This window comes from Misgurnus anguillicaudatus, chromosome 6 (genome assembly GCF_027580225.2).
Source record: "Misgurnus anguillicaudatus chromosome 6, ASM2758022v2, whole genome shotgun sequence".
Classification (NCBI taxonomy): domain Eukaryota; kingdom Metazoa; phylum Chordata; class Actinopteri; order Cypriniformes; family Cobitidae; genus Misgurnus; species Misgurnus anguillicaudatus.
This window is the reverse complement of record NC_073342.2, coordinates 23,247,050-23,319,138: the sequence shown is the minus strand read 5'-3', so window position 1 is coordinate 23,319,138 and position 72,089 is coordinate 23,247,050. Positions and strand designations below refer to the sequence as shown.

Here is a 72,089-nt window from a genome sequence, read left to right as displayed (position 1 = left end):
AACCTTAATTCGCTGTCCTACAAAGGTAGAAGACCTTAACTCGATATACCACACTCAAGTGTAGGGCAGAACAGTTATAACACTACTTGCGGTCTTTGTGCCTTCAACACTATTCAATCCGATTTGTGTTGCACAGTGTCATCAGACAAGGAAGTCATTAAAAAGGCACCTTTAGGCTACCATTGTATAAAGTATAAGCTGAATTACATCAGACCCTCCATTTCTCAGCAAACCCCACGTCTACCTAAAGAAACCTCTCCTCAAGAAAACCAGCAATTACAAGACCCAAGTGGCCAACCTCACTGACTCTGATTTCAGTCAGAGCCTCACCCAGACGCCAGGCACCATGCAAATTACAAACGCAACCCCAAACACACCCATTTACAATTACCAGTGAGACTCCAACCCCCACGGATGAAGTGTACTTCCTAACAGACCCAGACAGATAGAACTGGACTGACAACTGGATGATCAGACCTTTGAGTCATAAAAAGTGACGGCCCCGCCTACCAGTCCTGATATTTTAGTGTACTGTCAGTAGGATCGTAGAAGTACAGTGCATATCAAACATGAAACTGCAAACGTGTGTTGCATGAAGAAAAACTCAAGAGAGTCCTGAGATCAAAGTGAATCATTTCAAACAAGATGTTTGATGAACTAAATCAATCTGTTCTGACTGTTATCTCTGACAGATGTGCAGTGCTAAATATGTCACTTCTTTTAGATTTATTAATTAGATTTTTTCCAATATGGCTTATGTTTTTGCTAGGCTTTTTGGATGGTTACTAGGGCATTGCAAGGGTGTTCTAGATGGTCGCTAGGGCATTACTAGTATGGTCATTAGGGCATAACTAGGTGTTCCACATGGGTGATTCTCACGAAATTAAACTTATGAGGTGTCATGAAACATTTTGATAAAAGAAGTAAATGCAAAGTAAGAGTATCAAAATAAGAAACATACAGTTACAAACATCTCATCACGTACTGTTTTGCACATGATTTCAAATGACATCATACAAAACAACTTTGTTGTTTTTTCTGCATTTAAGGGGGACATTTTCATTACCGCAACGTGTCCATGGATTTGGGTTCTTGACATGGAAATATTTATAATTAAAAAAGCTAAAAAAAATAAAGCGCTTAAGTGCATGTTATACTATAAACATTAACAGTAAAGAAACATGTGATATTTGGTGATCATTGGTAAATATAGAGACAGTAATAAGGAATATAAATGTGTCCAAGACCAATTTCTCATTCTCCACAACAATTTTCAATCATTGTTTAAGCCCTCAAGGAACTAACATTTTCAAAAAAAAAAATGTTGGAAGAGACATAATTGACTGTGATTATGTTTAACCAAGATGGCTACCAGGTTAGCAGTTTTTATTTTTTCTCTCGAGATAAAAATTGAAATTTTGATTGTCACAGTACCTAGACAACTTTTTAGTTCTCATTACCGAAACATGAGTTTGTAAATGCATATATTTATTGTAATATCATGTTGCGGTAATGATAATTTTTGATCATGATAATCTAAAAAATGTAAATAATTTTATAGGAAATATGTTTTAAATCCTCTACAAATAATGGTTATGTAAGTTCAGACCTTAATCTTATATGTGCAAAAAAAGTGGCTTCAAGGGCTTTTTAAAAATTCTGATGCTGGACACGGAGTTCATGAAAATCACCCTGATGGGCGTTAGGGCATTATAAGGGTATTCTAGGTGGTCAACAAAGCATTGCCAGGGCGTTCAGGATGATCACTAGGGCATAACTAGATGTTCCAGATGGTCACAAGGGCATTATTAGTGTGTTCTGAATGGTCACTAGGGCATTGCTAGGGTGTTCAGGATCGTCGTTAGGGCATTGCTAGAGTGTTTTGGGTGGTCGCTAGGGTATTTCTAAGTGTTTGCTAGGGCATTCTGTGTGGTTGTTTATGGCAGTGGTTTTCAAACTGGGGGCCGGGGCCCCCAGGGGGGCCACGAGATGGTGCCAGGGGGGCCCCAGTTTTATGACATTTTATGAAATACATTAATTTATCATGAATTCTGTGTAATTAAACCTAAAAAAAATAAGGCTACTAACCAAAAGCACTACTTTTTGTATAATTTAATCTTTTTTTTTTAAATTAAAATGTTGAGTTTTAGAACAGTTTTTTGTCATTAATATTCTTTGGGGGGCCGCGAAGGAATGCACCGTACACAAGGGGTAAAAGTTTGGGAACCACTGGTTTATGGTACATTCACACAGGGCGAAAGAGCAGAAGGCTTGTCTGAAGCGTGGCCAACAGCCAATCACAGTGGGCGCAACACATGCACTGGTCTTGCATAAACGTAATTGGCGGACTCGCACTAGGTTATTTGCATAAGGCGATATGATTGGCTGACGCACGCGTTGGCGCTTGAAAAGTTGATAAATGTTCAACTTAACGCAACATTGACGGATCCACAATTCAGTTCGGCAACGCATGACATCACCCATTAAAAGTATATAAGAAGCGTTAATGATTACGCCCCGTATGAATTAAGCGTTACTGGCTAATGCCCACAACAAGACTCTAAATGTTAGTCCAAAGATATGGCAAATTAACTAAAACTAATTTGTCCGTCACAAACCTGATAACTTAGAAAAGTAATAAAAAACCTCTCTCCTAGGCAAACTGCATGGTTTAAGATATCATTCATGTTAAATCACAAATGTTTAATGCTTAGGGTTATGGGGTTGTTGAAATAAGAACAGCAGACATTTGCTGAGTAAATGCTATTTGAAATGTCTTGTTTCTCTTTTAATGTTGCGAAGCAACAAGACGCTGGATAAATGTTGTCGCTTGGAATTCCTCTTTCTAAAATATGCAGTTGTTAGTTCACCACCAGGTTCTTTTAAAAGAGCACAGTGTTCAGTTGTGAAAGTGGGTCAAATATTTGAGAACAGGGAAACACGCTGCTCATCCAGGTGGTTAACAACCACTTACGAAAAGGGGGGGACACGGCCTTGTGTTGTAACAAACAAATTCCCATAGTATTGTTTTACATTTTATAAAGCCTGAAAGTTAGCTTTTGGGTTTGGTTAAGGACTAAACTTTCAGATATATTAAGTCTTTTCTCAACCACATGGCACACACTAATCTCCTTTAACCGTATAGTCATCTTGAGCAGGTATATTCTGTTCACTCTGCTGAAGCATAGCCAATTACTACATTTCTTTCCCGTTTGTTATGACCATCACCCCCTCCCAGCTCACACACACCATCTGTGCTTCAGATCCTAACTAATACATCCACAGATAAGGTCCCATGAATACAAAGAAAGACAGCTATCATCAGCAAGATTAAATGGGGGCTAATAAGGCGGATTCTGAGAGAGGTTTCTCAGGACAATTTTAGCCAATCAGTGGCTTGGATGAGAATATCTTGAAATCATGTTTATGCTGACTGTAGTTTTTAAAAAGAAGGAATAAAGGAATCAAAACTGTACACGTCTTATCAATTTCTATTCCCACTTATGGATAAAATGCATACTGTGAATGATACTGTGGATCAAGCATCTTCCAAATGTGACCTTGGACCACAAAACAAGTCATAAGTCTTAATTTGGCCACAGCGTTCTCTCTGTTTCAGCAAATGGAATGATTTTTGGTGACAAATCTTATATTTACACATATTTTGGGAAAATGCTTTGAAATTTTTCAAAAACTCAAAACACACCATAAAACTCAATGTACAAGCTAAAAAATAAGCTCAGTTTTTGCACAGGCCTACTAAAGGGTTAATAGTGCCACATGTTGATCAACAGTAAAAATGACAAATTTGACCTCTTTGCAAAAGGAAAAAACACCAACAATCAAGAATGCATGATAATAAGGTGTCAGGTCTCTGCAATCAAAAATGTGGTTATAATAGAAGTCAATGGGGCAAAAACAGCCACTAACAATAAATGAGGGAGAAAAAATAAAACTGATGCTGCAGAAAAACTAAAAAATGCATCAAAGCCAATCTTGGCATGCCCAAGACTGTGAAAAAGGTAAAAAAAATCCAGTCCACAATCACTATTATACTGAATCACTTTTATAACTTATTAAGAGTCCATCCCTATGCCTATATGCATCTGCACCCATAGTCATTTGCATTAAGTTGGACTCAATATACACACATTATATTTATATATTACATACTATTGCTATTTGCACTTTCTGGATTCTGGTAATGCTACATGAACTGCATTTCATTGATCCTGTACTGTACTCTGCAAAATGACAATAAAGTTTAATCTAATCTAATATCTAAAAAGTGCATTACATCTCTGAATATTAGAGAATGATATTGTGATAAGGGTAATGGAGTAAAGACTCAATCCTTGTCAGACCACAACAGCGCTCAAAAATCTGTTGGGCATGTGTGTCTATTCGTTTTTTGTGTTTCTCTCATCTCTTATCGTTACATCTCAACTGCCGCAGAGTTCAGCTGGTGCTCCCACGATAAACAGCAATTGTCTTCGCTGTCTCCTCCACCCAAACGTACTGCTGAGAACCAGATAATAACCCTTCAGCATGGCAGGCATATTTGTTTAGCATCTCTGGCTTTTCAACAGGCCTGCAATTACTTGCATCCACATCACAATCTCAATCTGTTGACGTCAACCTTTAAAATTCACGTTGTTGTCAAAACCCAAGACATAAAAAGCTGTGAAATGGAACGTGGCGTGTGTAAACAAGAGCCTCGATGCCACTGCATTTCTAATTTGTTCCCTTAACATGCAGCGTAATCTACCAAATGGCGTTGAGGTTCACCGCAAATCAGCCTGCAGTCGAGCTGAGCTATGTGGTTTATTCAACACACTGACCTACATTCATCTCCTCCATTTAGCAAATAAGATGTTTGGCTCGGCTAGCGAGGCCTTTCATTGATGATTTGCATAATATGGCAAATACAACCTTTCAAAGTATCGTTCCTCGATGGAAATACAGTTGCGTATTTATGGGAATGGCTCCAATTTGCCAAGTCGGAAATGATTACGTTGTGTAACCCAACGACAAAGCTAAAGGCGGATAAAACTGAATAGATGACAACTTCCTTCGGCCTTGTCATGCACAATGATCAATGTCTAGTCTGGCTTTGTCTTGCGAGCCAATCAAGTCAAATCGAATGAAGATCTACGATCTTTATGTTATGACAATCATTTATATTGACTGTCAAATGCTTGTGGTTTAAATTCCCTCCATTCTGATTAGAGATGAGGGTTCATCTCACAATAAATAAATTCATGCTTGTTGGTTTATGATCGTGCAAAGCATGAGACGCAGACTTCTCCGTGTCTATTTTTACTTTTGTTGTCTTGCAGTGTTGGAAATGGCCCATGCTGCAGTTTCGTTGTTCCTCTCAGAAGTCTGCCAGAGACATAAACAGCTTGTACACAGAAACTCCTACCAGAAAGTGTTTTACTAGAGATGTTTTTGTCCCACAAGTCCTATTCAACAAGGCCTTTCGGATAAAGAGCACAAAGGGGAAAAGAAATGAAAATGATGTGTTTAATCTCGGATCAAACATCTGGCTCTTGTGAGTGTAGACGTTAGTTTGATACCAGAAGTTTACACAGCTGACATGGAGATGAATGGCCTCTGAGGCTTCTCCTCCCATTTCTGCAAGGCATGTCACCCGAAATTGAACCTTGGGAGTTAGTTAGCATTGAATCTAACACCAAAGAAACCTAGAAAATAGAGGCTTAACTCAAACCTTCACACCAAGGAGAGAAGCCACTTTATTTTTACTAGATAAATTGTGGACAGGTCCTGAAGGACTTTTGGGTTTATAGCCAAGTAAACTATACCTTCAGGCTGTTTACTTATTATCTATTGGGGTCACATAGGCTGACCCCAGTTTCAAATTTAGGTCACCGTAGAATCCATCACTAACCATCAATTCCAAGCTAGCGAGCAAGAGGAAGCCTTTTCGGAGGGATTTCCCTTTCGCTCACCCGTGTCCTGTTTGGGGCTTTGACCTTTTGTCCAACTTACAAATGCACGGATCAGCAGGGTTCCCTCTTATCCCTTCTACAGTGCTCAAAGTTTGGGATTTTTGGAATGCAATAACCCCCATGGTGGGTTTCTAAGAACTGTTTACCCCGAACACGCTCTTCAGTTGAGAGATAAATAGATATAAAGAGAGAAATGAAGGAGGAGGTGGGTGGGTCCTGAAAAGAAAGCTTGAGGTTGGCCCTTTGCTCAAATGTATGGTTTACATGACACGCCCCCTCTTTCCCGAAACCCGCAGACAGACGGCGGGCCGGGCCTCTACCCCTCCAAAGCCCCTTAGTTGTCGTGCCACCAGCCCCCACCCAATCTGGGGCATGTGGTGTGGGGGATACATGGGAAGCTCTTCGGTTTTGGAGCAGCAAAAGAAACGGACACCACCTATGTATTAGTTTCATGAGGAACACCTGCTAGGTTTGGATGGTTTAGCCCCCTAAGGCAGAAGGTTGGAAACAAACCTGTTGTTTGAAAACCCACTTCCTATTTTATTAGTGGTGTTTGCTAAGGCAAGCATGGCTACGATTGTTCATAATACATGTGCTTAGTGGATTAACACAAACACCAACCTTCAAATCAGGTATTTTTGTAGCGCAAATTGAAGCAAACAATGACCAATCATGAGTTTGATACTCAGAAGTGCATGAATTGCATGATGTTGAATGCAATGTTAGTCGCTTAAAATTATACATGGATTAAGGATAGGTGCTGTCAGACATATGATTTCTGCCTGGTGGACTATAAAACTACTTAAATGGATAGTTCACCCAAAGATGAAAATAATGTCATTAATGACTAACCCGCATGTCGTTCAAAACTCATGAGACCTCCGTTCATCTTCGGAACACAGTTTAAGATGTTTTAGATTTAGTCCGAGAGCTTTTTGACCCTTCATTGAAAATTTACGTACGGTATACTGTCCATGTCCAGAAAGGTAATAAAAACATCATCAAAGTAGTCAATGTGACACCAGTGGGCCAGTTAGAATGTGTTGAAGCATCGAAAATACATTTTGGTCCAAAAATAACAAAAGTTAAGACTTTATTCAGCGTTGTCTCCTCTTCCGGTTCGGTTGGAAAACGTGTGCACGAGACTAAAGTCACGTGACTGCGGTGACGTGGCTGACGTGTTATCCTCAGACATGTTTGTGAAGTTATTTCTTTTTTAAAACTTATAGCATGGCTCTTCCTCAGACGGTAAACAAAGCTCGAGCGCACAAAAAAAACTGGGGTGTACCAGATTATACAACCCCAAATCAGAAAAAGCTGGGACACTGCAGAAACTGTTTGCAAAAAAGGAATGGAACAATTCACAAATCTCACAAACCTACATTTGATTCACAGCAGAACACAAACAACACACCAAATGCAGAAAGTGAGATATTTTGAAATGTCATGCCAAATATTGGCTCATTTTGGATTTCATGAGAGCTACACATTCCAAAAAAAGTTGTGACAGGTAGCAATAAGTCAGCTGCGTTGTACATCATCTGCGTCACTGCAGTCATGTGACTTTAGTCTTGTGCATGCGCTTTACAACAGAACTGGAAGAGAAGGCAATGCTGAATATTATTTTTGGACCAAAATGTATTTTCGATGCTTCAACACATTCTAACTGACCCACTGATGTCACATGGACTACTTTAATGATGTTTTTATTACCTTTCTGGACATGGACAGTATACTGCACATAGATTTTCAATGGAGGGTCAGAAAGCTCTCTGACTAGATCTACAACATCTTAAACTGTGTTCCGAAGATGAACAGAGGTCTTACGAGTTTGGAATGACATGAGGGCCGTTATGAAGGGTGAACTATCTCTTTGAAAACCCATGGCTTTACATTAAGAGAGTGACAAAACCATTTAAGGAGTCAGAATATTATGCATACATGGGTTGGACCAGTAAGCAGCGGCCCACAAGAACCTAGCAACTGTATAGCAACCATACCACATAGCAATACCCTGGCAGTCATCCAGAACACCCTACGGTAGCATTGAGGGGGGAAATTTTGCATGGGCAAGCACCCCTTATGTTTTTCTCAGAAAATGTAAACATGTGCCCACACAAGAAATACTGTAGTATACTTTAGTACCTACTATAGTAAACTGTGATTGAATTCATAGATCCTATAAGAAATAGTAAATATTAAAGTATACTACAGTGTTTACTACAGTTTATCACAGTTAATGCTACTATAGTATACATTAACAAAGTTTACTATAGTAATTACTAATGTATACCAAAGTAATTTTATGTGAGTAGTTTTATAATTGCACTTGAAGTTAAACTGGATGAACAACTTCTCTTGCCAAATAGAATCATTTATATTGCTAATAAGCCCCTTTTGTCATGGCTAATGACATCATCATAATTCATCTAAGGTTATTTTGGACAGGACATGCTATAATAATCACTGAAATGATCGTATTAAAGATTTATGCTCAGGAAAACACTAGTAACAGCATGGAAACTCATTTGTTTAGAGAAAGTATCATGATGGTAATGAAGGTACGCCTCTCATGAGAGTGATATGACACCTCTCTCTCTCTCTCTCTCTCTCTCTCTCTCTCTCTCTCTCTCTCTCTCTCTCTCTCTCTCTCTCTCTCTCTCTCTCTCTCTCTCTCTCTCTCTGTTCCCCTCCCACCCAACCCCCACAATTCCACACAGGAAACAAGCTGTAATCCTCATTACTGTTGTTTTTTACTGCTTTGTTAGGGCTCGCTGAGTTGCAAGCCACTCAACGTAACCACTTTTAAAACCTCACATCTTGGGAAACATTGGTCTTCCTAGTATTTGTACCAAAACATACTAATGTAAGGAACAAAATTTAGGCTGAATTTGGTAAACACTGACATTTACGACTATAAAAACATTGAAGACTAAAATTGGTGTTTTTAAAATTTTAGTCCATGTCTGCAGCTTTGAAGTCATATGTACCTCTAAAAGTTTCCTAAAGAAACTTTTAGTGCATTTACAATTCACAATCTCTTTCTCGCATTTTCTTCTAGTAATGCGTCCCAAAAATAGTGATGACTCGTACTGCACTCAGACATTGTGTCCAATAAAATGCTCTTGAAAACAATGTTCCTTGCTCTAATACCATCTTTTATCCAATTACCAATAACAAGTAGCTTTTGCAGCAACAGTCATTTTCATGGCTGTGATATAAGTGCTGTTGTGCAATTTAAAAATATGAATAAGCACAGCATGTCATGCCCAAGCGTCCTTCAATAGGAAAGATGTCAACAAATTAAAGAAAACTGCCATTTTGAAGCTAGTTGATATGTACTGATGTTTCTTTTGTACTGTGTAAATGTAAAATCATACTGGCTGTGCCTGATCGTAAGAATTTGTAAAATCCCACAGCGCGTGCAAAGCACGTAAGCATTTAATATATCATCTTATTTAAGTAAAAGTCTTAAAGTCTGTGTAAAGTATTGCCACACATTATAAATATCAGAAATGTATTGCTGAAACAGACTGTAAACTATGTTATACTAAATTGTGAAGTTAAACAGTTTTTCCACAATTCAGAGTTCAGGTCTATTTGGGCGGGGCTAAAACAGTGGCTCGATAACGCACTGGAGCGACTGGACATGGCTCCGCCCCTAACACAATTGCGAACATCCATTCAGATTGTAGCGGTCATAGATATGTATAATAAAGTCTCTTACGGCAGAGCCTCTAATGTCATCACCGGCGGCCATCTTGTCTTATCAGCTCGCTCACTCGTAGCCTAATGTACTTTTAAATAACCATAACTTGCTAATCCCGTGGCTAATTCTGGATGCTTTAACATATGTCATGAACATTATTCATAAGTATGCAGTGTCATAGGTACCTCTCTGACGTTTATAACAAACCAAACACTCTGAAAATCGGTAGAAAATTCGAGCAAGTTATGGTTATTTAAAAGTACATGCACCATTAAAACACAATGCTATGAGTGAGCAAGCTGACTGAGACAAGATGGGTGCTCAGTACGGACGTCGACCTCCATTGGTCAGCAGTGCGGGCGAGACATCTAGCCTTTATTATAGATATCTCTGGTAGCGGTATTTAAAAGTTAAAATATACAGCAGCTTTCCCGCGACTGGGCGTGGCTTCAGCGCCGACAGCGCACACGCTCCCAGCGTTTGAGAGCAGATAATCCTACCTGTTTTTCCAAGATTTTGCTAACTTATTTAATTAGCATATTTTTTATTAGTTTAGCTATTTAATATCACATTTTTCTGTGGTGTCACAAACTAAGAACACATTTAATTTCAGACTTTAAATTTCACATCTGTAGTTTAGCCTACTGTATTGTGTATCTGTATTGTTCAAAACAAATATTTGACGCAACATTCCCATCACTTCATTGTTAAATGAATGAAATCCAATTTATTGGCTGTGTCTGTATGTGGCCTGACAATATTAAAAACATGGCACCTGTTGATGCTTTCCACATGTTTAAAGACATGCAAGTGTACATTATAAATAACAACGCATATACACTCACCTAAAGGATTATTAGGAACACCTGTTCAATTTCTCATTAATGCAATTATTTAATTAACCAATCACATGCTTTAATGCATTTAGGGGTGTGGTCCTGGTCAAGAGAATCTCCTGAACTCCAAACTGAACGTCAGAATGGGAAAGAAAGGTGATTTTAGCAATTTTGAGCGTGGCATGGTTGTTGGTGCTGAGTATTTCACAATCTGCTCAGTTACTGGGATTTTCACGCACAAGCATTTCTAGGGTTTACAAAGAATGGTGTAAAAAGGGAAAAACATCCAGTATGCGGCAGTCCTGAGGGCGAAAATGCCTTGTTGATGCTAGAGGTCAGAGGAGAATGGGCCGACTGATTCAAGCTGATAGAAGAGCAACTTTGACTGAAATAACCACTCGTTACAACCGAGGTATGCAGCAAAGCATTTGTGAAGCCACAACACGCACAACCTTGAGGCGGATGAGCTACAACAGCAGAAGACCCCACCGGGTACCACTCATCTCCACTACAAATAGGAAAAAGAGGCTACAATTTGCACGAGCTCACCAAAATTGGACAGTTGAAGACTGGAAAGTCAGAATTTGGCCTAAACAGAACGAGAATATGGATTCATCATGCCTTGTTACCACTGTGCAGGCTGGTGGTGGTGGTGTAATGGTGTGGGGGAGGTTTTCTTGGCACACTTTAGGCCCCTTAGTGCCAATTGGAAATCATTTAAATGCCACAGCCTACCTGAGCATTGTTTCTGACCATGTCCATCCCTTTATGACCACCATGTACCCATCCTCTGATGGCTACTTCCAGCAGGATAACGCACCATTTCAGAAAGGTCTAATCATTTCAAATTGGTTTCTTGAACATGACAATGAGTTCACTGTACTAAAATGGCCTCCACAGTCACCAGATCTCAACCCAATAGAGCATCTTTGGGATGTGGTGAATGGGAGCTTCATGCCCTGAAAGTGCATCCCACAAATCTCCATCAACTGCAAGATGCGATCCAATCAATATGGGCCAACATTTCTAAAGAATGCTTTCAGCACCTTGTTGAATTAATGTCACGTAGAATCAGTAGACGTGTCAAACAAATTAGTATGGTGTTCCTAATAATCCTTTAGGTGAGTGTATAGTGAGCTGGCGGCCTCTTTTACAGATCTGTTTCATATCCAAATGACAAAATATTTCTGATGTTTGCCCTCTCTTAAGTCATTTAAGGTGCTGTAATGTATGTAACAAAAAATAGTGTACAAAATGGTCCAAAATGGTCCCAACTTGCTGCGCCAGTACCCTTTAAAAAGGTCCTAATCTTCTATGTACTATTTAGGTACAGATGCGTATACATTTGGTACCAATATGTAGGTACTATTATGAACTTTTTTAGGTGCAAATGTGTATTTATTCAAAGGGTACCGCCCCATTGACAGCTAGGGAACAGTGTTGTGTCAAGCACTGAGGTATAAATGTCAGTATCTTAGACCTGAGGCATGAGTTATTTTACACATTTAAATATCACAAGTCGCCTTTGATCCAAAAACATTAGAAAATTACCGATGGCCTACATTTACACATTTGGCAAATTAAAGTGACATTGCACTCATTGTTTATCAGTACGTGCCTTCCTTGGGAATCGAACTCATGACCTTTTTTAGTGTCATAAAAAAAGCATATAGATCTATAAAGCATATGCAAACCACTGACTTTCCAAGAATCCAGGTTTGAAGAAAGCCTATGCCACAGGCCTTGTTTTAAGCAGCTGTGAGTGATGCTTACCTGAAGGTGTACGGTAATTTGGAGAGGCACGTGCCTGTGAAGGTCTCATACCGAAAGTATGCATAACAAAGTAATGTGGTGATCGTGGGGTGCATCCCCTCCTGTCACGAGATACTGTGACATTGTTACGGCTGTCACTAAAGGGCAATTGTTCATTGTGTGCTCATTTCAACACATGGAGAAAAAAGGTTTCAATGCTAATGCAAAAAGTGTGAATTTGATTGAAATGTTTAGAGACTGTAAGTCTATAGATTTCCCCCATATCTAATACAGTCTGTGTAATACAAGCCTGACTTGTTGAACAAGAGTCACAAGTTCACCAAAAGCCCTCCTTTTTCTACAAGTCCTGTTGAGAGATCTGTCTCGACATGCCCTGAAATCAGCTCTGTGAATTTTTTTTGTTTCTTTTCGATGTCTGTCCAGCCATGAATTTTGAATGAGCTTCTAAAAAACCTTGAAATGGTCCCACCTGTCCATCTCCACCTTTGTGCTCAGTTTCTTTGAGACTGCTTTTTCAAAACACTTTCAGAAGAGCTTGCGTGATCCAAACTCGATCCAAACACACACGTATGTACACGTGCACGGATTAAAGAGAGGAAACACACACCTTTTGTGCCTGCTGGGGTTGTTGTCTGTTGCTATGGTAACCAGGTGGGGCCCTCAGCTTCCAGGTTGCGCAGACACCTGCTGCATTATTGATCTCTGCGATGCTTAGTTGCTGTAATCTGATTACACGGTAACAGATATATTACTGTGTTCAAGGGTAAAACAAAGATTTTAACCTTAATGCAAGTGTTTTCCACCGACGATCACATATGGAGGTGATTTGAGAGTTTAACGTGCCAGCCAGCTGTTTTCTGTATATTTATTTATTTTTTGGTAATCATGTTGCAGGGGGAAAAGAAACGTGCAATTTAACAAGTAGAAAACAAAACACTACATGTGTTTCAGCTGTAGACCATCTCCAAGCAACACCATTGACCGTGTTTGCATTTGCTTATTTAAGCAGCTTGATAACACAAAGGTGTGGCATCATATAGGCTTAAATTTTTCAAGTTTTTAGGGGTTTTGAGGTACTAATATGCACTTTTTAGGCACAAATGTGAACCTCGGTGACAGCTAGAGACACATTTTTGTCATTTTTTTGACAGTGCATGCATGTAAAACATTTATTTTGCAGACACTATAGCAATGTACATTGCATTTAATGTTTTAATTTGTGGGCTCGGAATCAAACCCGTATCCTCAGGGTTGCCAGCGCAGTGCATTAGCAGTTACCGGTAAGCTACAAATGCACCAAAGGCACGTCCCCTGGCGAGGTGCTTGAGAGGATTTGTGATGTTCGGAATTTATACCTGACATAATTGTTCGAAAACACGACTCATTTAACACTAAACGACGTTTACCCAACCTTAAGCAATTTCTGTTGACAAGTGGCTACGACAGGAAGAGAGGATGCAAATTTGGGTAGTGAGTTGCCAGGACTGTTTGACCTAATGCTTGTCTCAATGCTGTGCAAAACAGAAAGACAAAGAAAGCAGGAAATGCAAGTTTATGCCAACTCTTTCTAGAACCAAACAGATTTGGGGGGGAAAGGTGCTGTGTGGGCGCACTCTAGTGGTGAGAAATATAGCACAATAACACACGTGCTCGGGGAATGTTGTAAACACCTGTTAGACAGTGACTAACTAACTAGCTGTTTCTGTGGCTCATTTGGTTTAACAGCACAAAAGATCATGGGTTTGATTCCTGGGGGGACACACAGACTGTTTGAAAATATATTTTAGGTTTAAATAAAATACCTCATAAGTCTGGAGCGAGGGAAACCTTCTGATCTCTTTGACGAAGCCAATAGAGGGTATGCATTGACGTCACCCTTTCCACATGACCACACCGGAACTCGCCCTGTTGAGTGGCAAAACATTAAACAAAATGGCTTGTTTTCATAGTGGCTGCTGAATTTAGTTGGCCTTAACAGTGACCCTAACAACCAGTAGTCTGTGGACATTGGTGTATGGTTATGTTAACCACCTTTGTATAACACAAGGCTCATCATAATGGATGTTTTTATGAAGGTTCACTGACAAAACGTTGCAATTACACAGAATAAGAGTATTCATTGGTCTATTTGATCCCAAATTTTTACATACCTGATATGGCTACTGTTACTGATTTACTTCTCCTTTGAGTGTTTTTTGCATTCTGGAAAAAGACCGCACCAATTTTTTGTTGAATCTGTCGATCAGATCACACAACTACTTTTCCCATTTTAAACGCGTTTTTCACGCTATGCTAATGCTGTGTCTCAGACTTTTTGCCACTCAGTCAGTGGGCGTAACCGCACCGCGGTCGCTTTCGCCGAAGGTGACGTCATGTTATTGCAATTCATCGACTGGCCGCTAGAGGCTGGCTCCTAAAGGGAGTCAATTCCCATAGACCTTCATGTTAAAATGGTCAACTTTACGGTAGAAATATGTTTACAGCCTGGTACAAAAATCAATTTTGGTCTATATAGCAAATCCTTCATGAAAAGTGGGGTAACATTTTTTTGTTACTCATTTGTTTAAGTTATATTAAAGCAACACCAAAGATTTTTTACCTTAAAATAACGTTTCCAAAAAAGTTTCAGTCGTTCATCCACTTGAAACAGGGTGAACGGCACTTTCACATTCGCTTTGCAGCCCTCTATTGGCCAAAACCGCACTAAAGAAGTTTCCAACCGTCGTGTCGCGGTCCTGTAGTTCGAGTGAAAACTACAAAAACTTGCTTTACGGCAGACCTTCAACCCAATCAGAGCCAGCTATGCTGCAGTATTTACGACAGTGGTAATGGACAATTACGCTTCCAACCTGTAGAGGGAGCAAAGAGCAAAAACTCTTTAGTGTTGCTTTAAGCCGTAAAAGTCTGCATAATTAAGGGCGTGGCCATTTGAATGACTGGTGAACTGCCACTGCTGTCATTACCTTCGGGTAGGGGGGCGTGGTTTCAGCAAACAGCCACCTCAGCTTCATCCATGTCCCGTCTCTGTTCGGTTATCAGCGGGTGACGTGCGGCCAAATGGCTTCAATAAAGCTCTTTACAAACCTATGGATGATGTCACGGACACTACGTCCATATTTTTTACAGTCTATGTCTGGAGTCTTCAAGATGTATCACTGCACCCTCAGAAAAAAGCTACAAAAGCTGTCACTAGGGTGGTACCATTTCATTTCAAAAAGTACACATTGGTACTAAAGGGTGCATATTACCGTGTTGTCCGAAATATAAGATGATTTTTTTTCACGAAAATGCCCTTCAGTAAACGATGTCGTCTTATATTCGAGCCCTACACGATTACATGTCAATCATACGTACAACTGCAAAAATGCGCTAGGTGGCGCCAAATACACATTAACAAGTTCAGGGTTTCCCGCAGCACTTTTCAGTTCAGGTGGCCCACCCAAGCTGGGAAACCCTACCACCTTAACTAAGTCGTCCAAAAAAAATTTCGCAGCACAAAAGGCACATCTCGGAGAATAGCGTGGACACGCTTCACACCGAGAGTGGGCACGTGCGCCACATGGCCAAAATGAAAGACATGGTCCGTCACTGTCTGTAGGATAACTAGCCAGTTGATAAAACATTTAATCAATTAATAATCTAGTATGTGTTCATTTTCCATCATAGGTTCTTCAAAATTGAGTTTTATTTGAGTGTTTTAAATAAAAATATTTTCATCATGACGCGTACCCTTTGATTGCCATGCCCCCGACCCCGCCCACCCGCACAACCCTACCACCTTAACTAACAAATTTTCTGCGGGAAACCCTGAAGTTCACCTGGACTGAAGCAACTTGATAAACTACAGTCTTCTACTGTTCATGAAATATTAATAGGCTGTGTGTTTTTTTTCACAATGAGATTGACAGCCTAGGCTTACTGTTATTAAATCCAGAGAGACTGCAGCTTATATATGATACTGTATGCCATATGGAAAGCATTAAAGAATGTGTGGTACAAAACTGGTCCCATTTAAAGAATTTCTTTATTAAAGACAAGAGTTGGTCTTTAAAAAGCATTTACTTTGAAGGGGTGGGGGGCATCTTATTTTCGGGACAATACGGTAGTACCTTATTTCTGAAAGTGTACCAGTACATGTATCGTGTTCTTGTTCATAATCCTCCCTTGTCAATTATGGTCGACTAAGCTTTTATGGGTTATGTCATGGTTATCCAGTTTAAGACAACGGATTGAGTTTCAGCACATTCCTGAGAGAGGCTTTACTGCTCGTCTTCATTTATCAAATATTCTCACCTATTAACATTCTGTCATTCAAAAATTCCTACATTGTTCACCCACAGTGTATCATACATTCACACGATCTGTGAAAAGAAATGGAAACATTGTAGTATGCAAGGATGTAGGGTTTATTCTGCATGCTAGCGTGCTCTTAATTTGTGTTTACTACAAAATGGCTCCGTTGGTTTCAGCTGAATGCTGGGCCTTTTGGGTTTTGTGGAGAGCTCTGGTGACCACAACAGTTGTTGGGAATTATAATGGACTCCGAACAATACCAAAGCCATCTGGGTCCATAAAGCTTATTCGTGTCTGCTTATGAGGAGATATTATGCATAATCTGGTCTTAAAGCAATAGAAGCCCTTCGAGAATCGATTGAAGCGTGAACACTTCTTCTTGAGGAGGACCTTCATTGATAGATACTTCACAATCACATCTTATGTTAAAGATCACTGAATACAGCACAGGTATGAGCTTGTGTTTTATAGTCTCTCCTACTGTTTTTTTTTTTTTTTGCGAGTATATCAGTGTCACAATTATCAAATGCACTTGTCTGTGGTGTTTAATCTGAAAAAGTGTTTTGGTGAATTAGTAGATGGATTTCATTTTAGTAAGCAAATCCAAATCCATTGGATTGAATTGAGTTTTTTATGAATTCTGACAGTATTAGAGGTTATCATGTGTCCTAAGGTTTCTGATTTTATATAATACCTAAAACTGTTTTAATAAAGTGAAAGGTCTTAATCAACTCAAAGGCCTGTGAGATCATGTTTTGTTTAGTACTAAGTAAAAACATTTACACCGGCAGCAGAAATTGAATGTATGGTTGTGGAGTACAATGATCATGTTACAGTTTATGTACATAAATACAGTACTGATCAAATAAATGCATTTGTGCTGTTATCAAATGTATATGATAAATTACAACACAGGTGTAATTGCAACAATGGCCTTAAGAGGGCAGCATTTTACCTGTGCAACGTTTACATTATATTAAAGCAATAGTTCAGCCAAATGTGAAACTTGTCTCATAATTTTCTCACGCACATGCCATCCTAGATTTATATGTTGTCTTGTCGTCAGCTGAACAAAAACAAATAATTTTTTATTACAATGCTGCCATGTTATCTTTTTATTATCATGTTATCTCACACGTCAAACATACAGCAAGGCCTATTTAGTTACCAAAGGCCAAAGTTGATGGTCTCTACGACCCTTCCTCGTGTACGTCAACTGTGCCATTACATCTCACGTTCAACCTAACAAACATTCAGTACATCATGACACACCTGTGCCCACCAAAAAAACACAACAAAAAACTCTTAAAAGTCCTCCTCCACAAAATCTGCATGTTTTCAAAGCCTTTTTGGGCCACAGTGTCCCAAAGTAGATTTACCTTCAATAACCATTTATTAAATCTCTTCGCCATTAAAGTCGCCAGCTACCAAGAGCCGACAGCATTAATCCTGATTATAGACTGTTCAAGCTGAGGAAGCGGGGTCTATGTGTCAAGCGTGTCATCGAGAGATGTTTTATCCCTCATCTGCATCTTTGTCAGATCAGGGTGGGTGAATATAGAGATAGACCTGCATGCAGCTAAAGCAGAGATCATTTGATAAGAGCGTTAGTTGTTTGGGATGGGAGAAATTGTTTTAGGGAGACAGCGATGAGTCTGTGAGGGGCCGTGGACACCGAACACATGGAGCGAGGAGGCAGGATGGCCAGCGGCTCCATCAAGCGGCCCTCCATTAAACGTACAGCATCTGGGTCGCAGAAGGTAAGAGCAATGTTTTAAGGCTGTCTGAGGTCTTAAGATTGGTTTGTCTGGCATGGTATTGGTGGTCAAGAGGTGCCTGTGCAGGTGTATGAAGTACATAGTCTGCAGCTCTGTGACTGTTCTGAGGTCAGGGGTGTGTAACATTTGTTACTTTAGGTTTATGCCTCAGTTAATGAGTTGATACATTAGCCCATAGGGCCAATCAGCTTGTAGGAATGCGATAAGAAGAAAGAAAAATACTGATTAATATGTACTTTATATCTTAGGGTCTTTATTTTTTATTTAAACACTGCAAAAGTTTTGTGATAGTTGTTTTAAGGTTTCTTGTTTGTCCTGAGCCAATACACTGTTCACTGGTCTTCAGACCAAAATCCTCCAGGTCCTCCACTTTGCTTTTCAGCATGTTCGGCATATATGAACCCTGTTTAACAGTGACTTTATGATGTTGAGATACATCTTTTCACATTGAGGACAATCAAAAGACTAATATGCAATTATTACAATGTGAATACAAACATTCAGTGATTGTCAGGAAGTCAATACCATACATTTAAATGTCACAACACACAAAAACTGTCATTGATTGTCCAGGTAACATTGTGCATTAAGAATCATGTGTATGTAAACTTTTGAACTGGGTTATTTTTAGAAATTCTGTTATTGCAAAGTTTCTCTAAAAATTTCTCATGTGAAATATCTTGTTCTTTGTTTCAAAATGCCCCATCTTTTTCCCAAACTTTTAGGATTTGTCAGTTTTTGCAAGCTGTACTGTAGTAAATGTTTGATCGCAACTGTCACAGCTGGGGTACATATTTTGACTTTTGTTTTCTGAGAGTGTATTTGCCTTCTTTTAATTCTGTGCATATAGACACATTTTTTTTAATTGTTGAAGAAAAAACATGTAACGCAACGTGTAACGCAACGCGTAACCCAACACAACGCGTAACGCAACACAACGCGTAACGCAACACAACGCGTAACGCAACACAACGCGTAACGCAACACAACGCGTAACGCAACACAACGCGTAACGTATAACATGATCTTTTTGAACGGGTAATGTTTTTGAAATGTTTTTGAATTGTTTAGAAAAACACATAACATGTAACATGTAACATGTAACATAACACATAACACATAACATATAACATAACCTTTTTGAATTGTTGAGAAAAACACATAACATGTATCATTTAACGTAACGTAACATAAAGTATAACATAATATTTTTGAAAGAGTAATGTTTTTGAAATGTTTTAACATTTTTTAGAAAAACACATAACATGTAACATGTAACATGTAACATAACACATAATAACATATAACAAATAACATAATCTTTTTAAAAAAATATAGAAAAACACATAACATGTAACGTGTAACATGTAACATAACACATAACATAATCTTTTTTTATTGTTTAGAAAAACACATAACATAACATAACATAACATAACATAACATAACATATAACATATAACATATAACATATAACATATAACATAACATAACATAACATAACATAACATATAAAACATAACATAACATAACATAACATAACATAACATAACATAACATAACATAACATAACATAACATAACATAACATAACATAACATATAACACAATATATAACATAACATATAACACAATATATAACATAACATATAACACAATATATAACATAACATAACACATTATATAACATAACAACACAGGTTTTAATTAACAAAAGTCAATGTATTTTCTAACATGAACTAATTATGAATAATATTTTTTTTAATGGACCATATGTTTTATAAAAATTACTTACATTTATTGACATTAAAATATATTTTAACAAAAAAAATTGTTCATGGTGATTTTGTTTTAACCTATTAAGTTAACTAATATTGACAAATGGAACCAAAAGGAGGAAATGATGCAGTATATGGTATGATACGGTGCAATGTGGGGCAATATGATATGATACAATACAAAACAGTTTTACCTCCATAAAACTGTATAAATAGAGTATAAAAAGTTGCTGCTCTAACAATTCCCTCTTTATTAGTAAATCTAAACTATTTTTAATATAAAAATTGCAAAACATTAAGTTAGAGACACATATAATGTAGGTTTCAATCTTTAAAACTTTATAAATCTATTACTAATCGAAATCTCACTCTTAACCATCACAAGGGAAACCAAAAAGATGTTGCAAACAACAACTTTCTCCAGTCACACCAGACCATAATTGCTTTTAATGCCCCATAATGCCCATTATGAACACCAGCAGCTAGGCAAGATTAAACACTTTACCACCATTCTTTTAACTTTTTGCTTTCATATGATAAGCAACTAAAACACAGAAGTGAGCAAACTCTGGATTGCTGTAGAAAATATCAAATTGCTTTATGATTAATTGCATGTTTCCTCTTTTATGTTATGTTTACGTTGAAAGGTATTTTGCACAAGCAAACAGACACAGACACAGAGTTTCAATGGGTGTGTGTCTGTATATGTCCACATATAAACATGAGTGGAGTGAAAAGTATCTGGTTGTCTTCTGTAGACACTTCCTTCACGTTTTATTATCCAAAGTTTATGATAACAATTTCTCTCTCTGTCTCTGCCCTTTTCTCAATCAGAAACAGCAGAGACAAAAACACCCTCACACACATACGCCGCCTCTGAAAAATGTGTCTTATGACTAAAAATCTCAGGGCTAATCAGTGACCTGTTGGTCTCATGTGATAATAGCTAACTGGATTTTCAAGCCCACCGAGACAATGAGCCTTTTCAGAAACAAACCAAGAGAGGAAAAGAGCTATTTTAAAAAAGGTTAAGCATTATAAAGTCAGCTTGTCTAATACTCTAAAATCTGTTGTTGTTTTTATTAAACCTATGAAACATTTTACATCATTAATCCTGGTTAACGCTACTGTACTCAACCTGTATTTTAAAAATGTAAAACTTGGAAATGACTAATATTTAAAAATGCTGTTTGTTTTAGTTTTAGTTAACCATTGCAATAACACACATATTAATATAGAGACGGTAATATAAGTTGCGTGCATGCTTTTGCAATTGTGAATTGCATTATGAATTGCCAGTAAGAAAAGACTGAAAAACATTTGAAGTGTTACACAAATCGCACACTGGTTTGGATTTGGGTCACCAGATCGCAGACATGTGACACACAATGTCTTATATTAAGAAAGCTGTCAGAGATCAGGCTGTGGTTTCAGCATCTACATCGTAATAATCACAATATGCATGAGTTTCAAACTTTTACAGAAACTGTGGGAAAGTTTTGCAAAGTTGTTTAATCTGATTTCCCCCTTTCCGCTCTTACAAATCTCTGCTGCAATCCTATTTATGAAAAAAATGTCTTTTTAGTTGAGCAACAGTGTTAAATCTTAAGTCTGGCTATGTTAAGACTCAGCATTGTTGATTGCTGCCAAGTTTGCCATATAGGCCTTGTTTATTTGAGCAAAAAATCTGATTTTTTCCTTTGTTGTGGAAACTTTAACAAGGCTCATGAACGCTCAACCGATTTAAGTTTTAATTGCTGTGGATAATGAGTTTAAATAAGATGAAATAAGTGCGTCATACCGGCTGGCTGTGGCAGAAGCCTTTTGTTTTCAAGAGCTTTATTTACCAGTCCATGTGCATCTTGACCACTAGGATAATAGTTACGGAGATATATTATAAAAAAGGACTTAAAATGAATGATCTCACCATTGACATGTGGGGTGTTATTTATAAAATGCTGCGTATAACTGTCTTAAATTTGATCTTATCAACACTGTAAAAAATTATATCATATCAGAGGTAGTGGTGCCTGGAATAATTATTTATTTATTATTAATTCATATTTAGAAGTGTTTATACCAAATGCCAGTGGTTCCCAACCTTTTTCACTTCAAGGCCACCAAGTTGCCCACAACAATATTTGAAGGCCCCCCATTCACTCAAATTTTTCCAAATAAAATTAACTAGAACTTGGAATGACTACACTCTAAAAAAACAAACAGTGCTATATAGAACCAAAACTGTTGCTCTGGATCGCAACCATAGAAGAACCGTTTCTAGCGCCACACAGCACCGGTGAAGCACCAGCGAAGCACCTGTGCAGAACCACACAGGTGCCATATAGAACCACTATAGCACCAAATATGGTTCTACATAGCACTATATGGTTCTACACAGGTGCTTCACTGGTGCTTCACCGGTGCTATATGGCACTAAAAACGGTTCTTCTATGATTACGAGCAAAGAACCACTTTTGGTGCTATATAGCACTGTTTGTTTTTAGAGTGTATATTCGCTACTAAAATGGCCAAAACTTGATTGATCTTGATTTTTGCTTGTTTTGTCAAATTTTTTATAATTTTAAGTTATTTTGAGGCCTCGTTGGAAATCTTGCTAAGGCCCCCCTGTGGGCCCCAACCCCCTGGTTGGGAAACACTGCCCCATGCCATCCAATAAAGAAATGGGTACTCTGCACTGCATAAAATGATTTTCAAGAAAATACATTTTGTATTTTTGTCTTGTTATCATTAAAAATATCTAAAAATTTTTAAATTAAGATGCTTTTTATTGATGAGCAAAACGACTCAAGAAAATAAGTCTAGTTTTTAGACCAAAAATATACAATTTTAGTGATTTTGTGCATAAAACAAGCAAAAAAAATCTGCCAATGGGGCAAGCAAAAAAAATCTTGAACATTTTTCTTAAACACTGAATTCAAGTAAAATTCAAGAAAAATTAGCTTACCCCATTGGCCGATTTTTTTTTGCTTGTTTTATGCACAAACTCACTTAAATTTTATATTTTAGACTTATTTTCTTGGGTCGTTTTGCTCATCAAGTTTAATTTAAGAATTTTTAGATATTTTTAACGAAAACAAGAGAAAAATACTAAGATTTTTTTCTTGAAAATCATTTTTTGCAGTGTGTATTCATGTGTCTACGACACCACTGTATATCAACAAATATTTTTATGTTACTTCAAAAAAAAAAGTTAATCAATTTCAACTTGTTTTGTCAACTTATCATAAGTGAAAACTTAAAAAAAGCACTGCAAAAATGACTTTCTTACTTAGTATTTTTGTCTTGTTTTCAGTAAAAAATATCTAAAAATTCTTAAATTAAGATTTTTCTTGAAATTTTCTTGAAAAAAGTTTACTTTTCTCTTAAACACTTAATTCAAGACAAATTCATTGGCAGATTTTTTTTGCTTGTTTTATCCACAAAATCACTTAAATTTGATACATTTTGTCTAAAAACTAGACTTATTTTCTTAGGTCATTTTGCTCATCAAGAAAAAACATCTTGATTTAAGAATTTTTAGATATTCGTATTGAAAACACGACAAAAATACTATGTACGATTTTTTATTTGTATTATTTGTATAATAAATTTTTTTGAGATCTTAAAAATGATCTTAAAATATTAACATTGATATATTAAGAGCACCTGTCAACGTTCAAATCCTTTACGAGTAGCAAAAATGGTTTATATTTAAAAACTTTTCAATGTCAAAGATCGTTTTAATAAATGTGAATGTTGACGTGGATTTTGCGTACACACACTCAGCGACACACACTTTATGAGACACGCAATCTAAAATGAATCTTCATTTTAGGTAAAACCTGAAAAAATGGTGCTAAATAAAAGCTTGTAATCATATGGGAACCATTTTTAGCGTTATTTAGCACCTCTGTAGAACCATAAGTGGTGCTAAAGCATGACTATAGCACCATTCAACGTAGCACAATAGTTTACAAGCCAATCAACCACTTTTAGTACTATTTAGCACCATTTTAAGGGTGTATATAAAAACTACTGTGCTTTAAACAAATAAAAGTTAGCATCATCATCAATCTATTGTCATTTCATCAGAATCACACACACCCAACTCTACAATATAGTTGGTAGAAATTGACCGAAACAGAGATGAAGAACAATTAGTGCTGGATGACCTTAGACCCCAACTAGAGTCCGGTGATGTTAACTGGGCCTCCTTTCAAAAGAATGCCTGTGCCCAATTCTCTCAATTATGCAAATTGGGCTTGAAATCAAAGTGGCGGATGCCAATGCTTTTGATTCCGGCCTTGCTCTAGATTCCCTATTCATCTTGTTTCCTTGATAAAAACACAACTCTCTACATGAATCTGTAAAAAAATGCAGATGTGTTTAAGGCAGACATTTGGAAAAAGCTCAACACGCGTGTTTCAAGGGGGCTGATGGGTTTGCGAAGCTATCAAAGTAGATTTGTTGTGCCGTGCTCCAGCGAGGGATAAAAAACACCCTGTGGGCAAGGAAAGAAGGGTCATGGGACTCCCAAAAGGATTACCTTCGACTGGAGTCATGGGACTTCTTTTGAACAAAGAGCTTGCTCACATGCTCATCATATGAACAGCCCCTCATAAAGTCATGAAGTTTCATGTCCAGTGGGATTCGTTGACGAACTGGGAGCAAGCACCACTCGCCGGCTGAGCTCCAGGACGACGATGCTGAAAGTTTTGCCATCTTCCACAGGTAGGATCCATAGTTAACCAGGCTTGGTGACCAGGAGAAATCAGTGGATACATGGGTGTTGCTGATGTTAAATGAATAACGAGATTGAAATGAGAACTGTACTGCTGCTTAACTACAACAAACTCTGTTTGACTTTAGGTCAATTTTGTTTTATGTGGTGTATAAGTGTGGTGTCAAAGAAGCTACTGGAATTATTTAGTAGACAACATTTTTCCAAATTTTGGGTTGACAATTAAATTTTTTTTTCTTTCAAATTACTTTGCAACAAACTTGCAGTTTAAGAAAAGTAGACCATGGTCTTCATTAAACAAATTATATATATATACTACCAAATATAATATTATTAAACGATATAATTTTGTGAATATTGTGCATTTGTTTTTACAAAAATGTATTGTTTCTTGGTGCACAAACAGGTGGAAAACAAACAAAAGATTTCTAAAAAAATAATAAAACTTTCAGTGAGATTATTCTTATAGTAACAAAATGGTTGGTTAGGGTTTTTTTGTTGTGTCTTTGAATCAAGGCCGCTGTTCTGTGACTGGTTTTCGGAAGAGATTTGCCTAAAAATTTTTCATCTTAATTAGGACTGAACCCAAAACAAAAGCCCAGACACATTGCATTGAACTGAATGTTATTTTCAGTTTCCGTTCCAGACCACAAAATGTTGGTGCGCCAGAATCTGACGTGGGTCTCTTGGCACTTTCTCAAAATTCAAAGAAAACCCAAACCACTGTGATGTGAAGCAACTTTAATTTGCTATGTACTAATATTTTCAGGTGAAGCAAACCGCATATGGTCAGTGACTGCATGCTTTTACTCTACACTGCATCAAATGACTTTCTTACTTAGTATTTTTGTCTTGTTTTCAGTAAAAATACCTAAAAATTCTTAAATTAAGCTGCTTTTTCTTGATGAGCAAAATCACCTAAGAAAAAAAAGTCTAGTTTATAGACAAAAAATATACAATTTAAGCAAATTTAAACTTGAAACAAGCAAAAATATCTGCCAGTGGGGTGAGAAAAAAATCTAAAAATATGTTTTCTTTTTTATTAAACACTTAATTTAAGCAAAATTTTCTCACCCCATTGGCAGATGATTTTGCTTGTTTGAAGCACAAAATCACTTAAATTTGATATTTTTGGTCTAAAAACTAGACTTATTTTCTAAGGTCATTTTGCTCATCAAGACAATACATCTTAATTTAAGAATTTTTAGATATTTCTACTGAAAACAATACAAAAATACTAAGTAAGAAAGTCATTTTTTTGCAGTGCATACACTGCAAAAAATGATTTTAAAGAAAAAATATTCTTAGCATTTTGTCTTGTTTTCTTAAATTAAGATGCTTTTTCATGATGAGCAAAAAGACCCAAGAAAATAAGTCTAGTTTTAGACCAAAAATATCAAATTTAAGTGATTTTGTGCATAAAACAAGCAAAAAAATCTGTCAATGGGGTAAGCAAAAAAATCTTGAAAATTTTTCTTAAACACTAAATTCAAGAAAAATTCAAGAAAATTTTGCTTACCCCATTGGAAGATTTTTTTGCTTGTTTTTTGCACAAAATCATTTAAATCTGATATTTTTTGTATAAAAACTAGACTTATTTTCTTGGGTCGTTTTGCTCATCAAGAAAAAGCATCTTAATTTAAGAATTTTTTAGATGTTTTTACTAAAACAAGACAAAAATACTAAGAATTTTTTTTCTTGAAAATCATTTTTGTATGACCATGCATTAGCAACAGTTATAGCTGTGCAATGTTGGTAGTAACAGTTTAGAAAATTGTACTACCAGAATGGATTATCTGTGTACTCAAATATTCCTAGAAGTAAACTCTGTGTGACTATATGTAAAATTCCCTCCTAATGGTGATCAAAGGCTTTTCAATAGTGGTAGTCTAATCACTTTGGCATTTTGTATGTACATATTTTCCATGTGTGTATATATGCAGCTTACACATCTCATACATTAGTACGGATTATAATCTCAAAGAGGATTTACTGTATTCACTTGCTGCAGTTCTGGCAGTAACGGATGTTGCTATATATGTTTAGGGTTTTGCATGTGCAAGTTATTTTGGACCACTTAAAAGCCTTTTGCATGTAAGAGGCATTTTTAGTTTTAATTGCTTTCTTTTCCATCTCTCAGTGCCAGAAAGCGTGGATTGAGAAAACCTTTTATAAAAGAGAATGCATCCATATATTTCCAGCCAAGGACCCAACCCGGTAAGCTTTTCTATTTTGAACAATTCCAATGGAAATACAAATAATGATGCTTTTGTACAAGACAAATTGCCTGTGTGACTCATTCTGTTTTGAGGCTTTCTTATGTAATGTGGGGTGACATCTGACATCACAAGCCTTTTTACAGAACACCGTGCAGCGGCTGCCCGGGCTCTGTTCAAGTCCACCACCCTTCCTGTAGGTGGAGGGAAGCACGGATGTGCACTGATGCATGTGGTTTAGACACAGCCCTTATAGATACAGTATAGCTTATAGATATAGGAAATTGAAATTCCAGCTAATTGAGTTATACAAGTGGTATTTTGTTAAGTACGATAACTCTATTCTATTCAGAGCATGATTTATAACGTGCTGTCATTGCCATGTGTTTCCTCAGGTGTGCCTGCGGTTATCTTGTGAGTCAGCACACTGCCATTTCGTCAGGATCCGTAACAAACAGGCCCTCAGATGAGAGCCAGCTTGTGCAGGTGGACCCACCTCAAGAGAAATGGCAGGTGGTCAGACATACTCAGACAGCTTGTACCGACGCATACGGCACCATCGAATTTCAGGGAGGAGGATTTGTCAACAAAGCAATGGTATTTATTTCTGTCTAACAGATTAATTTACTTAACAGTTGTAGCTTTTATGTATGGTGTTATTCAGAAGTGGTAGTCAACGTTTGATTTCACTTTAATTCGATCTTTTACATGACCTTACTCAATCAATATTATAGATATCAAGGTTATATTTTCACAAAATGTACTTAAAGGGACACTCCACTTTTGTTGAAAATATGTTCATTTTCCAGCTCCCCTAGAGTTAAACTTTTGATTTTTACCGTTTTGGAATCCATTAAGCCAAACTCCGGATCTGCACTAGCACTTTTAGCATAGCTTAGCATAATCCATTAAATCTGATTAGACCATTAGCATCGCGTTAAAAATTAACCAAAGAGCTTCGATTTTTTTCCTATTTTAAACTTGACTGTTCTGTAGTTACATCGTGTACTAAGATGAGAGAAAATTAAAAGTTGTGATTTTCTAGGCAGATATGGCTAGGAACTATACTCTCATTCTGGCATAATAATCAAGGACTTTGCTGCTGTAACATGGCTGCAGCAGACGTAGTGATATTACGTAGTGTCCGAAAATAGTCCCCATGGCTACTTTCAAAAGCAAGGGACTATTTTCGGGCACTGCGTAATATCATTGCGCCTCCTGCAGCCATGTTACGGCAGCAAAGTCCTTGATTATTACGTAAGAATGAGAGTATAGTTCAAAGCCATTCCTGCCTAGAAAATCACAACTTTTAATTTTCCGTCCGTCTTAGTACGCGATGTAACTTCTAAACAGTAAAAATATCAAAACTCTTCTAATCAGATTAAATGGATTATGCTAAGCTATGCTAAAAGTGGAAGCGCCAGACCCGGAAATCAGCCGAATGGACTCCAAAACGGCAAAAATCAAACGTCCAACTCCAGAGGAGCCCAAAAACCAGCATATTTTCAAAATAAAGTGGAGTGTCCCTTTAACAGTAGATACTTTCAACAAAGGATACGTTCCTTGAGGATTTAGGATATAAACATGTTTACTTCTGAAACAATAGTTAAAGCTAAAATCTCTCTTCCAGTATATCCGAGTTGCATACGATACCAAACCGGACAGCTTGCTGCATCTAATGGTGAGGGAATGGCAATTGGAGCTGCCCACACTGCTTATATCGGTCCATGGTGGACTCCAAAACTTTGACCTGCAGCCCAAACTCAAGCAGGTCTTTGGGAAAGGCCTGATCAAAGCTGCTGTGACAACTGGAGCATGGATCTTCACTGGTGGAGTGAGCACTGGTGAGTATACGGTTTCATATCATTCATGAGCCATTTAGTAGGAATCTATCCTCAACAAATTTGTAATGCAGGAGTGATCCGTCACGTCGGAGATGCTCTGAAGGACCACTCTTCCAAATCCAGAGGGAAAGTCTGCGCTATAGGCATCGCACCATGGGGAATACTGGAAAGCAAAGAGGATCTAATTGGAAAAGATGTAAGCATGATCCATCGGCACGATCCAAAGCGTTGCGCAACAAATTCAAGTTGACCTAAAATAATGTCTCGATTCTATTCAGGTGACGAAACCATACCAGGCGATCTCGAACCCGTTAAGCAAACTCGCCGTTCTCAACAACAGCCACTCCCACTTCATCCTCGCCGACAACGGCACGTGTGGCAAATACGGGGCAGAGGTCAAACTTCGCAGGCAGTTGGAGAAACACATCTCCCTGCAGAAGATTAACACCCGTAAGTGCCCTCGCATGAGCAAAACCTCATCTTATCTGCTTTGGGTTTAATGCACCCCTGATCTCATAAGAGCACACATGGGAGAGCTCACTAAGGGTCCGAATGGCACAAGATACATCCTGATTATCGGTAATGCAGACGATGGGGGTGCGGTAGAGATACGTTTAGTGGCATCTGTGACCTGTGGGTTTCCCTTTGTCATCCTATGCCTGGAGCTTCTGGTAAGGCAGGGACAGCAAAGGGAGGCTCAGTCGTCACCACTCACAGCAATTAAAATAATTGTATTTATCTTGAATATCTTTCCTTTTGTTAATCATAAAATTGCTTTTTGTTTGTATGTAATTTTGCATGCAATTTTAATAATACAGATCAATTTAAAGGCTCAAACATTTAAACTAATGTTGTGTAATAGTATTACACCGATACGCACAATCCCCATGTTAAGTAATTGAAAACATTTAAGTAAATTAATTTCTTGCTTTGTGTCTGTGTGTTTAAGGGTTAGGTCAGGGCGTACCGGTGGTGTGTCTCATTGTAGAGGGGGGTCCGAATGTCATCTCCATCGTGCTGGAGAGTCTGCGCGAGGAGCCGCCCGTGCCCGTAGTGGTATGCGATGGCAGCGGCCGAGCGTCTGACATCATTTCCTTCGCGCACAAGTACTCGGAGGGCGAAGGGTACGACTCACAGTTTATTGGAAGAAGATATGTTATGTAAAGTTTAAGTGCTCGATTAAATAAATAAATAAATTGGATTTCAGATTGGTAAATGAGGATGTGAAAGAGCAGCTGCTGGTTACCATCCAGAAGACCTTTAACTACAACAAGACCCAGTCTGGCCAAATTCTGCTCATGGTCCTGGAATGCATGAAGAAAAGGGAGCTGGTAAGTATATGTAGTAAAATAAGAACCTATAAGGCATTAAGCAAGGTATGCCAATGTCATGGGTTAATAAAATGGTCAAAAAATGGTCCCAAATTGGGGCAGTATACCCTCAAAAAGGTCCTAATATCTATTACATACAGTAGGTAGGTACAGATATGTATACATTTGATACCAATATATACCTTTGAGGTACTAATATGCACACTTTAGGTACAAAGGAGTACCATTTTTCTGACAATGTACTGATAAAATTTGTATCTTGAGTTAACTATTAGTCCCTTCCCTGCTGAGGGGTCCAGCTGAGACCAGCGTGGGCTGGTGGCTGGTTCTGGCTGGTCTCCCAGCTTGGTTTTAGTGGTGTGGCAGGCTGGTCTAGCTGTGTTTTGGTCACTTTTTAAGCTGATTTTAAGGTTTAAGGTGGCACTAGCTGGTTTGAGCTGGTCCTTCCAGTCTGGCAAAGCAGGCCATACTGGTCCACTGGTCTTCCAGCTAGACCAGCTTAAAAAGTGACCAAAAGCGCGGCTGGACCGGCTTGCTACACCAGCAGGGCCGGGCTTGGAGACCAGCTTGGGCCAGCTCGCCAGCTTGTGCTGGTCTTAGCTGGATTTTTCAGTAGGGTAATCACGATAACAGTGTCTTTCAAATACATGAAGGTATAATGAAGACCAACACCCACTGTTGATTCTCATGAGTAATAAGGCAATAATGCTATATTTAATTTTAGCATATTTAATAAAATATTTTTGATATTTAAAATAAGAACAGAAAACACATGCTGCCATTCATTTTTTTTATTGCTGCAATCGTTTTTGACTGTAAAAATATGACCATCAATAAACTTTCCCTTTGTATCCATTTTGTCATGCATCTTCATTTATTTGTTCTCATGCATTCATCTGTATTTTCTTCCTGAGTTGCATTTCATATTATCATCAGACACATCACTATTCATTCCAGGTGGCTTCTATAACAGTGCTCCTTAACAGCCAGGTCAAATAAAATGGGCCAATAGGGTCGGTAGAAGGGAATAAATGTTTTTTTTTTTTTTTGCATTTTGTGGGTCCTATGGAGTTTGTGATAATCTGGATCCTTAAGCAAGAGGGGAACGACTAATCTAAACCACTTCTTATTTGACAACCTTAACCATCAAAACATTGAAATTATACAGTTATTCATAATTCCCAGACATTTAGCTATATGCTAGATTTATCAGCAAGATGCCCCAGTGAACCCTGGGATAGGTTAATGGCAATATGTGTTGCCGCAGTTTTAAGTGAGCGTGAGTGATGTGTTAAGTATTTCGTAATACTACTTCAAGACAGGAGATAATCGTTGGCTCTACATCTGGACTGGGATCAGCGATGGACCACCTGTTCTTGCTGACCAGCCATGTTCACCCTCCATATTGGGGGAAACATTTTCATCTAATCCACACTAAACATCTTTTCAGTAAATTATAACATGTCTGGTATTAGATGATCGGAAAGAGAGAAGTTAATGTATGCTAGGAAAGCTAAATGCATACACATTCAGTGAAAAAGCATATAGTTTTGATAGAAATGCAGTGAATGGATCTTCCATTTGAATTTATAGGGGTGGTTTCCTGGACAGTGCTTAAAGCAACACCAAAGAGGTTTTTTTACCTTAAAACAACGCTTCCAAAACAGTTTCAGTCGTTCATCCACTCTAAACAGGGTAAACAGCACTTTCACATTCGCTTTGCAGCCCTCTATTGGCCAAAACCACACTAAAGAAGTTTCCAACAGTCGGGTAGCGGTCCTGTAGTCCGAGTGAATACTACAAAAACTTGCTTTACGGCAGACCTACAATCCAATCAGAGCCAGCTATGCCTCAGTATTTATGACAGTGGGTAATGGACAATTACGCTTCTAACCTGTAGGGGGAGCAAAGAGCCAAAACTCTTTGGTGTTGCTTTAAGTGTAGTCCCAGACTAAAATGCATGATTGACTATCTTAACTGAAAACAACTTGTACTGACATATCTTAGAATATATCAGTGCCATTGTTTTGTCTCAAGATGCACACCAGTAATGTTTTTTTCCTCCTAAAATAACTAAGACCTAGTCTTGAATTAATCTAAACCCTGTCCAGGAAACCGCCTCATTGTGTTTAACTTTAAAATGCAACCTACTTATAGCACATTCAGTACAGAAAATAAAACACATACTGTATTATGTTTGTGTATTTATTTCAGAAATATTAAAGGGATAGGTAACCCAAAAATGAAAATTCTGTCATCATTACTCACTCTCATGACGTTACAAACCTGTATACATTTCTTTGTTCTGATGAACCCGAAGGAAGATATGAAGAGTTTGGTTCCAAAATGCGATAAACGGCATTTAAAAAAAAATAGTTACCGCCAAAATCAGTATTGTATCAGGTCAGTATTAAAAAGTAAATTCTAAATTTTAGGCAAAATACAATATCCTCATGTTATTCTGTCATATTTTCTCCCTTTTTTTCCCAAAACGCAATAAACGCCACTCCTCCTTTTCTGCAGAATGCAATAAATCCGCTCAACAAATCACAGCGCACCATTCCACGCATTGTAAACAACAATTGCGGCGCGTTGAATACACACAGAATCCTAGTTTTCCTCATCTACTTTGTACTTTGTGATCTTCAAACAAACAAAAACAAAATAATACTTTGGTGGCATTGAAAAACCTGTGGTGGTTTTCTGTGACGGGGAAGAAACGTAAGCCATCAAAATCGAATAATTTACACAAGAGGCACTCGAGAGAAGGAAAAATGTCGGCTGTTGCTTATTCTCCCGACAGCATCAAGCTTCTGTCATGCTAACACATGGACCCCAGGGTATCTTATGAAAAACTTTACATTATTTAACTCGAAGCCAACAAAAATCGAGCAGGACCAAAACATTTTACAGCTGATCGCTGTAAAAAATGTTCAGCGACGACGTCCCAATGATAACAGCAGCATTGACAGTGTTATTAATATGACAAATTGTTTTGATTAATGCCATTAATGTTTATTTTTAATCAGTGTATACCACTAGTCAACTAAAATGAATATACCATGGCAAAGATGAATGCACATTTATATTAATTCAATAGATTTATAGCATTTTGAAAAAATAGTGGTTTTCATTTCGTCACTTTCTTGGTATAGAAAACACATTTTTCCCAAAATTTGTCATAATGGATTTATTGCGTTTTGGAACCAAACTCTTCATATTTTGTAACCAAACTGTTCGTGAGCCCCAATCACTTTTATAGTAGGAAAAAAGAATACTATGGAAGTAAATATAGGCTACAAGTGTACGATTTATCACAAGAAAGGACTGTATTGCTGTAGATCAATTGCATTAGCCACGCAAAGGTTGGGAGTTCGATTTCCAAGGAACACAAATATTACTAAAGTGACCCTTAAATGTGTTGTAAGCTGTTTTATATGTGCAAGTTCAAGAACAACATGATTTATTATTGTGTGTTGCTGTTTTTTTAATATTACTAAGTTTACATAAAATGCTGCTCTACCCATTCCCAGTGTTCCCCCCAAAGTACCAATCTAACTGACCAGACACCACCATTAGGGTGGCCATTCGTGCCAGTTCCGCCGGACACGTCCCGAACATGTTTTCGGGTTCGTTCTCCGGAAGTCGCATTGCTCGACCGCATATGTCATCGAGGTTCTCACATTTCAGTTAAAATACATTAGAAAATTACGATTTATTTCTTTTAAGACATACAAGCATTGTAGTTTCATTCTTACCTTGAAATGTAACGGTTGCTTTTCTAAAATTAAACCCGAAATAATAAACCTTGATGGCATATGCGGTCCAGCAACGCGACCTCCGGAGAACGAACCCGAAAACATGCCCGGGACGCGTCCGGCGAAACCGGCACGAATGGCCACCCTAACCACCATACGCCCTTCATTAGCAATGCATGCTAAAATTCAGGAATGTCTTGGAATGGCTCCATTCATCCATGCCAACGTGATTGCATTGTCTCGCATGTGACTCCAGCTCAGAAGTAATTGCATTTGAAACCAGACGTCTCATATCAGGCGAGCAGTATTACTTGCTTTGAGAGCAAATTAGCTGCTAATGCACAGTGTAAATCAGAGAAGTGTGAGCGCCATGAGGAATTAAACTCTTGCTGACACTAATAAAATAAAACAAATATGAGTGGAGACTTTGGAAACTAAATACACACTGATCCATGAAAATGGATTTTCACCACATTATTCAGTCGATTTTGGGTGGGTTTACATCGCCACCTTAGGATAAGCGAAAGTGTATATACAGTACCTACAGTATGTTTCTCAAAGTTTTGCTTTCCCCATCTAACTTGTTGTGTAGATAACAGTCTTTCGAATGGGTGCAGAAGGACAGGATGATATTGAGATGGCTATCCTCACCGCATTACTAAAAGGTACCCAAATACAGACCACCTGCAAACACAGAAATATGATTGGAAATGAACTCATTAACCAAACCCATAGTTTTGTTGTGATCAGGAACGAATGCATCGGCTCCAGATCAGCTGAGTTTAGCTCTGGCCTGGAACAGAGTGGACATCGCACGCAATCAGATCTTTGTGTACGGACACAACCTACCAGTGAGTGAAATACGTAATCTAAAGCTCGTGAATTGAGAGACAACATGAAATGTTTCATTTGTGAGATTGACTTTCCAGACGTTTAAAATGAAGTTAATGTTTGCTTTCACAGCCTGCGAGCGCCCTCGCTGGTGCTATCGCTAGCAGCACAGCATCAAGCCAAGACAGACCAAAGAAAGCAACTCAACGAAACAACGTAAAGGCCAGAGGTAAAAAAGGCAAAGGAGGCAAATCTAAACCAGAACAACCAGGGGAAACAGATCCCAGGAAGTTAGAACTACTCAACTGGGTAAGACTTTTTTCCTAGTCCAAGTGTCTTTCCCTAAATATCTATGGGCTTGTCCCAAATGCTGCCCATTTGAAGCGCTGGGTATAGTCTGTTTTTTACACAAACACGAACGTTCGCGCACAGTCGAACGCATAGTTCATTTGACTCATATACATGCGGTGACGTTCAACCCATGCGCATTGCGATACATTGCAATTAGGGGTGCGCCGATAAATGCCGATATATACGCTAATAATACGTGGCCGATAACTATTCTCAATCGCACAGCCGATATTATTCACAGCTATTTCATGTACTACGGCTTTTGATCAGTTAGACCTTATCGATCTGAAATCACTGTTAGTTTGAATCGTTTATAACATGCATTTAAAAAAGCAAATCTCGTCGAACATAATCATTATACATATTCTTTATTATCATAAAAATACCTGAAAAGGTTTGAAGAACAGCAATATAAATATATCCCTAAGCCATTTCCTGGAATTGCGTATGGTTTTTCGTCTGCAGCGCATATTGAGTTTCTGCATGAGAGCGCCCTCTGGCTTTTGGATGTAGCGGCATTTCATCGTAATTCAATTAGAAGCAAAGCAAGCATCATCCACCGATATATCTCATGGCCTACATACTCCTGCACGCGTATGCGCGACTTACACGTACAATGTACACGAGGTTTCAAAAATTCAGCGGTGCGTGTACAATACGTGCGCACTCTGATGACAAAATTGCGTCACATGCACTGTACGCGGACCATCGCATGGTGCGTATAAAATACTTTGGCCTTTAAACCTGGAGTATATTCTCTTTTTTTTACATGTCCGCGACACAACGCACGCGCACGGTCGAACACACAGCTATGCAAAGTATATTTTATTTGATTCATACGTGTACACAGATGTTCTCCTTGGCTACATACCAGTGGCGGCCGGTGACTTCTTTTTACGAGGGCTCACAATGCGAAGTTCGTCACAACATGTTTGTAGCCCGTCATGTGTGTGGTTTGTCATTTCAAAATATGTGTGTGCGCACTTATTTTGACAAAACCTGTGATGCACATGATTCACATGACGCAACAAAAACGAGCAACACACAAGACACTACGAACACATATTTTGAATTTGCACCCCTCAGAAGAGCAGTCACCAGCCGCCACTGCTACAACTATATTCTCCTGTAGACGCATGCGTGACCCATACGTACAATTTTTTTTAAACCTGGCGGTGCCCGTACAGGGTTAGTAAACCTGTATGACCTCCATGAAACACTCTTTTCATACAATCAAAACAAATTCATAGTTTATTTGACTCGTACGTATACACAGACACTCGACATACTATTCTGTACGCATACTATTCTGATGACGAAATTTGCATTATGCGCACTGTACGTGGAACCTCGCATACGTGTAAACCTAAACTATACTTCAGGCTTAACAGGGCAGCAGTAGCTTTAAAATCAGGTTATACATTTTCTTTTACTTTTTTTCTCATTGTGACTTCATGCTCAATGTCGCCCTCTTCAGGTGAACTCTCTTGAGCAGGCCATGATGGATGCTTTGGTTTTAGACAGAGTGGACTTTGTCACGCTCCTATTAGAAAATGGTGTAAACATTCATCATTTTTTAACCATCCCTCGATTAGAGGAGTTATACAACACGGTAAGTACTATGACTATTATCATTTTAGAGATTATCACAAAGGATGCATGAGAGCAATTAATTAATCCTCACCTAAAAAAATCAACAGGACCTGCTGTCAGGCTTTTTAATATTTCTCATATCATTACTCAATATTACACAATCTCATGGCTCATATTGTTTTCTCACCAGAAACTTGGTCCTGCCAACACTCTGCATATTGTACTAAGAGATGTTAAAAAGGTAAACCTGAATGAAATTAGTTTTGAACTTTAAAAGATTTGAATATAGTGTAGTTCAGTAGTAGTTTTTATTTAAATTCACATTACCAACATCCCATAAGAAATAACATTTGTTTTTGTGATTTGAAAGGGGAACCTCCCACCAGATTACCAAATCACACTGATTGACATCGGATTGGTGGTGGAGTCATTAATGGGCGGGGCCTATCGCTGTAACTACACGAGGAAAAGCTTTCGAAATCTTTACAACAATCTCTACGGGTTAAAGAGGGTAAGAAAATGGATCGCTCAAATCCAACGTTTTTTATTGCCCTGCAAATGTTCTGAGTATTCCAATGTGTTTCATTTGTAGCCAAAGGCCCTCAAGCTTCTTGGAATGGAGGTAAATATTTTTTCATCTTTTAACTAGACCACATAACAGATCTTACACATACGTCACTTACTGTACAAAATCAAACTCACCATTAGGATGATGAGCCCAGGACAAAAGGCAAGAGGAAGCAAAAAAAGAAGAAAGAAGAAGAAGAGGACATTGATGTAGATGATCCAGAGGTCTGCCGCTTTCACTTCCCATTTCACGAGCTGATGATATGGGCAGTGCTGATGAAGAGGCAGAAGATGGCACTGTTCTTGTGGCAAAGGGGGGAAGAGGGCATGGCTAAAGCCCTGGTGGCATGCAAACTCTATAAAACCATGGCACACGAGTCTTCTCAGAGTGAAATGGTGGACGACATCTCCCAGGATCTCGATAACAACTCCAAGTGAGTTTATGTAAAGTCCTTTGCAAATGGCAGCCATCTTGGTCGCTATTTCGTTTGTTGGCAAGCACAGCTTCTACCTTCTTAAAAGGCACAATATGTAAGATTTTTGGATTAAAACCATTATCACAGTGTTATATTTTGTTCACTTCCCAAATGTTTCCAACAATGTTTGAATCCAGAAAAATAAAAAGTGTAACCCCCCTCACTGCCTATCAATGGTGTCCATGTTATCCTCAGTTTACAGTTTTACTTCCATAGGAAATCATACACTCTAAAAAGTGCTTGGTAATTTTTAAGCCAGCGTTGGGTCCAAAATGGACAAACCCAACCGGTTGGGTTGTAATTTAACCAATGCTGGGTTGTTTCAACGCCTTGTTGGGTTAATTTAACCCAACAGCTGGGTTTGTCACTTTGTTAATGTTTTGGCAACCTCTAGTGGCAAAAATGAAATATTGTGCCTTGAATGAAGAATGACCAAAATGAAATGGCTATGCTAACCTTTCAATGGCATAAGTATGTCAAATATGATAACATAACCATTCTAGAGTAAAAATATAAGGAAGTGCTTATAGTACACTGAAATTTAGCAAGTGTTACAAGCATTGTAAAACTACTTTTTTCTTAAGGGAGTTTGGTACATTGGCCTATGAGCTGCTGGATCAGTCCTACAAACATGATGAACAGCTGGCCATGAAGCTGCTGACATATGAGCTGAAAAACTGGAGCAATTCTACCTGTCTGAAACTGGCCGTGGCCGCCAAACACAGAGATTTCATAGCCCACACCTGCAGTCAAATGCTTCTCACTGACATGTGGATGGGAAGCCTGAGGATGGGCAAAAACCCAGGACTGAAGGTAAAAGCATGTGCACAGGTCTAACTTGTGAAAACGGATTTATTCAAAAATATATTGCTTTTCTTTTAGCGTGATGCATTCTTTTGTGATCTGAGTTCTGAGCCTCTCTTGATTGTGACATGCCTACCTGATGGTGATATGTCTTCTTGTGTCCAGGTGATACTGAGCCTCATTTGTCCTCCACTTATCCTGCTTTTGGATTTCCGTCTGGGTGATGACATGTCTTTTCAAGCCTCTGCAGATAATGAGGACAGAAAGTCCAAAGATGATGAGAAGTCCAGCCGGGTAACAGCATCACTGCTTTCATCCAAACAAAGCCCAACTAGATCAGTGCACCACACTCTTAAACATGAAGGTGCTTAAAAGGTTCTTCACAGTGATGCCATAGATCAAAACAATCATTTTTGGTTCTTCAAACATTCAGTCAAAGGTTCTTAGAACAACTTTTTTATAATACGAAGAGTCTTTAGTTTCAGTGATGTTAAAGGGTCTTAATTGAACCATTTAGACAGAAATTGTTTTTCTATTGCACCGTGAAGCACCTTTATTTTTAAGAGTGCACACAAAACAGAAAAATACATAACATAAAGGACATATATGAACTTAATCCGACAGTAAAAAGAAGGTCTTGTGTGTTAAATCAATGCTGCATAGAAACGGCATAGATGGGCTTAAAGGAACATTTTTTGCAAATTCTGTATATTCTTTTGAAATAAAAAAAAATACAAGTACTTACATCTAATCTAAAACAAATCCCGGAGGATTTAATCAACCCTTTTTTTATCTGAAGCTGATTTAGATGTTTTCATGTATTAACCCTGTACCCACTTTTCCATCAGGATGCCAACGCAGATGCCGTTTCAAAGAAAGGAGATGAGGAAGAGAGCAATAAGAAAATGAGGCTGATTCCTATTGGCAGGAAAATCTATGAGTTTTATAACGCTCCTTTCACCAAGTTTTGGTTCAATACTGTGAGTAGTATTTGCAAAGTATATCTGCATGATAATGGTTATATAAACACGTTGTATTATCAGCCAGGGGTTCCACAACTGGGAGTACATGAACCCTTAGTGGTCCGCGAGGGAATTGCAGGGGGTTTGTAAGTTGATGAAAATAATTACTTGGAATTAAATCATAAAATGTAAATAAATATTTATTTTTAAAAAAATTAATAAAACACTAACAAAAACATAAAATATGTTTGTTTAATCTGCATGTCATGTGACCATTAGGCTATTTCAGAAAACTAAGAACTCAAAATGCACAGATATGTACTCCCTACTGAAAAATCCAGCTAAAGCTGGTGAGCTGGTTTTAGCTGATCTCCCAGGTGGGTTTTAGCTGGTGTAGCATGCTGGTTTACCTGTGTTTTTGTCACTTTTTAAGATGGTCCAGCTGCGTTTTGGTCACTTTTTAAGATGGTCCAGCTGTGTTTTGCTCACTTTTTTTAGCTGGTCTAACTGTGTTTTGGTCACTGTTTAAGCTGGTCCAGCTGTGTTTTTGTCACTTTTGAAGCAGGTCCAGATGTGTTTTTATCCCTTTTCAAGCAGGTCTAGCTGCGTTTTTGTCACTTTTTAAGCTGGTCTAGCTGCGTTTTGGTCACTGTTTAACTGGTCTAGCTGCGTTTTGGTCACTGTTTAAGCTGGTCTAGCTGTGTTTTGGTCACTTTTTAAGCTGGTCCAGCTGTGTTTTGGTCACTTCTTAAGCTGGTCTAGCTGTGTTTTGTTCACTTTTTAAGCTGGCCTAGCTGTGTTTTGGTCACTTTTTAAGCTGGTCCAGCTGTGTTTTGGTCACTTCTTAAGCTGGTCTAGCTGTGTTTTGTTCACTTTTTAAGCTGGTCCAGCTGTGTTTTGGTCACATTTTAAGCTGGTTTAGCTGTGTTTTGGTCACATTTTAAGCTGGTTTAGCTGTGTTCTGGTCACATTTTAAGATGGTCCAGCTGTGTTTTGGTCACATTTTAAGATGGTCTAACTGTGTTTTGGTCCGTTTTTAAGCTGGTTTAGCTGTGTTTTGGTCAGTTTTTTAGCTGGTCTTACTGTGTTTTGTTCACTGTTTAAGCTGGTCTAGCTGCGTTTTGGTCACTTTTTAAGATGGTCCAGCAGCGTTTTGGTCACTTTTTAAGATGGTCCAGCTGTTTTTTGGTCACATTTTAAGATGGTCCAGCTGTGTTTTGCTCACTTTTTTTAGCTGGTCTAACTGTGTTTTGGTCACTGTTTAAGCTGGTCCAGCTGTGTTTTTGTCACTTTTGAAGCAGGTCCAGATGTGTTTTTATCCCTTTTCAAGCAGGTCTAGCTGCGTTTTTGTCACTTTTTAAGCTGGTCTAGCTGCGTTTTGGTCACTGTTTAACTGGTCTAGCTGCGTTTTGGTCACTGTTTAAGCTGGTCTAGCTGTGTTTTGGTCACTGTTTAAGCTGGTCTAGCTGTGTTTTGGTCACTTTTTAAGCTGGTCCAGCTGTGTTTTGGTCACTTCTTAAGCTGGTCTAGCTGTGTTTTGTTCACTTTTTAAGCTGGCCTAGCTGTGTTTTGGTCACTTTTTAAGCTGGTCCAGCTGTGTTTTGGTCACTTTTTAAGCTGGTCCAGCTGTGTTTTTGTCACTTTTGAAGCAGGTCCAGATGTGTTTTTATCCCTTTTCAAGCAGGTCTAGCTGCGTTTTTGTCACTTTTTAAGCTGGTCTAGCTGCGTTTTGGTCACTGTTTAACTGGTCTAGCTGCGTTTTGGTCACTGTTTAAGCTGGTCTAGCTGCGTTTTGGTCACTGTTTAAGCTGGTCTAGCTGTGTTTTGGTCACTTTTTAAGCTGGTCCAGCTGTGTTTTGGTCACTTCTTAAGCTGGTCTAGCTGTGTTTTGTTCACTTTTTAAGCTGGCCTAGCTGTGTTTTGGTCACTTTTTAAGCTGGTCCAGCTGTGTTTTGGTCACTTCTTAAGCTGGTCCAGCTGTGTTTTGGTCACTTCTTAAGCTGGTCTAGCTGTGTTTTGTTCACTTTTTAAGCTGGTCCAGCTGTGTTTTGGTCACATTTTAAGCTGGTTTAGCTGTGTTTTGGTCACATTTTAAGCTGGTTTAGCTGTGTTCTGGTCACATTTTAAGATGGTCCAGCTGTGTTTTGGTCACTGTTTAAACTGGTCTAACTGTGTTTTGGTCCGTTTTTAAGCTGGTTTAGCTGTGTTTTGGTCAGTTTTTTAGCTGGTCTTACTGTGTTTTGTTCACTGTTTAAGCTGGTCTAGCTGCGTTTTGGTCACTTTTTAAGATGGTCCAGCTGCGTTTTGGTCACTTTTTAAGATGGTCCAGCTGTTTTTTGGTCACATTTTAAGATGGTCCAGCTGTGTTTTGCTCACTTTTTTTAGCTGGTCTAACTGTGTTTTGGTCACTGTTTAGGCTGGTCCAGCTGTGTTTTTGTCACTTTTGAAGCAGGTCCAGATGTGTTTTTATCCCTTTTCAAGCAGGTCTAGCTGCGTTTTTGTCACTTTTTAAGCTGGTCTAGCTGGCATTTGGTCACTGTTTAACTGGTCTAGCTGCGTTTTGGTCACTGTTTAAGCTGGTCTAGCTGTGTTTTGGTCACTTTTTAAGCTGGTCCAGCTGTGTTTTGGTCACTTCTTAAGCTGGTCTAGCTGTGTTTTGTTCACTTTTTAAGCTGGCCTAGCTGTGTTTTGGTCACTTTTTAAGCTGGTCCAGCTGTGTTTTGGTCACTTCTTAAGCTGGTCTAGCTGTGTTTTGTTCACTTTTTAAGCTGGTCCAGCTGTGTTTTGGTCACATTTTAAGCTGGTTTAGCTGTGTTTTGGTCACATTTTAAGCTGGTTTAGCTGTGTTCTGGTCACATTTTAAGATGGTCCAGCTGTGTTTTGGTCACATTTTAAGATGGTCTAGCTGTGTTTTGGTCACTGTTTAAACTGGTCTAACTGTGTTTTGGTCCGTTTTTAAGCTGGTTTAGCTGTGTTTTGGTCAGTTTTTTAGCTGGTCTTACTGTGTTTTGTTCACTGTTTAAGCTGGTCTAGCTGCGTTTTGGTCACTTTTTAAGATGGTCCAGCTGCGTTTTGGTCACTTTTTAAGATGGTCCAGCTGTTTTTTGGTCACATTTTAAGATGGTCCAGCTGTGTTTTGCTCACTTTTTTTAGCTGGTCTAACTGTGTTTTGGTCACTGTTTAAGCTGGTCCAGCTGTGTTTTTGTCACTTTTGAAGCAGGTCCAGATGTGTTTTTATCCCTTTTCAAGCAGGTCTAGCTGCGTTTTTGTCACTTTTTAAGCTGGTCTAGCTGCGTTTTGGTCACTGTTTAACTGGTCTAGCTGCGTTTTGGTCACTGTTTAAGCTGGTCTAGCTGTGTTTTGGTCACTGTTTAAGCTGGTCTTACTGTGTTTTGGTCACTGTTTAAGCTGGTCTAGCAGTGTTTTGGTCACTTTTTAAGCAGGTCCAGCTGTGTTTTTGTCACTTTTGAAGCAGGTCCAGCTGCATTTTGGTCACTTTTTAAGCTGGTCTAGCTGTGTTTTGGTCACTTTTTAAGCTGGTCTAGCTGGATTTAGCTGGTCAGGCTAGAAGACCAGCTGACCCATCAGCTTGACCAGCTTTGCCAGGCTAGGAGTACCAGCTTAAACCAGCTACTAGCTTAAACCAGCTACTTTTTAGTATCTCAGGTGGTACTTCAAGTAAATAATTTAGGCTATTTAAGTGGATTCTGAAGAGGCTGTGCTGTATCATGAAAAGTTACGGCTGAAGGGCATGCACGATGCAAAGTCGTGAATTATTCATGATACGGCACGAGCCTCGAGTATTTTTTGCTTTTATAAATCAGATGACACACAATACAAATATTAAAGCAAAAAATTTAGCAAAACAAATCAACAAAAAAAATCACTAAAATCCATCCTTCCGCCGGATAAAAGCATTAAGGGTTCTGTGCACTGATACGCAGAATCAGTGGGTGCATCAGTCATAGCTGTGCTTTATCATAAATCAAACACAGCTACTGACCAAATTTGAACTGTTTTATGAATCTGTATAAACATATTGATTGCAGTATTGTAAAGATACAAATATAACACTAAACCCATTTCCTTGAATTGGACAGATTTCCTACCTTGGCTATCTCCTGCTGTACAATTATGTAGTGCTGGTGAAGATGGAGCGCTGGCCCACCTTACAAGAGTGGATCGTCATATCATACATCATCACTTTGGGCCTTGAGAAAGTCAGACAGGTAAAGTTGCACAGGATAAACTCAAGCTGCTGAACTAACGACTGCAATGAAACAGTATGTTATTGATGACCTTCACAGATTTTGATGTCAGAACCGGGGAAGCTCAAACAAAAGATCAATGTGTGGTTAGAGGACTACTGGAACATCACAGACTTGGCAGCCATTGCCAGCTTCTTGCTCGGGCTACTGCTGAGAGTCCAGAGTGAACCCTACATGGGATACGGCCGGGTGATTTACTGCGTGAACATCATCTTCTGGTACATCCGTGTTTTGGACATATTTGGGGTCAACAAGTACCTGGGACCCTACGTCATGATGATAGGAAAAATGGTAAAGATGATTGGCTGTTCAAATTTATATTACAGTTTCTGAACATTTGGTTTTGTTGTTGATTGACCTGATGTATGTCTTGCAGATGATTGACATGCTGTACTTTGTGGTGATAATGCTGGTGGTACTGATGAGTTTTGGAGTGGCACGGCAGGCTATCCTCCATCCGGATGAGGAACCCACATGGCGCTTGGCCCGCAACATCTTCTACATGCCTTACTGGATGATCTATGGAGAGGTCTTTGCGGATTCCATAGACCGTAAGACTAGAATTTATAGTAAGACTTTGTTTCCTTTAGATAACGTGTATTTAGTCATTTATAACTTGGTGATAGACAAATAATGTATAAAATTGTGGATATTATGCTTAACATATGCTTATAAGTCAGGGTTGGAATGATGTAGTAAAAGTTTGGTAGTATTATTCTGCACTCAAGTCCTCTTCTTTTTCTTGATTGTTCTTCGTTTCTGCTGCCAATCTGCTCAAGTTTACGCAATGGAAATAAATCGTAAGCAAAATGCTAAACATTTTAAACTGTAATAAACACTGTGTTGGGGTAAACAATTTCATTACTATAAGGTAAATATAAGGCCCAGTAACAAGATATATCTAAACAGCACCCTGTGGTGAAAACTTGTATGATGAAGATGGGAAAAAACTTCCACCCTGCATTCCTGGAGCCTGGCTCACCCCTGCCATCATGGCCTGCTATTTGTTAGTGGCCAACATCCTTCTTGTCAACTTGCTTATTGCTGTTTTCAAGTAAGAATGATATTGATTTTTTGATAAATGATTTATAACTACATTTCAAGTAAATTAAGAATATTGAGCAAACAAATTTAGTACAGAGTCATTATTTGCAGTGCTTTGATAGATATATTATATACATAGGCAGAGCTTGCGGATGCCAAGCCCCCATTGGCTAAAAGGTTTAAAAAAAACATTTCAAAACAAATATACATACATACATACATACATACATACATACATACATATATATATATAAAATATATAATATATATATATATATATATATATATATATATATATATATATATATATATATATTTATTTGTTTGTTTATTTATTTATTTATTTGTGTGTGTGTGTGTGTGTGTGTGTGTGTGTGTGTGTGTGTGTGTGTGTGTGTATTTATATATACATAATTATTATACACAGTACACACATATGTGATGTAAACAAAAACTTTTTAAATTTTAAATTTTAAATATATATCATAAAATATACAAACATTTATTTTGAAATATTTTCACTTCGCATTGGAAGAAAAACTTTGTGTTATGTAAACATAGCAGGTTTGAAAAATGTTTTAACTGCAAAAATATACTTAGAATGTTATTCTTATAATTTTATACATGCTTATACATTTTATACAAACTTAAATATTTTGGAAAATGTAATGGAAAATATATTTTTCTTATATGGGTTGTAAAATGAAACATTTATTTGTTGCCCCTGAACATACTTTTTTAAATATATTCTCATAAATGAAGGTTAAAACTTACTGAGCCCCTAAGGTAAAAAATAATCTAAAGTTTAGTTTCATGTGCTCACGTTAAACCTTCATGTGAAACCTATAGGTTCTTACGGTGCATTCACACGGGGCGTCAGCATTAACGCTTCCCATTCACTTTTAATGGGTGACGGCATGCGTTGCTGAACTGAATTGTGGATCCGTCGGCGCCGCGTCAGTGCCGTTGCTTGCGGCATAAGTTGAACATTTCTCAACTTTTCAACGCGTGCGTCATCCAATCAGATCTCCTTATGCAAATAACCTAGACAGAGCCAGCCAATAATGTTTATGGAAGACCGGAGCATGTGTTGCGGCCACTGTGATTGGCTTCAGACAAGCCTTCCGTTAAGCGTTAACGCTTATGCCCTGTGTGAATGCCCCGTTATAGTTTCACGTGTGTACGCAATAGTTTCACGTGCGCACGTGAAAGTTTCACATGAGCATGCGATAGTTTCACGTGCGCACTCGATAGTTTCACGTGAGCATGCGATAGTTTCACGTGAGCATGCGATAGTTTCACGTGCGCACGCAAAACTAAACATTATTTAATTTCAAATTCAAAAATATATTTAATTAGAAAATTTACTTTCTACTTTGTATTTAGCATATTTAACATTTAAGAAATATTTTGGACCAGATTTTTTTTTATTTTTTGCTCTATGGAACTTTTAAAACATTTTTTCAAAACGTGGCACTACTCTTCATTATGGCCAAAATGTCTGTACTTGTGCATCCCTACAATCCTAACACAATCTCAAAACCATTCAAAACTATTTTAAGAGGTGGCTAATTTCTTTTAGTTCAATCTGCTTTTGCACCAGTGATGTTTATTTTTTAGCAGTGGGCCTTCCTTATTGTTTTATATAATAATCATCTATTTTGTATGATTAACATTGTACGTAGTGTGTATTCACATTTGAATGTCTTTTTTACACGTTTCTTTCCATTAAAGCAACACCTTCTTTGAGGTCAAATCGATCTCCAACCAGGTGTGGAAGTTTCAGCGATATCAGCTGATCATGACTTTCCATGACAGACCTGTGCTGCCTCCACCTCTCATCATCTTCAGCCACCTGTACATCCTGTTTCGCAGACTCTGCTGCCGCTGTAACAAGAAGAAAGAGGGAGAAATAGATGAGAAGGATAAAGGGCTAAGTAGGTTTTACCGAGATTTTAAATTTTACATCAAATAAAACAAAAGTAACAAGATGAAAATGTTGATAAACTAGACCTGCACTAACCAACGTAGATGAACATGAAAATTCATACGGATCTAAGCTGGTCTTTTTTACATGGTAAACATTCTGCAATAAATGTTGTTGTATTCTTGTATTCTCTGTGTTTTTCAAGAGCTTATTCTTACCACTGAGGAGCTGAAGATGCTGTATGAGTTTGAGGAGCAATGTGTGGAGGAATATTTTAAAGAAAAAGAAGATCAGCAGCTGTCCTCCAATGATGAGCGAATCAGGGTTACAAATGAACGGTAATCTGAGCACAATTTTCACTTTTTCCATATGTATTGTCAAATCCCATAATTAACTTTTCCTACCCAGAGTGGAGAACATGTCCATGCGTCTCGAGGAGGTGAACGAAAGGGAGAACACAATGAAGGCCTCGCTACAGACAGTGGACCTTCGTCTGTCCCAACTGGAAGACATTAATGGTCGAATGGTGAATGCTCTAGAAAGACTGGTTGGAATCGACCACTCAGAACTGACTCGGACACGGTCAACGGCCTCTTCGGTTTGTGACCCCTCCTCTCTCCAACGTCACAGTAGCATCAACAGTTCAGATGGGTACAGCCTCTACCGATACTACCTGGGTGTTGATGACCGTCCACCCGAGGAGAAAGAAGGAGATCCAAGTAAAGCGATAAGCAATGCAAACCTGAACACCAAGGAATACGGTCAGAACCTGGAAGTAGATCTTCCAGGTGTCAGAAGGCATCTTGGCTCATGTGTGGACATCCGGATCTTCCCTTGTGAGAAGGGGGCTGAGAATGTCGATCAGGTTGAAGGGACACAGTCGAATCCTTCTGTACCTGACGTTCAGACTCCAAACAGTGCCACGCCGAAAAGAGCTTTGATGACGGAGAAAGCAAAACTTGAGTCCACTATCTCGTATCCTCTAGAAAAGGTAAAAGCATACAGATACTATCCAGCAGAAATACAGGACACATCACCGTCCTGTGTACGGAGGTGTACAAGCACCATCTTTTTTGATCAAGCAAGCAGAAGTGAGGGCGAAGGACTGGATGGGTCTCCATCTAACAGACGTTGGAGTGCTGGCTGTGAGTATAAGGTACACTCCAGTCTTTTTGGTCAGTCACCAAAGGTATCAATGGTTAGGCCCTTGGTAGACCAAATTGACAAATTTAACCACAGCTTCAAGGTACAGCAACATGTGGACCATCCTAGGCAGCAGAGCCTGAGACTGACCTCCAGATACAGTAAAGAGCAGATGGGAATGCATGATGGGGAGAAGATAGAGAAGAGTTCGGTTGGACTAACGAGTAAGTTGATAATGAGAGATGGAGAGCGAGACTCTGGAAAAGATGGCAATGAGGACATAAGTGAAAGGGTTGATGGGGATCAAAGCTTTAGACACACAGACCAGGTTTTAGCAAATGAATCCAAAGATGGTTTTGAAGGATGTTTCGGAAGTCAAGTGAAGAAAGAGCAAGTCGAGTGCACTGAAAGGGATGAGATGGCCAGAGATACAGGTCCCAATGGTTCTGAAATTGATGTTAACTGTAGCCACATGTTTCAGGCTGAATTTACAACGTTCCTTCCTGGAAGATCCAAGAGCTGGTGCACAAAACCTTGCAAGTCTTTGGAAAACAGCTTGAAAAAGACACATGGATCCAGTGAAAGAGACCTCGGTGGAGCTTATGAAGACTCTACTGGTGATCCAGGTCAACTGGTGCAGAAGACAAGAGAAGATTTAACATCAAATGAGCCCTAGCAGACGAAGAGCTAAAATAAGAAGATATATTAAGCTAAATGAAGACAATTATATTAGACTTCACATATGCACCAGTAATACTAGAGACACACATTACTTTAGTAGAAGCATTTGCATAGGCAGTCTTCAAAATTGTATAGGATTACTACACTTTTATAAAAAAAAATCTGGATAATTTACTCAGCCCCATGTCATCCAAGATGTTTATGTCTTTCTTTGTTCAGTCGAGAAGAAATTGTATTTTGGAGGGAAATATAACAGGATTTTTCTGAATTTAAGGGAGGGTACCACAGTTTTTTAGTGTTTCACTATGTTCTTACCTCAGCATAGATGAATTAATACATACCTATCTTTTTTCAATGTGTACACTTTTGGTCTTTTTACAGCGCTTTGTAAATGTGCTAGCATTTAGCCTAGCCCCATTCATTCCTGTGGCTCCAAACAAACATTTTATTTTGTGCTACCATACTTACTCGCGTAACTACTCATGTAACAGTCTTTAAATAGGGAAAACAAAGTGTTTGGTTGCTTCTAAATTCATCCCTGTTTGGAGCCATGGGAATGAATGGGGCTGGGCTGAGTGCTGGCACATTCACGAGGCGCTGTAAAAAGATTAGAGGTGCACGCATTGAAAAAAGAGAGTGATGTATTAATTTGTCTAAGTTGAGGTAAGAACATAGTAAAATATTGAAAAACAGTGGCGTTATCCTTTAATAGACTTCATTGGACCTCAACAGTTCACAGTTTCATTGCCAAATCCCAAACGAGGCATAGGGGTCTTGTCTGGTGAAGCGATTGTCATTTTCACCCAAGAAAAATAAACAATATGTACTTTTGGGCCACAGCTTTTCGTCTTGCACTGGCCGTGTGGCGCGCCGGCGCGACCTTGCATATTGCGTAATTACGTCGAAAGGTAATGCGTTACATATGTGAAATGCACTATTTTAAACAATAAACTAACACAAAGACATTAATTAGTATCATGCCACATACAACAACCTCAGAACGTCATCTTTCTCCAGACTTGTAAACACCGGATTGGTAGTTTTGCATAAAAAGCATGCATGAGCTTTCGACGTGATGGCGTGGTGTGCGGGGTCGCGCTGGCGTGTCACACGGCTGGTGCGGGATGGGGAGTTTTGGTTTAAAAGTACTTTTTTGGTGAAAATTACGATCTTTTCTATACATGGGACCCTAATGCCTCGGTTGGGATCGTTTGGAGCCCTTTATAGCTGCATTGAAACTGCAATTTTAAACTGAATTGAAACTGTTGAGGTCCAATGAAGTCAATTTAATTGAGAAAGGTCCTGGAATGTTTTGCTAAAAAAAACTCTCGACTGAGCAGAGACATTGACATCTCTGAGGACATGTGGGTGTGTAAATTACCAGGATTTTTTATGAAAGTGGAGTAATCTTTTAACTTTTTAATAACTGCGTGCTTGCACTAATAGTATTTATCAGTATTTAAATATGTATAATGCAAAATAATATGTAACATATGAAGAACGTAGTAGCAATGGTCAACTATGTAACAATTGTTAATCACAATATACAAGCAAAAAGTAAGTCTATGCAAAATGAAAGGATGAAATGTGACTACCTCAACAGGTTTTTGTAGCAGCATGTATAGCAGATTATTAGCAATATCTGGTTGAGAGGTGCGATTTGTATTTTTGGGGCTAAAGCTGTATAACAGCACCATCTGCTGTTGTGGATGATGAATTACAAAAAAGTTAAGTTTGAAGAATACTACAGGGAAAGAGACGGTCAATATGACATTAGACAGCTTTTACTTTGGTTACATGTAGTATAAAATGTTACAGTTAATAAAACCACACTACAGTATAAAGTCTTGTTCACGTTTTCTTTTTTTTATGCTGTTAACACAATCTTTAAACAAATGTATAGTGGCGTTTCTTTACATGTATAGAGTCCAGTAACACAATGTTATGTCTTACAAATAAGGTCATAAATATAAAAGAAACATACATGCGTAACAATGGTCCCATCTGAATGTCAGTGGTATGCATGATATATGCTACATTAGTCAAGGTACGTGATCATCAGTACATTCTTTAACATGGATTCAAACAGTCCAACTCAGATTAATGGATCCAAGGCATTACTATTCCCAATATCAGCACAAATAGTTGGAAGAAAGAATTCCCAAATGGGGGCTTTTATTGCTGTAACTCTTTTAGGAGGTTGTCACCTTTACCGTACGCCCTCTTCTGAGGTAATCATTAGATAACCAAAATGTACATTTGAAAACAATAGTGCAGTTATGACAAGTGTCAAAGGCAACAGCGCCATCCAGTGTCTTTTGAAACAGATAAGTTGACTGTATGAGAAAATAAATTTTTTGGCAACTGCACATTTCTTTTAAGAGCCTCGGGTGATGTAATTTATATAAACAGTAAAAAAAAATCACTTATACATTGAACTCATTTTGCAAAAGTGAAAAAAATCAAATAAAAACATCATCTTATAGGTGATTACAGTATATAATTGCAGGTACATTTGGTGTCCAAAGTCATTATATTTTTAATTCTTTTAATAATTTTGTAGTCATTTTCATAAATCACGGATGTTACAGCCCATAACAATTGAACATTATCTGTAAAAAATGTCTCGCATAGCTGAAAATAATGACTTTGGACACCAAATGTACCTGGAATTATACACTTAGGAGGCAGTTATTCTGCAAATTACTGTTTATAAGCATGCTTTCGTGACTTTAATACAATATTCATTGAAGTGCAAAAAATTATAATAGGTAACAGACACAACAACCATCCCCATATTCAATGTTTCTTCTTTCCATACTTGTAGGGCTGTATAACGATCAATCGCGACCAATCGTTTGCAAAACAAAAGTTCTTGTCTACATCATCATTTATATAAATATTTAAGTTATATTATTTAATTTTTTTTCTGAAAATGATACATGCATGTGTGTATTTGTATATACATAATTATTATACACAGTACACACATATATATGATGTAAACAAAAACTTTTATTCTAAAAAACGATTAGTCGTGATTAATCGTTATGCAGCCCTAAATACTTGCTTGCACAAAACCAACAGCCTGTCTTTAAATTATCCTCAGATTACTTATCAAATGAATATATTAATTCTAACACTGCTAAATAAGGATCTTTTTATCTCAGTTTCATCATCACACCTCTGAAAAAATGTTAACAGGTTTCGATTGATAAGATATTTACATAATTTGCACAAATCCGTGTCATGTTGGATTCAAAATGCTGTCTGTTTGTAAAACCCAAGTGGTTTTTTATACTTTACAATGGCTTTACACACAGATCCCAAGTTCAAATATGATTTTGTGTGTTACATAAGGTACAAAAGATGTCACTGGGACAGTACACTTTCAAAAAGGTACACCTTTGTACCCAAAAAGTGCATATTAGTACTTCAAAGGTACATATTGGCAGTTCAAAGATACATATTTGTACCTAAATGGTACATATTAGGACCTTTTTTAAAGGGTACTGCCCCAGTGACAGCTTTGTACCTTTATTTTTGACAGTGGGACCTGGAGATGTTTTACTGCGACCATCATGTGCTATCTTTAAACCTTCCAGTGGATGTACTGACGTCTGTATGTGCTATACATGGACATGTGCCTGTGACGAGAGCTCATTGAAAACACATGTAAAGTGCTTTAAACCTACAGGCGTTCCAAAAATTGCATTTTTTAAACTTATGTAAGTATATGCTGTATAAAAACAGAAAGATCTATCATACAAACACATGAAATACTCAAACTTTTACTAATACATATAAATGTTATGATCTAAGCTTTCAGCAGCAATTTTCTTTAAGACAGCATATGCAGTATGTTTCCAAAAACATATCAAGACAAAACCATTCGTTATCTTTTGAAATGAACCAACACATTTTCACGATTATCACCACACGACAAAGGAAACGTTTCGTATTACCACTCTACCACAGTGAAGCAACCAAATATCTCAAAACTCCACCGTTCCTCTTTGTTTCATCTTGACTTTAGGGGCTTGGAAACTGGAAGCTCAGTCTGCCCTCGAGCCTGAAATTGTGGCTCTTTGCAGTGGCTCATGTGATACATTATACCAGCAGAGCGTTTGTGGTTGTCACCAAGTCACATCGAGTGAACGCTGCACTCGAGAGTTACAGCAGAGAACATTTGAAGATGCTGTGCTTTTTGGAGCGTTTTTCTGAGATCTTTACCGGTCCCCCACCATCTGTATGACCACCATCATTCTGGTAAATACAGACACAGATATAAGAGATAAACAAATTATACAAACCTGAAGAACAAGCTTTAATGACTTTATTTAAACAATAAGGTAAACATGCAATGCTATACTGTAAATATATAAGTATAGCTAAAGTGCACTGTTAACGTATTATAAGAGCACAAATGATTACTAAACATTTTTAGGTTAAAGAAATATTCAATTTTCTTAAAAGAAAAATCCAGATAATTTACTCACAACCATGCCATCCAAAATGTTGATGTCTTTCTTTGTTCAGTCGAGAAGAAATTATGTTTTTTGAGGAAAACATTGCAGGATTTTTCTCATTTTAATGGACTTTAATAGACACCAACAATTAACACTTAACAGTTTTTTTCAACAGAGTTTGAAAGGACTATAAACAATCCCAAACGAGGCATAAGGGTCTTATCTAGCGAAACATTGTCATTTTTGACAAGAAAATTAAAAAATATGCTCTTTTAAACCACAACTTTTCGTCTAGGTCCGGTCCAGCGTGATCTAACGTAAATGCGTAGTGACGTAGGGAGGTCACGTGTTACATATATAAAACGCACATTTGCGGACCATTTTAAACAATAAACTGACACAATGACATTAATTAGTATCAGTTGACATACAACAACGTAGGAACGGTCCCCTTTCAACACACTTGTAAACACTGGGGCGGAGTTTTGCGTTCGTCTTCTGTGACCTCTTGACGTCATGACGGATTGCGTGGGGTCACCTGGCGCATCACGACCAGATCTAGATGAGAAGTTGTGCTTTAAAAATGTATATTTGTTATTTTTCTTGTCAAAAATGACAATCGCTTTGCTAGATAAGACACTTATGCCTCGTTTGGGATTGTTTATAGTCCTTTGAAACTCGGTTGAAAAAAACTGTTACGTGTTGAGTTAAGTGTTAATTGTTAGTGTCTATTAAAGTGCATTAAAATGAGAAAAATCCTGCAATGTTTTCCTCAAAAAACATAATTTCTTCTCGACTGAACAAAGAAAGACATCAACATTTTGGATGACATGGTGGTGAATACATTATCTGGATTTTTCTTTTAAGAAAATGGAATATTCCTTTAAACATTAAATATCCTTCTTCTATTAAAATAAATATACCCTGACATGTAAACATTAACATAACAATGCTATTCAACAAAAATAACAATCAGATGATTGGTACTGCACAGTGATGCTAAGAGCAGCTATGTGAAGAACTTTTATATGTGCTTTAATGTGTATAAAGCATGGCTATTGACCAATCAGCATCCATGCCCTGAAAACTAAGGGTGTGTTTACATGACAACTAGGGCTGCCACAATAATTAAATAATTGTCTCATCGTGATTGTTTGACCTCATCGCGATGATTTTAGATCACCGCAATAATTGCACATCTCTCTAAAAAACACAAGGGGGAGCTGAAGCGCATGTATAAACGAGACGGTATCTGACAATGATTAAATAATAATCTCATCGTGATTGTTTGACCTCATCACAATCATTTCAGATCACCGCAATGACTGCACATCTCTTTAAAAAACACAAGGGGGAGCTGCAGTGCCTGTATAAACGAGACAGTATCTGATGGCGCCCCTTAACTGAAAGTGTAACGTGATACATTGCAAAGAATGATACATTCAGTGGAAAAAACAGCATTTAAAGAAATGCTGCAAAACTTTGATAAGCAGTATGAACTGCCAGGTAAAACATACATTTCCAAAACAGCAATTCCAAATTTAGGGAAGTGAAAAATGCTGTTCTCAAGGATGTGTAAGGAATAGATTTTTTTGCAGGCACTACAGACATGTGGTCCAGTACTAATATGACCTTAGTAGGATTCGCTACTATTTAAGGTCTGTTTTGGTATAGTCAAGTTTATTTTGATTGCATTTTTTTTTTCAGTTATTTTTCAGACACTTTATTGTGTTTATTTCTAATAAAGAATTTTCAGTTTTTGAAAGATATATTCATTAAATAAACACTTTTAAATATGTGTTATGTGTAGTAATATTTACTGCCAAGTAAACCTTGCAAAATATTTAATTTAAATAATTGCAACAATGTGTAAAAAATTATTTCATGAACAAACAAAAAATGTATGAGAATTAAATGTCAAAGTTCTATAACAGGCAATTAATCATTATAATTGGCAAAGTCCCAAAACAGGCAATTAATCGCCATCGTCACAATATATTAGACAATTAACCGTCACCCAAATGTCATAATTGTGACAGCCCTAATGACAACAATTGTTTTGCGTCATTTGCGCTTATGAAGATTTGTATGTACAGACGACAACGCTTTCAAAAAGATCTGCGTTTACACTGATACGAAAATACGAATAAATCCGCTGCATTACGTATGCCAGGCCAGTAGCGCCAAAATTTTGTCAACTTTGTTGGAGAAGTGTTAACAAACAAAGTCCTGTAGATCACCATTGTTGTTTTGGTTATACTAGCGCATGCCTATAGACTGAACTAACACATGCGCGTGACGGCACAGATATCACAGATTCACATTTAGGTAGTTATCAAAAACATGCACTTTCAAACCCGTTATCAAAAGTTTGCATTTTCAGGACATCCAAAGCGCTGTTGTCATGTATACTAACAGCCAACGCGCATAAAAACATTCGCGTTTATGGCTGAAATTGTCATGTAAACGGGGCCCAAGTTTTATAAGATACAGTTGGCAAAATCTCACTTACCATTTTTTTGTTAAGTCGGGCCATAATGTCTCTGGCGAGGGTGATAAAAGATTCCTCTACATTTACGCTTGTTTTTGCACTTGTTTCCAAGAACTTGATCCCGTAATCAATCGCCAACTAAAAACAAAAATAACAGTTTCACCACTAAAATCTCACACTATAATAAATTTCATCTTAAAGCGAACAAAGAAACGATTTTTAAAATGATATGCAATATCGCATCACATTTAAAATCCAGTTAAAATTATAAATCAGGTAAAAATGTTCATGCAACAAAATTAGGATGTTGAAATAATAATTTAACAGAAGTCTCACTTTCTCTCCTCTCTCTTTAGACACTTGTCTTTTGTCGTTCATGTCACACTTGTTTCCGAGAATCATCCTCTCAACGTCAGATGATGCGTGCTGAAAAGAACACAATAAAATTACACAGTAAAAATCATTTTCCCCTGATTCATTTGAAACATTTCAAAGGGTTATTAGCATACTGCCATTGTTGCAATTTACCTCCTCAATATTACGAATCCAGTTTTTTATGTTCTCAAATGATTTTTCACTGGTGATATCATACACCAACATAATACCCTGAAAAGTCGGCAGAGGAACATGAAATGTGCTTAAAAACAATACATTAATAAATATTTTAAGTGTAAAATTTATATAGACTTACCATAGCGCCCCTGTAGTATGCAGTGGTGATAGTCCTAAATCTTTCCTGTCCTGCTGTGTCCCTGTTAAACCAATCCTTCATTAATATTGGCCCACGGCTCCGGTGACACAGAAAAATGCATCCTCACCTCATTCTTTCCTTCCTATATTACCCTGCACAACCTCAACACTTCATTTACAGTGAATCCCACCCAAAGCCCTTTCCTAAGTTTTTAAATAAACATCCTGTAGTGCATGCAGATAAAGAGCAGTGCCACGTATGTACAACACAGCACGTCTCATCATTCATTAGTCAACTAAGTGCTGGACAGGGTGGGTCACCATTATGACCGCTAACAGGAAGTTCAGGCATAGTGTTTGAGGTCATTTCCTTCTTAACATTCTTGACAAAAGAAGAACCAAGGACATTTACAAACATCATCAGAGGCAAACATACACTTTTCAGTTCACATGAAACTCCCTACAAAAATTCACCATTCAAAATGTTAATGTGATTTAGATATTAATGATATTTGTGACCCTGTCTGTGAAACCGAGTCTGAGATTAGGCGCTTAGTTTAGTTTGCATTGATTTCAATCTTTGACAGGAACTTACTCAGTCAATATTAAAGATTTCAAGGTTATATTTTCACAGAATGTACTTTACATGTAGAAAACAATAAATCACAAAAATGACTGGGTTGGGTTTTGAATATCTTTAAATTTTAACTCATTAGCTTTTTGCAATTAAAAATGTTAAAAAATCTATCAAAAGTAACATATTACAAACAAATACTTACCATATCTGGAGTTTGATTCTCTTTCCGTTTAGCTCAATCGTTCTGATTTTGAAATCAATTCCTGGTGAGAGAGAAAATGAGTAATGAGTTTAAACTTTTTGTCTAATTATATTAAATAATAGAGCTGCAACAATTAATCGTGAATAATTGTTTGCAAAATAAAAGTTTTTGTTTACATCATATATGTAGGTGCACTGTGTATAATAATTATGTATGAATAAATACACACACATGTAGATATTTAAAAAGTATTTACATGTGTATATAAATTTTATATTATATATAATATTGAATCTATAATACTTAATATATTTTTTTCTTAAGATTATACATGCATGTGTGTGTATTTATATATACACATAATTATTATACATGGTACACACACACATATATGATGTTAACAAAAACTTTTATTCTGAAAACGATTAGTCTCGATTAATCGTTACGCAACCCTATTAAAAAATAACTTTTTATGTAGCCAGCAGGGAAAATTAAAAAAAAAACAGTTGAACGCCATAAACTGATAATTGCTTATTAAAATGCTTCCTCATTTGTAAGTAACTTTGGATAAAAAACATCTGCAATGTCATGTCATGGCTATTTATGCTATGGAGAGATAGGTGCTTTCCTGCTATAACAAGCCATCTTGTCTGTCTTGGATGCACCTCAAATTTCTTACATTATAAGGTTATGGTTCAAAAGAAAACAATCAAACAAATGATGGATGAAATTTTAGACTGATTTACAACATAAACAGAATGTGTGCCATTGAGATTTTGTTACAACTGTTAAAAAAGACACTCAATACTCTTAATATATAATCAGGGTGTGGCTCTCCAAATGCTATATAGGCACATACAATATGTATATGTGATATGTGAAATCCAGGTTAAAGTCTAATAATCTAATTTTGAGGAGCATTAAATTTTGAACTAATGTTAAAGATATCTTTTTTTACAGAATATTCTTTGTATTATGTATGATGGTTTTACATGTATGTAGAAAACACTACATCATAAAAAAGAATATTAGTTGGGTTTTTACAGGCAGGGTCACATATTTATAGAAAAAACACAAACACACGCTGCGTCTGAAACCGCCTACTTCCATACTATATAGTATGAAGTAGACGGTAGGGCTGTCACAATGATTAAATAATCGTCTCGTCGCAATTGTTTGACCTCATTGCGATGATTTCACATCACCGCGATGATTGCACATCTCTCTAAAACCACAAGGGGGAGCTGAAGCGCATGTATAAACGAGATGGCACTCCTTAAAAGCGGGTGCATGATTTTTGAAAAACACTTTGGAAAAGGGAGTCGGGCCGAGTACCAAAACACACTTGTAGCCAATCAGCGGTAAGGGGCGTGTCTACTAACGGACATCGTTGCCTGGATTGCGTATGTGTGGGGCGGGTCTATCAAAAGAAGGTCCAGATTTTATTGGAGTAGGGGCATGTTTGTTTAGGTGATTCAAATGTCAACATTAGCTTTCAGAAATCACGCACCCCGCCTTTAACTCACAATGTAACGCAATACATTGCAAAGCCATTCAATACAATGAAAAAAAACAGCATTTAAAGAAATGCTGCAAAACTTTGATAAGCAGTTTGAACTGTCAGGTAAGACATACATTGCCAAATCACCAATTTCAAATTTAGGAAAGTGAAGGATGATATTCTTAAGGATCTGTAAGGATTTGATTTTTTTGCAGCCACTACTTTAAATAAATCACAACAATGTGTGAAAATTATTTCATGAACAAACCAAAAAAATTATAAGAATTAAATGTCAAAGCAATAAAACATAATCGTCAAAGCCCTAAACAGGCAATTAATCGTCACAATTTATTAGACCTTTGATCGCCAGCCAAATTTCATAATCGTGACAGCCCTAGTACACGCTTTCGGACGCAGCGACGGTCTGTAATGGGCTACGAAGTATGTCACTTCTCAGCTGGTTTCACAATTGTCAAACGAAACAGATGAGCTCCCCATTATCACATACAACATGTAAAAATGCTATTTGTCTAAATTTAATGGTGAAGATTTTTTTTTTAAATTGGAGAGCAGAAGGAAACTATGCCACAATGTCAACTGCGTAAACTCACCTATGCATAGAAACATCTATCATCAAAAGTAAAGACTTCGATTTTTGTCATCCCATGGCGACAGGAGACTTGAAATATAGTTCACAACTCATACACTGTGAAAACTTTCTGTAGAAATTACAATATTGCTGGCAACTGTTTTCCAGTAACTTACTGTAGATTTTAATGTATGTTATTTACAGTTTGTTCAAAGTTAAATGAACATTAAACATTAACAGTTTTTTTTTCACAAAAAAAACTAAAATACCCTCATGCAAAGCATTCTGGGAACCAAAATATGAAGGAATACAACAGAAAAAGGTTATGAGGTAATAAGGATTTCTGAGGCTGTTATTTTATAGTTTTATTCTGTAAAGACAAAGACTTGTAAACTTTAATGTTCATTTAACTTTGAGAGAACTGTTGTCACTTAAATAACATTTATTTTAAATCTACAGTAAGTTACTGGCAATTGGCAAACAGCTGCATAATTACAGCAATTTTACAGTGTATGTACTACTTTCAATGGGCTTTTGAAGCTTGTTAGCCAACTCACTTTAAAGAGTATTAATAATTAATTTTTGCATTCACCAGAACAGGTTTGGAATGGATTGGAAATAACCAAGGGTGAATAAATAATAAGCATAATAATTTTCAGGTAAAGTATTCCTGTAAGCAATATTACAATGCTGAAACACACACACACACACACACACACACACACACACACACACACACACACACACAGAGTGACAGGAAGTAAGACAGTGTAGAGCGAAGTGCATGCAGAGTGGTCACAACTGGGGTCATGGACGTCCTGGCACAAGCAACAAATGCCAGTCAAATGCATTGGCGGAAGAATGCTGAGATAAACTGAGTAAATGTCACGAGACCATGATGCATTTTCAAACAGAACAGCCCTCTGTGTTCACGGTCAAGTGTACTGTACTATGAGACGACAGTTTTGACCCTAACCAAAGGAACTGTACTTCTCTTCACCACTCTGATGTTCTGATGTTGCCAAAAAACTTGCAATGATTTGAAATATATGACAGTATCGCTGTGTGGTTACTTTTTTTTACACAAATGCACGTGGGTGATGAGTTGCAAACTCTGAGACCCACAGACCAACGTTGCAAGACAACATCGCAAACAAAGACGACTGTGGGGGTGGTGATGTTTAAATCAGATGGAAAAAGTGACAAAGGAAATGACTAAAGTCTCTGTGCTCTGTGCAAGAGGACTCGAAATACATTCACACACACACATACACAAATCAAGACCTATTTGTTGTAGTGTATTAAAGCAAGCCCCAACAAAACTTCTTTGCCCTGCATGCATATATAGTTAAAATTTAATGATCTGCTATTGTAATAAATGTGCATTCACCTTGCCTTTCATTCTCAAACAAAAAAACTGTCATCAATTGGCAAACAACATCTGGTTATAACCAACAACTTGCTGTCAACGCTTTCAATATGAAAACTCCCCTCTCTTCTAACAGTACCATGTCAAAGCATATAACCCAATACAGAACTTATGTATTATGTGAAGTCCAGTATGAACTTGTTAAGCCATTAGGCTACTAAACAAGGTTTGACAAGTTAAAAGTAGACTCAGCTGAGGTCAGCAAAATATGACTCACCTTCAGAAACATCTATCTATCTATCTATCTATCTATCTATCTATCTATCTATCTATCTATCTATCTATCTATCTATCATCTATCTATCTATCTATCTATCTATCTATCTATCTATCTATCTATCATCTATCGTTTTAGGCACATTCTGTTGTATGTGTACAATGCATAAATTGCATAGTTTATAATTTATATAAAATAAGCAAGCCAAACAAATTATTTTGCTCAAAGGCCTATGCATTTCTAAATATATATATATATACAGATGTTTGAAATAAACACGTGGATTGAAATAAAACAGTTTTCTAATGTACTTTATCGATGCAAATGAAACCAACACAAATACGAATAGATCTGACCATTAGGACACTATTGTCCTTGCGTATAACGGGACCCCATGCAATACCTTCTGCCCAGATTACCGGTGAACTGACCGATTGTGGAGATAAAGGTGGTGTTAAAGGCGTCCTCGCTAAATCTGAAGAGGAGACATGTCTTCCCCACTCCGCTGTCTCCTATGAGCAAGAGTTTGAACAGGTAATCGTAAGTCTTCGCCATTTACCAAGCCGGTATTTCCTCTACGGTTATCAGCGTGCGCGGTTTCCCTTGTTCATACTGACACAAAAATCATTACGTTCTGAAGCGGAGGCGGGGCCTCGACGCGCGACGTCACGTTTATATCTTGTGCGTGATTGGCCTGTGTAGTTTCCAGGAGGACATTGTGGTCAAATATTTACCCGTGAAGGTACTGCACAGTAGTTTTGCATATCAAATACTTCAGTTGTGACAGGAAAGGTATGTTAACGTCAGGGGAACTGTTTGTTTGAATATGTTTAGAAATGTTGCTATGGATTTACTTCGCTACAGTATGTGCTGCTCTCTTAATGGTTTACAAATTAATTTTGCTTTGAAGGAGCTCTCACAAAAATCCTTTTAAAATGGTGTGGTAGTTAAAGTAGACTTTCTAATGTTGTCATCAGTAGACTCACCCAGGATTAAGTTGACAAAACTTGATCTCAGAGAATCCCTTTGATCCTAGGAATGAATCAGATAAGATCCTGCTGGATAAACTAACATTCCAAAGAAATTCATGTTTGGGCCTATTCGAAATTTCAGTATAAATTTATCATATCGTGATTATTATTATTATTATTTAATAAATTAAAATTATACAATTCATATTTAAAGATATATATATTAAAATTAAATTTAAGTCTTGTGGTACTGGAAAGGGGTTCAAGGAATCCACGTGCTGTAGCGGGGTTGTTGCTAGAAGGGATACAGTTACGGCCAAAATCTCATTAAATCCCGTCGGACGAGCGCTGTTTTAATCCGAATCCTTCCCCCAAACCTAACCCTAAACCCAACATTTCACGAAATTTAGACCGCAACTCTATCCTAACTAGCTAGAATCGCTGTTTTTTCATTCTAAACCATTCAAAACCTAATCTTAAACCCAACATCTCGCGAGATTTGGCCATAGCTGTATCTTCTCTAGTCAGAACCCTGTAGGTGTGGTGCCACCACTAGAGTGCGCAAATCACATGATCTCCCAGTTGTTATTAGTGCAGGTTTAAATAAAAAATAAAAATACATAAAATTAAAATTAAATAATAAACACATATTTAAAACTTAAATTTGGATTCCAGCTACAAGAAACCACATACATCTATTTTCCTCAGAGAGATGGAACGACTGTCTTCAGGGTTGCCAGTACTAGGAAAAGTAAGCATTAAGGATTTTCTTAAATTATCTACTGTCTTTCGTTGAAGTACATCTCCTACCTTTATATAATTATTTTATTATTATTGCTGTTGTTATTATCATACGTATTGTATTATTATCATAAGTATTGCAGTTCTTCATGAGTCATGACTTAGTTATCTTCTCATCAAACAGAGATAATGCTCTTTTTTTGGAGCTTAGTGACATATTCAGTTCTTCGTTAAAAAAAAACAAAGGAAATAAAAGCCGCCAGAATACTGTTGCTCTGAAACAGTGCAATACTGCAGTAATGTTCAGTAAATCCTAGTCACGATGGATAGTTCACTGATAAGGTGGGTTTTATAGTGGAGCATGCCTGGGCATGTTTATTATATTCCTTAAATGAGCAGCACATGGCAACCCTGGAGTCAGTGTGTTGTGGCGCTTCAGTATTGAGGAAAGCAGCAGCGATACGAATGCGAAAATCATCATCTCTCAAAAATGCCTGTAAGTATATGCACTTGACAGTCAACCTAAACTATTTCCTAAGATATCGCAATGTCAATCCAGTTATCGATTATTTTATCCGTGCAGTAAATTGTGAAAAGTTTGTGATTACACATGGCGCTCGATAGGGCCTTATGTTTAACTTAACACGTGTGACGTTTAAAGTGTTTCACAGAAGCATGCAAAACAGTCATTGAAGTCAGATTAATGTGTTATTTGTAATGTTAGGATTAAACATATTGTGTTTTATGAAAAACAATTGACATAATGACAATCATCAAAATGGCTGTTGGTAAACAAAGCAAGGAAGAGTGGACTACTTTGTTACAGTTTTATATATTATACACTATTAAGTAGTATTTTTTACTTGACATGCATTTTACATGACTTTTGATTTAGTGTACTATTATGGTGCTGATGGCATTGTAAGCCATTTAAATAAATTGCCTGCTTTATAATAATTGCTTTCATCTCTTACTGTAACAGCTGGCCAAGGATCTGCTCAACCCATCTTTTGATTTTGAGAGAAGACAGCACAAAAAGAAAAGACTTGTGCAAAGTCCCAACTCTTACTTTATGGATGTAAAATGTCCAGGTTGTTATAAAAACCTATAGAAACAGCAATAAATTTGCCATATTATGGGTTGTATTTAATTTAAAAGTATAAATAATTTAAATATGCATAACTTTTCTCTTCATGTCCAGGTTGTTATAAAATCACCACTGTGTTCAGTCACGCACAGACAGTTGTGTTGTGTGTTGGGTGCTCCACAGTGCTGTGTCAGCCCACAGGTGGGAAGGCCAGGCTGACTGAAGGTGTGTATTTATGGCTGTTAACAGCTGATGTCAGACATTTATGGTTGGTTATCACTTTGGTTCATGTTATGATTAATCCTGAACTGACACTGTCTTTTTCCATTTGGGAAAGGTTGTTCTTTCAGAAGGAAGCAACACTGAGGAGAATGGACAAGGAATGATGCTTTGAATACAAAGAGATTGTGCAACTTCTCAATGCCTTACCTTTTCATTGATTACAATGAATGAACTTGAATTGTGATTATGAATGATACATGGCAGGTTCTTTCTACCGTGTTATTAGTTCAGCTTTCTGAATAAATCTTCTGCATGATAAAACTGAATTCAGTCAATAATTTATAGGATAAACGGTTTTACATTTACACTTGGATTTACTAAACATAGAAATATGTCATTTTCCCTTTATACTTATTACTAAATCAAACTATGGTATGTAAACTATTTACACAATATGTAAAGTATTGGCATGACTTTTTTATAAACATCTTTTTCTATTCCAGAAATTTCCAACCAAAACGAATAATAATGCTGTACTATACAATACCATCATAAAATAATTACTAGGAGTAAAAATAAAGTACTTTAATGTACAAAAAATATACTTAAATACCAGCAAGTACAGTTTAGTGCATTGTTGTTTTGTGCTAAATATATGTGTAGAAGTTTTACCCTACAAATATACTAATTAAAGTATAGGTCTACATCAGTATTACCTTGTAAAAAGTATACTCTTTAATAGTAAAAAGTGTCTCAAATTAATACCGTTTAGTACATTTAAGCTGTTCATAAGTTATTTTAAGTACTTTTTTTTTTGTACAAAATTAGTGCTTAAAAATAAAAAGTTCAGTAAGTGTACCAAAATAAAGTGTATTTGTGTGCACTTTTTTCACGTGGGTTGTTTCTGTACAAGTGTTTGAAGGGCCACCTTCTGATCCAAAATGACTGTCCCTGTCTACAAGTCATTGATGCAGGGTTCCACGGGTCCTTGAAATCCTTGAAAGTTTGTGAATCTGGGGAAAAAAATTCAAGGCTCTGGGAAGTTTTTGAAAATATACATACATAGGTACAGGTCACTGAAAGTGCTTGAATCTATTTTATGCAAGAAGTTTTCTGGAAAAAATCCATATAATTTCCTGTAAAGTGTAGGATAATATCATAAAATTTCTAGACTTTTTAAGCACATGTGCTAAACTGTTCGCTTTAAATGCATGTGCAAATGTTGATTCATACCAAAATGCTTTTTTGCACAGTTGTGTTTGACACATGAAAACATCTCGGGTTATGTATGTAACTGTTGTTCCCTGAGAAGGGAACGAGGAGCTGTGTCTCCCTTGCCATACTACCTGCGTCCCTGTAACGCCGTCTTTGGCAATATTTCAGATAGCGATATACTTCCTGGCTCCCGCGTCACCCTATCTTTGTCGTTAAGCCTCACCATTGGTTAAATTTAATTTACACATTCAGATGCACTTAGCACTGGAGGCGTCCCCAAAGTGTCACCGCAGTGACGCAGCGCGAGTTCCCTCGAAAGGGAACTGTAACAATGTATCTTAAAAGGTAACACGATGTAACTTGGCTCTCACTTGAAATGTGTCCCACATTTAGTCCTTGAATTTGAGGGTATTGGACCTGGAAAGTCATTGAAAGGTCCTTGATTTTGAAGTTAACTAAGGTGTGGGAACCCTGTTGATGGGTTTTAGTGTTTGTCACAAAGCCTGTAAGTCATACCAAATGTGTTCAGGTCTGGGCTTTTATGCATACCAGTCAAGATCTTTCACATTAGATTGAATCAATCTGTTTAAACCTTGCTTAGTGCATGGGGACATTTTCATGTTGGAATAGAAATGAGCCCTGACCGAACTTTTGCTATAAAATTTAAAGCACAATTCTCAAGAATATCATTATATGTTGTCGCATAAAGATTTGTGCAAAGAGAAATCACTAAAGTAGTCCAACCTGTTTATTAGGAGGGTGTGATCCAATATAATACTTAGTCCATATAGTGTATGTTTACATTATGGGTCCGTTTCCCATACAAGCTTTTAGATTAATCCAGGACTAGTTATATTAGGATATTTAAGTAGTTTTTACAAAAAAATATTACTGATGTGCATTTTGAGACAAAACAATGATTTAATGGAAGAACGCTCAAACATGCATTTTAGTATGGGACCAGGATAAACCTTGTCTGGGAAACCTCTATGGGGCGGTTTCCCAGACAGGGATTATCTTAAACCAGGACTAGGCCTTAGTTTAATTCGGAAATATAACTAGTTTTAGCAAACATACCTGACTAAAAACATTACTTGTTTGCATTTTAAGTCAAAACAAAGTATCCAACAAATAAAGGCCAAACAAAGACATGCAATTTAAAAATATGTCAGTGCAACCACCCCTATATGTTTAATATTTGATTAATGTTACTATAATACCAGGTATTTCAGGAAATCTAGTAAGAAAGTAGAAACCAATAGTCTTTACTTTGGCCAATGTAAGCTACACTGTGACAAACAAGGGGAATGTGTTTTTTTTATTTGTGAAAAACAAAACACTTGACAAAGGGCTGAATGTGAAGAACAATTACTTTGTGTACAAATAACCATCTTCATCCGGGTTTTGTGACAAAAACAATGCTTGGTGACAACTGCAGATCTGATAAACATACAAAAGTAAACAAACTGCATACTCACAAATAATTTACATGCAAAAAATAACATCAGTTGCCAACAGTTCAAGAGTTTCCAAAATATTCCCATTGAATAAACGTCTTAAATAATTCTCATCTCTGATGATAGCTGCAAACCATCCAATGTTCTCTGAGAAAAAACGAAGGACGGTAAATGGTCCATCTTTTAAGGCATCAATACAGGGGAAATCCTTACTGTATATATTGTTCCTTAAGATCTAAATATAACCATCCTTAAACGCAGATTACATTTGCAGTCACGTTAAAAAATACGACCACACAAATGATCCCATTAAATATGACGTTCACTGAGTCTGGCATTGCACGCCACTTTGCCTGGGGCCTTCATCCTCTTCGTAGGCTTCACGACTGTAGCTCCTCTTTTGATTTTCATAGTCACTCATTTCACAGAGGTCAACCTCTTCCATATCATCAGACACCATGATGTGTTCTCTGGGTGGGAGTAACCTTTCCAGATCAGGCAGCATGTTCTCAGGTAGCCAGTGTTTCTCTGGGAACTCAATCTGAAAGAGCACATTGAACGGATATGAAGTCAAACTGTTTATAAATTTCGTTAAAATAAATGTGTGCCAAGCACAGAACTTACCTCAAACTTTACGATGAGTAGACCTTTCTCATAAGGTTCTTTGTAGAGAGGCATGCCCTCGTTATAAATACATTTTAGGTCATTTGGTCTTATTACATTACCTTAAAAAAAAACGACAATGTTATTTTATTATTAGACTAGTAATGCATTTTTAATCTTCATTAAATAACAAGTGCATGAGAAATACCTGGAGATGAATGAACGATGAGTGTTCTGTCATCTAGTGTGCGAACTGTCTTATTGAACCCACATAGGGCCTCTACCAGCTTGATCTTCATTTTCATGATCAGGTTATCGCCTTGCCTTTGGAAAACAGGATGTTCTTTTAAGTCCAGAACGATGATGACATCACCAGGCTCCAGTCCTGGCTCTTGATCTCCTTCTCCATTAAAAGTAATTCTCTGGCCGTCCTTCATACCTGTGAAAAAGATAACAAATATTGTTAAACACGTTTTAGGGTAAAGTAGTAGAAGATCTACTAAAGGTATTCACGTACCTTTGTCAATGTGAACTTCAAGAATTTTCTTCTTGCGTTCTACTTTGCGTCCATTGCAGTTCTTGCATCGGTCCTTGGAGCTGAATCTCTCTCCCTGTCCTTGGCAGTCTGAACACATGCTCTGAATCTGCTGAATCATTCCAGGTCCAATTTGTTGTACCTGGACCTGCACGCCCCTTCCTTTACAGGTTGAGCATTTTTCAAGCGTGCCCTTCTTGCCTCCGTAGCCTGTAATATAAATCTTACATCTTAGATGGGCGAACTATGGATAATGTTACACTACAATAACAAGGTTCTCATTAAAGATGCATAAGATCTCGTAGCCATCACATTTCTCACAGATGACATTCTTCTGAAGACCGAGTTTTCTTGTTGAGCCATTGTACAATTCCTCTAGCGTGACTCCAAGTTGGTGAACCACGTTTTTACCTAAATAAAGGTACAAATAACATGTAAGCTTACAAGCTAAGTGTAAGTCTGTCAACAACATAATCTATGTATTTGAAAGGAACACTTCACTTTTTTTAAAATATGTTCATTTTCCGGCTCCCCCAGAGCTAAACATTTAATTCCCACCGTCTTGGAAACCATTCAGCCGATCTCCAGGTCTGGCGCCACCACCTCCAGCATAGCTCAGCACAATCCACAGAATCCGATTAGACCATTAGCATCGCGCTCAAAAATCAAGGACTTTGCTGCCATAACATGGCTGCAGGAGGCGCAATAAAAATTACGCAGCTACCTAAAATAGTCCCCTAGTATCTTTCAATAGCAGGTTACTATTTTCGGGCACTAGGTAATATAATTGTGCCGCCTGCAGCCATGGTATGGCAGCAAAGTCCTTGATTATTACACCAGAATGAGAGTAGAGTTCCTGGCCATATCGGCCTAGAAAATCGCAACACTCTAAAAAAAAATCCGTAAAAAAACTGACAAAGTACTGTGTAAATATGAAGGAATTTTCCGTATTTATGTTTTACAGGCATTTATCCGTTTTTTAATAACATGTTGCATTATGGGTACAATAACCCCTGCTGCAATCTTTCAGTTTTGCCTCTCTATCACCATCTCTGTTTGAAACCTAAAATTACAACTTGCTTGCAGAGTTATCTTCTAACATGGATGATGTTTAACTTCTAAACAAATGCTGTCAGAACAAGATATAAGTGTTAAACTAGTCCAGCATCCACACATGTGATTTAGTAGACAAATCTTCTTTTTGATGTGACGTGTAAGTCAAATGGATATTTACAACAACATTTATCACATTAAATCTACAGTTTGTGTTTGTTTTAGATTCATTTGAAGTCACCACTATGGAGATGAGTGTTCTCTTTAGTTAGGCTTTTGTCCCTTGAGCTTCACAGAATTGACTCTGCTCTTTTAGCGTTGCAACAGTGTTTTTGCTTGTAGCAATTACAACTTGTTGGTTGTTTGAAGAAGGAGAATTGTCTATGATGTCAAAATAGTAAATGAGTTGTTTTTATGTTATGCTGCCTAACATTTAAATATGAAATGATAAAATAAGATTAAAGAACTGAAATGTATAAGAGTGATCCTCTATCCTGATCTAAAAACACACTGTATTGAATAAGATGGCTGAATTTGTCAGCTGTGGTTTTTGCTTCAGAGATATCAACACTTTGGATACAAATCTCAACAATGGTGAGAGTAAATGTTAAGACAGTTTTCTAGAATCCTGGTACCCGGCATGCATTGCGGCATTTGTTGTTGATTGTCACCATTGTTGCGTTTCATAGGCAGATTGACGTGTCCCTAAAGGTTACGGACAATGTTCTGTAAATCTACGGACATTTTTCTGTAAATCTACAGAATGTTCAGTTTTTGAATAAACGGAAATGTCTGTAAACATAACGGAAAAGGTACCGGTAATTTTCTGCCAGGACATTATCTGTTTTTTTACGGATTATTTTTTTAGAGTGAACTTTTAATTTTCCGTCGGCCTTAGTACACGATGTAACTTCCGAAGAATCAAGTTTTAAATAGGAAAAATATCAAAACTCTTTAGTTATTTTTAGCCGTGACGCTAATGGTCTAATCAGACTCAATGGATTGTGCTAAGCTATGCTAAAAGTGCTAGCGCCAGACATGGAGATCAGCCGAATGGACTCCAAAATGGTCAAAATCAAATGTTTAAAGGAGCATTTCACCTGTAGAAACATTAATCTTTATTGAAAGTGTGTCATATTTGTAGTCGAAATGTAACATACATTTAGAATTTGGTGCCTATTTGGCCGAGAAAAGGGTGTTTGTCGTTTCATCCCCTTAACAAAGATATTGGACTTCCTTCTTTCAATGATGCAAAATGACGATTTTTACATCATTGAAAGAAGGAAGTGCAACACTGAAATCTGTATTTCTCCTGTCTCAGGGAAAACTGAGGAAAATATGCACGGCCATTCAAAAAAATGACTGGTGTTCTAACGATACAAAGCTTAATGCAAATGGTTGAAGTGTCCCTTTAACTCGGGAGCTTGAAAATGAGTATACTTTCAAAAAAAGTGGAGTGTCCCTTTAAACTTATTACAGTGTTGAAAATAATGATATATGCGAGAACTTGCTTTTTTTGTCTCACCAGTCTCTCTGCTGTCTGTATCGACCTACAACTTTTAATTTACATAACAAAGTATTAAAATCATTATTCCAAACTATTGCAATTTAATATATCTTGCCGCACAAGTGTAAACTGGTTGTATTAGAGACCCAGATACCCTAGGCTATGAAGAGGCAATGCATGTCAGATACATTACAAACGATCACATATGCCCACTACCACCTGTTACAGATGGTATTTTTTGCTCACCTTTCCTTTCTCTTTGCATTCTGCCTCCGCCACCAAAGAACATGTCGAAAATATCCATGGGTGAGGAGAAGCCCCCTCCTCCCATACCACCCTCCTTGATAGCTTGTTCGCCACCTTGATCATAAAGTTCACGCTTTTTAGGGTCTGACAGGACCTCATAGGCTTGTGATATAAGTTTGAACTGGAGAACAGAGCAAAGTATTGGAGTTAACATTCAGTTTCAAAAATATTAATAAATATTCCAGTTTCTATCCTGCATGTAAGAAGTGCATTTATATGCATGCAAAATGTACACAAAATTGAAAGCATGAGCTGTTTGAAGCCACGTACATAAGGGTGTAATGGAATGCTTTTAAACAGCTTGTAATCCGCTCAAGGTAACAGAAGTGCTCGGGACTCTTCCAGAAACTTCTGTCATTTCTGTCGCTGTCATTTACAAGGCAACGCGAAACATGATATCCGCATGTGGCTCGACACTTTAAACTTACTTTTTCGCCTTCATTCGGGTTCTTATCCGGGTGATATTTCAACGCCAGTTTGCGATATGCCTTCTTAAGCTCGTCCAAGCTCGCATTGGGGCTGACGCCGAGCAGGTCGTAGTAACCGGTTTCTCGAACCATCTCGATCCAGCTACAGTACACATATACAACATATTAACAACACTGTCCGCTACAACATACGTAAAGCACAACACCACATTTAGTCATAAATAAATCAAGCTTTTTAAGTAGCCTGGGAATATTTTCACATAGGCTGTTAGCGCCGTTATAATATCCGCCGGTTTTTATACTGCGTTCCTCAAAACTGGCGTTTAAATGTAAATAAAAGTCAACAAAACGCGTATAGTAAAGCCTCGCGAATGCTTTTAGGAGTATTTAAAGTGTGTAGATACTTACGCAAGTGAATTAAAAAGAAAAGCCGGGTCGCTAGTTTCACTGTCTCTCCCTTTGACGGTTGTAGCTACTGTATGGCTTCAGTGCTCTCGCGCTTTCTCTCTTATATAAGCCGCGAGCTCCAGAAGGTTCTCGAGCGCGACCGCCGGAAGCTTCCTGAGAATGTGCGAGTGAAGGTCGAGAATAAAAATGGGATTGGATAAAACGAAAGGGGACAATTGTGGAGCAGCTTTACGTGAGGTTTAAACCACATTTTAACTATGTTTGTCTTTATTATATATAACTTAGTGACATTATATAGGCCTATAATAGCTGTTTTATTCAAAGTCACTTAGACTTTTCAAGTTAAGTTTTGGGGTGGTGCTGACAATTTTCCCATGACTTCGAGATTCTTAAGGATTTATGATTTTGTGGTGCCTAAATTTGACTGGGGGACCCCATGATGGTTATAAGGTTCCACAAAGGCCAATGTTGAATGTTGATAGCCCCAAATTGAAAAGCCTTTTTTAAAAGCGTTTCCCTATTTGTTGCTTTTTTAGGGCTGTGGCAGTGGTTCTCAAACGGGGCCCAGTTTATTAATGGCATTATATAAATACATTAATTGTCATAAATAATGTGGAATTAAGCCTTAGGAAAAGAAACAGCATTACATTGTATAAGTTAATTGAACATGTTTTGTTTAATTAAAATTCTAAGTTTGAAATTGTTTTATGTCATTT

General features: G+C 37.6%; 4 protein-coding genes and 1 long non-coding RNA gene across 6 annotated transcripts; 3 read left to right on the top strand and 2 right to left on the bottom strand.

Moving 5' to 3' along the window:
* Positions 1–24,230: 24,230 nt before the first annotated feature.
* Positions 24,231–27,551, top strand: LOC141364327 (uncharacterized). Its single transcript, XR_012370064.1, has 3 exons — positions 24,231–24,869; positions 27,020–27,096; positions 27,491–27,551. It is a non-coding gene; the product is annotated as an uncharacterized lncRNA (long non-coding RNA).
* A 6-nt stretch (positions 27,552–27,557) lies between these two features.
* trpm1b (transient receptor potential cation channel, subfamily M, member 1b) lies at positions 27,558–48,932 on the top strand. 2 transcript variants are annotated; one of them, XM_055193440.2, is made up of 25 exons: positions 27,558–27,692; positions 28,726–28,939; positions 29,011–29,135; positions 29,218–29,389; positions 29,889–30,063; positions 30,147–30,270; positions 34,621–34,693; positions 34,779–34,879; positions 34,992–35,168; positions 36,688–36,822; positions 36,994–37,044; positions 37,174–37,314; positions 37,396–37,425; positions 37,512–37,804; positions 38,431–38,659; positions 38,816–38,944; positions 39,499–39,630; positions 43,713–43,841; positions 43,920–44,171; positions 44,257–44,431; positions 44,660–44,680; positions 44,790–44,934; positions 46,659–46,861; positions 47,057–47,189; positions 47,260–48,932. In XM_055193440.2, the coding sequence occupies exons 1-25, from the start codon at positions 27,690–27,692 to the stop codon at positions 48,668–48,670; spliced, it is 4,773 nt and encodes a 1,590-aa protein (XP_055049415.2). In that variant the 5' UTR covers positions 27,558–27,689; the 3' UTR covers positions 48,671–48,932. The 2 variants fall into 2 exon arrangements, with proteins under 2 accessions (XP_055049415.2, XP_073724913.1); XM_073868812.1 differs by lacking the exon at positions 44,660–44,680.
* Positions 48,933–50,443: 1,511 nt separating this feature from the next.
* Positions 50,444–61,597, bottom strand: LOC129433834 (ras-related protein Rab-8B). Its single transcript, XM_055192532.2, has 7 exons — positions 61,272–61,597; positions 57,105–57,165; positions 56,327–56,387; positions 56,164–56,241; positions 55,972–56,061; positions 55,657–55,773; positions 50,444–52,941 (listed from the first exon to the last, which is right to left on the bottom strand). Exons 1-7 carry the CDS (start codon positions 61,393–61,395, stop codon positions 52,849–52,851), a joined length of 624 nt encoding a protein of 207 aa, XP_055048507.1. The 5' UTR covers positions 61,396–61,597; the 3' UTR covers positions 50,444–52,848.
* Positions 61,598–62,496: 899 nt separating this feature from the next.
* On the top strand, positions 62,497–64,182 carry rps27l (ribosomal protein S27 like). The gene is made up of 5 exons (XM_055192533.2): positions 62,497–62,562; positions 62,952–63,048; positions 63,535–63,643; positions 63,754–63,864; positions 63,977–64,182. Exons 2-5 carry the CDS (start codon positions 63,043–63,045, stop codon positions 64,003–64,005), a joined length of 255 nt encoding a protein of 84 aa, XP_055048508.1. The 5' UTR covers positions 62,497–62,562; positions 62,952–63,042; the 3' UTR covers positions 64,006–64,182.
* A 2,197-nt stretch (positions 64,183–66,379) lies between these two features.
* Positions 66,380–71,529, bottom strand: dnaja (DnaJ heat shock protein family (Hsp40) member A). Its single transcript, XM_055193179.2, has 8 exons — positions 71,374–71,529; positions 70,966–71,107; positions 70,478–70,658; positions 67,978–68,082; positions 67,654–67,881; positions 67,345–67,575; positions 67,158–67,258; positions 66,380–67,074 (listed from the first exon to the last, which is right to left on the bottom strand). Exons 2-8 carry the CDS (start codon positions 71,095–71,097, stop codon positions 66,856–66,858), a joined length of 1,197 nt encoding a protein of 398 aa, XP_055049154.1. The 5' UTR covers positions 71,098–71,107; positions 71,374–71,529; the 3' UTR covers positions 66,380–66,855.
* Positions 71,530–72,089: the final 560 nt, after the last annotated feature.

What these genes read in the sequence shown, in the direction of transcription:
- trpm1b (XM_055193440.2), top strand. An exon ending in AAGTACTCGGAGGGCGAAGG is followed by an intron (nt 30,064 to 30,146) that starts GTACGACTCACA and finishes ATTGGATTTCAG; the next exon opens with ATTGGTAAATGAGGATGTGA. An exon ending in AGTTAGAACTACTCAACTGG is followed by an intron (nt 35,169 to 36,687) that starts GTAAGACTTTTT and finishes CGCCCTCTTCAG; the next exon opens with GTGAACTCTCTTGAGCAGGC.
- LOC129433834 (XM_055192532.2), bottom strand. Translation starts at nt 61,395, where the DNA reads ATGGCGAAGACTTACGATTACCTGTTCAAACTCTTGCTCATAGGAGAC. An exon ending in AGAATCAAACTCCAGATATG is followed by an intron (nt 56,388 to 57,104) that starts GTAAGTATTTGT and finishes TTGGTTTAACAG; the next exon opens with GGACACAGCAGGACAGGAAA. An exon ending in CATACTACAGGGGCGCTATG is followed by an intron (nt 56,242 to 56,326) that starts GTAAGTCTATAT and finishes CCGACTTTTCAG; the next exon opens with GGTATTATGTTGGTGTATGA.
- rps27l (XM_055192533.2), top strand. An exon ending in TATGGATGTAAAATGTCCAG is followed by an intron (nt 63,644 to 63,753) that starts GTTGTTATAAAA and finishes CTTCATGTCCAG; the next exon opens with GTTGTTATAAAATCACCACT. An exon ending in GAAGGCCAGGCTGACTGAAG is followed by an intron (nt 63,865 to 63,976) that starts GTGTGTATTTAT and finishes CATTTGGGAAAG; the next exon opens with GTTGTTCTTTCAGAAGGAAG.
- dnaja (XM_055193179.2), bottom strand. Translation starts at nt 71,097, where the DNA reads ATGGTTCGAGAAACCGGTTACTACGACCTGCTCGGCGTCAGCCCCAAT. An exon ending in ACCCGAATGAAGGCGAAAAA is followed by an intron (nt 70,659 to 70,965) that starts GTAAGTTTAAAG and finishes TCTGTTCTCCAG; the next exon opens with TTCAAACTTATATCACAAGC. An exon ending in CATCGTTCATTCATCTCCAG is followed by an intron (nt 67,259 to 67,344) that starts GTATTTCTCATG and finishes TTTTTTTTTAAG; the next exon opens with GTAATGTAATAAGACCAAAT.